Raw genomic sequence first — 72,089 nt, forward strand, 5'->3', positions numbered from 1 at the left:
ATATAAAACTAGCTGTGCTTCCTGGTATTGCCAGAGTATTAAAATCAGCTTATTAACAATGAGAAGTAATGAGAGTTCCCTGCCACTTGCTAATAGCCTGGCGCATTGCCAATGGAAAAATTCAGTAAGCTTACAAATAATAGCTAGGGCTTTTAATGACAGTAGGTCATGACTTTGCGTCATGGTATTTGCTCCTATATAGCGACATACATGACCGAGTGAGTCTATCAATCTCTGTGGCAAAATTGATATGGTGTTGGTCTGATGAGCGGGAGGGTTGGAGATCAAATCTTCTTTGGTACTTATTCTTTGTTTCAAGATTTTAATAGCTATAGTTAAAGGGACATACATATACACAAACTTTGAGAAATATATATATATATATATATATATATATATATATATAACTATTAGATTTGTAAAACACTATGTCTGGCAGGCCTGAGGCATTATACAAATAGAGATCTTTTGGGTTCAGCTGACTTGAGAAAACATTCAGGCTCACATCTCATGCATTTGCACATGATATATGAAGGTCATACTAAATTCAACTTTTCATTATGTAATAACTGGGAACAGGCTAGCATCAAATTAAAAAACTGCTAAATAAAACCAGAAACTGTCCAAGAAAGTTCTTCGTAATAACAAGTGTTTAAGATTTTCACTGTAGGTGAATTGTGTATTCACAGTTATGATTATTTTTTCATTAAATAAATTTAATTTTGTTATTTCAAATTCTAACATATTAGTTTATTCAGCTAATTAGCTTTGTGGACTATTGGCTTTTCTTTTCAAACTTATGGCCATCTTTTAATTTTACATTCATCAGTTCATTGTCTAATAGTAGTTGAAACACTTACTACGAGTCTAAATAATATAATCTAATTTTTACTCAGTACTTTCTAGTTGAATGTAGAGATGCTTGAACTTGCATCGTTCGTAATATAATTTAATTCTACTTCTCCAAACTGTTTATTGAACCTTAAGTATGCTCAGGCTGATTTTGAGTGTGTTGGACACTTCAAATCAGAGAGCAGGTTTTCAGATGTGAGCCTCTTTTGTCAAATTAGCAGTGTTTGATAACTTTGAAAGTTTCTTAATAATTTGTACTCTAACGTTTATGGCGTTTAAACCCAAAAACTAACTTGGCAAATAATAAACAAGCAGCGTCTCATTCTTTACAACTCACTGTTCAAAGATTATAACAGGATGTTAATTTATGAAATTTTGCAAAGTTACTAATTATCGATGCAGGTTGGGGTTGAACTTCAGGGGCAGCTAGTGGGTTGATCAAGTCAGATCCAGTTTCTAAAGGTCACCCATTTACTTTCAAAAAGCTTTCACGTTTAAAAACAATATATAATGTAATAGTTATATGTGATCTGCTTCAGTATAATGACATATTCTTATCTTGTAACCTCTTTAGACAATTACTTATCTCTTTGAAAAAAAAAGTTTTTAGGTTACCAGCTACACTCAGACTCTGAGAGTAATTAGAGTTTTAGAGATTTTTCAAGAATCTCGTCTCGTTTCACAATAGTTTTTGAATTTATGTAGTGCCTTGAACAAGTCGTATAACCCGACTGCTGAGTCATTCAAACGATGTTTAGCCTTACAAGCTTTTAACATGATGTTCTTATCTAATTCACCATTTCATCAAGATTGTGTGTCATTCATAGCAAAAACATGGAAAATAGTAATATGCTCATTTATTTGTATCTTAGAATCCACAAAATACATGAATGGAAATTCAGAACAAAGCAGCTTATATAGTATTACCATTGGTGGCATATACTAGTATACAGTATAGCTCATAGTGTTTCTACCTTTTACATATACTCGTATATAGTATAGCTCATATTATTGCTACATGTATCTGTGACATATACTAGTATATAGAATAGTTCATGGTTTTGCTACCTGTGAAAAAACCTATTTAATAGGATTTGAATTTTTTTAGGGTTTTTATTCATGGTATACATCAGTTTTCAAAAGCTTACTATAACAAAAGCAAAAAAGTTTAATTTTTTTATGATATGTACTTTTCAATTATTACTCATTTGTTTTTTTGGTCATGGAAACTTCTAGAAAAAACAAATTTGTTAGAGTTCTTATTATCAGTCTTTTAAAACAAAATGTAACACATCTATTCTTATCAATCAAGCTTATAACGGCAGAGCCATCTTGAAACTAAGGATATTTAAAGTGCACTACATATTCAGGTAAGGCAGCTGCACTACTATAGATCACATACATCGAAGGATATGAAAGATCATCGACAGTTGAGTGAAATTTTGCTGTAAGGTCATTAGCAGTGAAGCGACTATGTCCTTGAGTAGTTCTACCCACAATCACTTTGCAGATTAAAATGGCAGCATAGAGGTTGTCATCAGCATATCTCTTTGCTACACTAGCATTTTGCGTAAAGTAAACTCCTTGACCACATCCACAACCTGCGAATACACCAATTGGCGACATTATTTTTTGACTAAGTCAATAGAGGTAATTTTTGAAGCTAATAACAACAAAACAAATATTTAAAAAAGGGTGTTATAGCGAACTATCCAGATTTTGTCATTATTTCTGTCAATTGTATAAATGTGTAAAGTGACCTAAGCCAGTACTTTATATAATAAATAATAAAATATCAAACAAGTAACACATCTACCACAACAAACAAAATGCAATTCATACTCAAGGGATCTATATTTGTTAGCTATACAGAATAGCTATACGACGGTGAACATATTTTTGAGAATGCAAATAAAGTGGTATATTTATTTAATAAATATTGTGTATAGGCATTGCTTTTATATTTTGTAAGAAGTAACTTTTAGGCAAAGGGTATGAATACCTATTAATACAAGTGTACACACCTCATAATTTTAACGTTTCAAATTTAACTCTGTGTCAACAAAAAGCTTTGTATATACACATTTATATTACATATGTTCTGTATTTAGATAAGCATAACAAATCTGTTGATTGCTTGTACAGGTTTTTAGACGCTCTTGTGCGTACAATCTTTGTATATGCATGCTACATAAGCAAATCTTATTCTAAATCATAAATTCGTAAATCTTCTAAATTAATCTTATTTCAATATATCTGCATATTTTTTTTGTTAATGTTTTGTTCTCTAGATCAAACCAATATACCATAACATGGGGGCTCAGTTTAGACTTACCATTTACTGAACCAGCAAGAGAAACGTCAAAACCTTCCATGCATATTTTGTTAGCCGATTCTAGGCTGGTACCATGATAGAGCATCATTTCTTCAGCAGCAAGATTGACCCGCACTTGCTTCTTAACATCCTGTTGGTAAACTCCAAACTGATTGTCTAGCCTTCTATTTTGTATTTTGGTGATCTGAAAAGAATCAAAAATTGTTTTTTTACTGTACTATTAAGGATTCTTTTAGTAAAACTATCAACCAATAAAAACAAAATAATCAGGTTTCAAGATACTTCTGTTAAAAATACTATAATTCTTTTAACAATGCACTTTTTTATTTATATTCAAAAAGTAGCACAAGCGAGCAATTGATCAATTAAATCAGTATAAAAAAGCTATAAAACTTTTTTATAATGAATTATATGATACTATTCAGTCTCTAATTAAATAATTGAACTAACAAATAGTTAAAAATACTACAAAGGTTATGAATATTTGTTTAATTTTGTAAAATATTTTGTTTCTGAGACATAATGTGGCATACAAAAAACTAATGCAAAAGATTGCTGATGGAAACGTAGCTACTGCCAAGATTATTTAAGGAGAAAAACACAAAACATGTATCGGGTGTTTTTAGATAAACTTTTTTTTCAGGGAAGATTTAAAGTTTGTACAATTTTTGAATAAAGTATTTTTTTATTTTTAGCTTCATTCTGCAAGTGTATAATATTTTTTTAGGACAGTTTTCATATATACTAAACTCTACAACTTTCAACTAAAATAGCAAATTTTTTCGCTAACAATTCATCAAACTTGTAAATCTCTAAGAACTGGCTGCGTAGCTCTTGTCACAACGCTACTAGCACAGCCAATAAACTTTGTTTACAAGTTGTGCAAGTCCTTTGTCACCATTTTCACAATGTTTTATGATGAGCCCCAAACTTTGAACTATTGCACTGAGTGAGCTTAAGTTTATCAAAAGTATTGGTTTATAGGTCACTTTAAAAAGGCTCATTTTAACTCCAAAATTTTGAAACTGTTGTGGCTGTGATCAATAATATAGCGCGCTAAACAATTGAAGGCTAATATTTGTTATATATACATGTATTTCAAAATTGATAAATGGATTGCTTCACATAAAACTTGTGTCAGGTAACTTTATGTATTTTCAAATTAAAGGTTTGTAGGTTGATTAGCTCTAACTGGTCACACAACAGAGGTCAACAACCATACCAGAAATTTAAAGATCTTGGTAAAACAACAAGTTGAATTACTTCCATATTAAAAAACTGACTGGTATTCTCGTAAAACTTTCAAATTCCATTATAAAATTCTGGAGCTAGTGATTCTAGTCAATAGTATAGTATTACTACTGCAACAGTTTATGTAGAATACTCTTAGAATAAACAAGGTAGTCTTACCACAAGCTGGTATTTCTCTAACCAACGTTTATTCAACAAGCCAATTATCCTTTGGTAGTCTTCAGAGTCTCTTATGTGATTAACAGGAACCTTGATTGCTGGTCCCAGCATCTGTGACTTTATCCAGTGTGTTGAAAGTGTTGTCTTGCAAACTTGAAAAAAAAAATGTTTTACTTGTGATAAAAGCGAATTGAATAAAACTCCTCTTGAACTAAAACAGCAAGTAAAATCTGGCAAAACTTTTTACAACAAATTTGAGGTGCATCGGATTTTGTTTTATACAATAAGATATGTATGCTGCGCTACAGAAAGTGTATTAAAACAGTGCCTATTTAAAAATTTTCAAATAAAGTTAATTTGTTATGTTAACACAATAATCAATAATGTTTTTAAAAATTAAAAGTGCAATTCAATGTTTACCTACAAATAATTTGTTTCACAACCTATCAACTAATATGGAGGCAAAACTAGAAGGCTAAAAAACAAAGCAAAGCTGAAAATTCACTTCAACCTGTTGTAGGTACGAGTCAAAACATAACACAGACAGATTTTCTAAATAATAATAAAACAGCTGAGAAAAGAATGTGGCATGATGTATCAAAGTAAATTAGTAGTTTTACCCTAACTGATGAGGCACCTCTCATTATTGGCTGTTTTTAGAAGAGCAGCACAAAGCCGTAAGTTATGTGCGAGCTCTAAGATTCTTTCTTAAATTTCAACCCATCAAAAACGTTTCTAAATAAAAATTGCTACCAACCTTTTTTATATCAGCTAGCTTCATGCTAAACTCTTTCAAATCGGTATCTAAAAATTTAAGGGTTTCTTTGTTGGTCTAGCATAATTTTGATTGAAAGTGATTGATAAATATACGCACACTGGCAGGTCTAGAACTACTAGAAGCAAACTACTGGAAGCGTGCTTGAACTGCTAAAATAAAAATACCTATCCAGGCTTCCCCAAACTAAACACTTGCAGTCCTGTGCGACGTGAGAGATCATGATGTAATGTTTATGGGCGCAATTATTCCAAGGTTGAGTGGTAGTGCAAAGGTTCAACATCTGTGCATCAGAATGTATGGGTTCGATCCCCGTGAGAAGCAATCTTTTTCTCAATGACCAGACGGAAAGACACATTTAAACTAGCTTAGGTTACTCAAATTCATTTGGTTGAGAAACTCAGTCAATGGCAACTACACTACCTGCCACTGTTTATAAGCTGTTTTAAACTTTGAACAAATATGAAGCATAAGAAGTAAGAAATGATTTTTAGCCATGTGTTTTAGCTACAATTCAAGCTGTCAAATATTTGAATAATGCATTGGCCGGGCACACATAAAAATAAACAAGCACCTTCATTTATAAGTTGAAATGATTAATGTTCTGTAAGTGTACTAAAACAACTTTTTTAGGCCAAAACATGTTTTATCATCCAGCAATGCCGGACGTTTAGCTAGATTTTGATACATTCGAAATTTTTAACATATTTAAAAACGTTATACTATGAGTTCACTTTAGTAGACTCTTACCTATATTTTCAGTTGTTGCAAGAACTGCCTTCTTTACCCTCTTTACATTGCTCATTATTCCTTCTAATTGTATAGAACTTCTGTCCATTTTCATGTTCACGGTATATTTGTGTGCAACTTGTGCTATGTCGTTCCTCTGTACATACATGTTGTATTATACATACATACATACACATACACTTTACATACAGACGGTTAGTAAATTTAGAACACATCGTGATAAATCTAAATAATATTTATTAAACTAATGGAAAAGGTTTAAGCTGTTGAAAGAACATGAAACTGGTTGTTGCGTCGGAATTTATTACCTTATATAAATTACAGATGAACAGCTTAAACATCGTTTTACTTCAGCTTGATGTATGATAAAAAATTAATGCTGATCTGATTTGATTTCATTTGCTATATTTACAGTGAATTGAACTACCAGTACTAGGTGTTTTCAACAATACCATAGAAAGAATGCAAATATTGTTTCTGCTTGCTAAAGCTAGTTTTTGCAAAGAAAACTTGACAGTTTAAATTTTGACAGCTGCAGTGTATAACAAAATATCCAATCTGCTTACCAGTTGAATGGTTACCTAATCTATATATATATATATATATATATATATATTTATATATATATATATATTTATATATATATATCTCAAAGTATGTCCGTATGTCATATATATGTCTGTCATTTCAGCCAAAGCTATTATTAGAATAGCGTAGCTGGGCAACAATGCTGGTGCAATGTAATTGCCTACCATCATTAGAAGCTTACTAACTAGCTTAGTGGAATTTTCCATTGGCAATATGCCGGGCTAACAGCTTGAAAGTTACAGTTGGTTGACAAAGTTTTAATACAGTTGTTTTTATTTTTCTCTTAATTTATTTCACCTACACAAAACACCTTTCTCATGATATGTAGTTTAAAAGTTAGAATGGGAAGTGCTGTTATATGTTAAATACAAATCAATTTTCTGTCCAAATTTTTTTTTATTATTCGGGCAACGCCGAGTGGCACAGCTAGTGATATCATATATACAGTTTCTTCAACATGCGATAAATTCAAGATTACTCATGATGTGAGAGCCATTGTAGCAAATTTTCAGCTTAGCATTGCTAGGTAGATGTGATTGATTGGTTAACTTTATGAGTAACCAATTTATAAAGCTCTCTATAAATAATGTGATGTCATTAATAAGTCATCCTTGCCACCACATTGTTAGCAAATAAATGGTGAAACTTTGAAAAAATCTAGTATGCTGGCATTTCCATGCGCCGTACAAGGTCGCTATTAGATAACTGTTAGTTTAATTACTTTCAACTATGGCAAGGTGATTAGCAGGTTATTTGATAGCATGCCAGGCTGCTACAAACATGGGAGTGGCTTTGAACAGACTGGTGGACAGACCGACGGACACACAGACAGGCGAACAGACAGACAAACAGACAGACAAACACAGCTCCTATGGTAAATATAAATTGAAACTATTGGGGCACATTTAGCGCTACGCATGGAGATTTTATGCTATTAGACCACCAGACTTATAAAGACAGCAAGTTCTTGTGAGATATAACTAGTGCACCAACCTCTTTCCTGTTCATTATGTCAGTCTCTGGATTGCATACCACGTATTCCTCTTTGGTCAACAGCATATCAAGGTATTCTTTAAGTTGACTGATGGAGGTTGTAACAGACTCTTCACTAAGACCACTATAGGTTACTTCTAACTGGGTCACTGCTTGCCAAACTAGGCTCAGCTCTAGCTTCTACAAGAAAGAGAAACTCTTTTCATCTGGTTGTGCGTGTGAACATAGTTAAATTTTATAGGTAAGTCAAGGAAACAAATTAACAGTTTTATATTGTAGTGAATACTCAATAATACACCTAACAAATTACATATGTTCTAGCAAATCATCAGAGTCTGACCCTTCTTTTAGCATGACATTATTTGCAACAGATCCTCTGTTACAGATAGTCTGCAGTTTGTGTTGATGAGTAAAGACAAATTTTCTTCATTGAAATAGTTAAGATCTTACTATCATTTGTAAGCTAAAGAGGACAGAATAGAATTAGTAAACAGGTATTTGGTGAGTCAATAGGTATGCTTGCTGATTTCTTTGTTTACTTTGCATTACATGAACATTAATAATATATATTTCTAATATATTAATTAGTAGAAAATTAGTAACAATGTAATTATAATCTAAGAATAATATTAAGGTTAATGATATTTATTACTAATGTAAATTTTAATGGTAGTATCTAATCTCAGAATTAGACTTTTGCTGTGCAATTGTTGAACTTTCTTGGTAAGTTCAGCCGCAACTGTTGAAGTTTATGGTTGCTTCTGCAAAGATCCCTCCATAGAATCAATAATATTTCAGTAAAGAATAGAGCTAACCCTTACAACCCAGTTCCCAGTTTCCTACAGTTTGCTTATTGAGTAACTTTGTAACTCATTTACATTGGGAGTATCTTTTGATTTGACTTAAACACTAGAGGAGTGCCCTTTGATTTGACTTAAACACTAGAGGAGTGCCCTTTGATTTGACTTACACACTAGAGGAGTGCCCTTTGATTTGGCTTAAACACTAGAGGAGTGCCCTTTGATTTGGCTTAAACACTAGAGGAGTGCCCTTTGATTTGACTTACACACTAGAGGAGTGCCCTTTGATTTGACTTAAACACTAGAGGAGTGCCCTTTGATTTGGCTTAAACACTAGAGGAGTGCCCTTTGATTTGGCTTAAACACTAGAGGAGTGCCCTTTGATTTGACTTACACACTAGAGGAGTGCCCTTTGATTTGACTTAAACACTAGAGGAGTGCCCTTTGATTTGACTTACACACTAAGAGTGCCCTTTGATTTGACTTACACACTAAGAGTGCCATTTAATTGACTTACTCACCAGGATTGCCATTTGAATTGATGTACACGCTAGGACTGCTTATCGATTTGGCTTTTACGCTTAGGCTGCCATTTGACTTGATTTACACTAGGAGTGTCATATGAGTTACTTACACTTTAGGAGTACCATTTAATTATACTTACAAACTAAGAGTGCAATTCGAGTTGACTTTCATTCTAGGAGTACCATTTAATTATACTTACAAACTACTCGTGCCATTTGATCTGACTTAAAAACTTACAGTGCCGTTTGATTTGACTTACACACTCAGAGTGTCAGTTGATTTGGCTTACACACTTGGAGTGCCATTTGATTTGATTTAAAACCAAGTTTGGTTGCCAGTGAGGCCGGGTGATTGTAGACTACTTCTGAAAATAACTTACTGATTTAAAAATTCTTCACAAATCAAATTGTTATTGATCAGTGTTTGAAATTTTTGAAACACAGTTTAGCTGTAAATGTTTAAATATCCGCTATAATTAGTTTAAGAATAATAAAAAGATTTTATTTAATATTAAACTCTGATCTATGAGAAAAATTTTATCAAAGCAGGTCAATGCATGAGAAAATTAATGAGCATATAACCAAACACTGAAATTGCGATCTCAAATATTGAGAAAAATTAGATGACATTTGGAGATTGATACAGTTTAACAACTCATCAAACAGTATAAACTGATAATTCAGAAAAAACAGCTCGTCAAAAAGTTGTTTATAAGAAAAAGTTGCTCTAAAGATTATACTGTATAGTTTCAAAAGGTTGCTGTAACTGCTAACTAACAGACACACTTTTCTCCTTTCTACTGCTCTTGAATCACTGTTTGTACAGCTGTTACAGCCTTGACAGTAGATCAACTGATGGTAAAATATAGGTTCTTACAAACCTATGGCAGTAACAAAGCTCTGAGGTTTAGCTGATAAGTACTTTTCTAAAAGCTTGAAATTCCACAGTATTTACATACTGCATTGGATATCCAAAGTGAACGATCTCAGTATACAGAAAAGAGTGCTAACAACCACCATAATTCAGTTCTCAACTTCATTAGAAATATATGGGTAACTTACATGTAAGTACATGTATATTCTGGTACTGTACATGTAAGTATATCCTGGTACTGTGCATGTAAGTATATCCTGGTACTTTACATGTAAGTATATCCTTACTACTTACATGTAAGTACATCCTCAAACTACTTACACGTAAGTTTGTCTCGAAACTATTCACTAGTTTCAAGCATGTTTCAGTGTAATTAGCAGCCTATGAGCACAAAATAACCAGTTATAATGATGGCATTTTTCATAAACGCGAATACACAAATTGGCGACCACAAGGTTCATCTAAATGCTGAGAGACAATACTATTTAAACTAACCTGACGTAGAGCTGGTATTGGGGAGGTTATAATGCAAATGAGGTTCTTGTTAAAACTCTCCTTGATTTTAGATAATGAATCGAAAAGTTCTCTTGCAAGTATACTTATGACCTTCTCTTCAGTAACATCCATTGATTCCAATCTTTCAGGGAAGGGTAGGACAACTGCTGATAGGCCATGATTTTTTGCCAGATGTTCTAGCTGATATTTCAGGTAGGCTGTTAAGTGCTAAAATAGAAATAGGCTTGACAGATTTTAAAGAACATGTTGTTTTTTTAACTTGTGTTTGAACTTTTGATGAAGCTGAAGCATTCTAACATTATGCATGTATGGAAAAAGTATATATTTTATTTTTTTCCAGTAAATTATTTCTTGCTGAATTTTCAGGTAATTTTTCGTGTTCTAGAAGTACAAGTATTTAATTTTTTCTGTCATTGAATGACATGTTTTGTAGCAAATATTAATTTTTTGTTTGGCAGCTGAAAAACTATCACTTTTTCATTACAACAGCAGGTGCAGGAAACAAAATGAGCCAAAACCAGGTGGCACAAATAACCTGGTTTTTACCACTGATCTTTCATAAATCATATACAAAGATTTCCATCACATTTTGTTAAACCCAAGTTGTCAAAATTTTAATTTGATAACATACTAATAATAACTTGAAGTTGAAAGCCCAGTTAGTGTTGAAATGGTAAACTGTATTTAGAACCGTAGGAAGTGATTTATCCTCCACCGTTTCCAGTAAGTGGCTCAATCCTAAGCTCTAAAATATATAAAAAGTTTAACAACCATCTGTACAGTAAACAAACACGTCTTAATTTGCTTTGTGATTTGGAGATAAAAGATATCCGTTAGACATTTTGGTAAACTTTCAGAAAACATTGAAAGTTGCTAGAATATTTTAAACTATTACCTAAAACTGATTAATTCAAGTATATATTGAACCATATTGTTATACTATATATAAAGTTCATAATTTTCTTTAAAATTTATGCTACAAAAACTTAAATAATTTAACCTAGGATACAATATATATATATATATTGTATTTATCAAGTCACGGAATTAAATGTAAAATAAATTAATCATGTTATTAAACTGTACACATTAAACCAGTAGATATATTATAAATCAAACCATTTCATTAAGCTTTACGTAGTATAATTTATTAGTATATTAGTTTACTTCTTTACTACTAGTTTAGTCATTGCTTTTGAATATGCATGTAATAGTTGGTGAGCTAAACACCGTGTCAAAAGAAATGCCACAATTTAGTTACTCGGCAAGCACCTTAGAAAGTTCAATCTTGATTGTTTAAGAACAGAGAGTAGGCTACTAGGCTTTACAATTTAATACTTGCTTAATGTTTCAAAATGATTTTTTTCTAACTTTTAAAAGATTTTTTAGAAGGTGTGAGTATTTTGTATCATTTGTGACTGTTTTTGATGTTTGATGTGAATTGATTGCCAGGATGTTTCAAGGTTAAAGTTTAAATTTTGATGGTATTTAAAGCTCTAAGATTCAGGTGAAGGTGTGATTGACACTTATAGTTGCACTTCAGCAAAAGAACCGACAGAAAGTGAACACAATGGTCCAACCTAAACATAGCCAATATCAATAATAACAGGCAAACAGCCACACAACTAGCGACGCCGTTTCGGCCCATTTTTTTAGTGTTTTACCTGCAATGACGATTTGCTAACCCCGATTGTTGTAAACATCCTTGCAGTTGGAAAGCCTCAAACATTAAAAACAAAGGCAATTGATAGAAACATACCAATACTTACTAATAAAGTATATTGAAATCATGAGCAAGTCGATCGTTAAAGACAAACTTAAAAAAAACCTTTTCAACAATCTTCTAGTGCTGCACAACAAACAATACTTACAGTAAATTTTGCAGCATTCAAATTGTCATCAGAAACTTTTACTTGGTCCAGGGAAGCTCCATAAAGTTTTTGGAATTGCTGGATGCATTGGTTTGCCGTGGCTATTTCTACAGGAATTTGACTGTCGACACTGTTTTGGCTAAAATCTTGAAGCAAAAGTCTGTTGGTTATTATGTAACTTTTAGCTTTTATGTGTCTTTGGAAGTCGCACAACTTCTCAATAATCTTTGTAAGATCATTTTCATTTTCAGCTGTAACAACTAGTGAGTCGTTTTGCATTTCCAACTTGCAACTAACCTCCAGCCAATCTCGCTTGAGTTCTACCAAATTCAGTTGAAACAATTTGGCAATTTGTGGTGATGCATTAACCTTTGCAGTTTTAACCGAAGACAGTTTGTGTTGAATTTTTTTGGCTACTGACAGCTCATTTGTAAGCGCGAGAAAGTTTATTTCAGCCACATCGTTGCGCACTGTGATAGATAAATCACCAACAAACCTTTGATATTTTTGAGCAGACAGATCCTCATGTAAATCTGGAACAATCAATTCTGCGAGAAAGGAAATAATAGCACATTTGGCGTTGTAAACTTTAGAGCTACTCTCGTTGCAGATTCGGAAACAATTATTTCTCAAATCCCACCCGGCTTGCACTAGCTTCTGTAAAAATTGCTTTATGATCTGTACGCCCTCCAGACAAGTTTGTGCCTGAATCATAAGATTAGAATAGTTGAGCGATATTGGGACAAACTGTTTCATGCAGTCTTCAAAGACTTTGAGAGCATCTCTCAGTTTTGTAGTTTTTACAGTGACAGCGGAAGTACCTGATGGAAGATCGATCTGAAGTTCAGGCTCGTGGTAGGTTTCTATGTCAGCAATTGAAATTTCAAGATAACGCATTTGATCTATTGTTTTTGTACCATTTGCGCGATCGTGCCGTGGCTTAAAGTAGTGATCGAAATCAAAATTGAAACTTTTGTACAAAATTTCCGTCGCTTTTTGCAATGAGCTCTCATCTTTACTGCAGATCCTCAGTTGAGTGCCCTGAACATGCCAGCTGGCTGTGATCTGCTCGGTTTCCATTTGCTGGGCAACTTCTTCTGTAAGTTTTGACAAGCAACTCGTTCCATATTTTTGTTCGAGAAGAAATACTTTGTGCTGAAGTGAGCTGATATCTCTCTGAACTTCTTCTGCAGATTCTCGGACCTCATCTAGCAAACCACTTAAAAAGACTTTGCCAGTCTCCAAACATATTTGTATACGGTCATCAGCAACATGTCGCACTGAATTAATCTCGTGTCTGTTAACATTGAGATAGATAAGTACTTCCATCGGTAGATAAATCTCTCCCTTACACCGAATTTCAAAAATTGTGTAAGACTTTTTTTCAATATTAAGCTCTGTTTTTAGCAGACAGTTCAAGGCTTTCACTCCCTTTTCCAATTGCTCATTTGAGCTTGTGCACAAAAAAAGTGTCAACGAATGAAGACAAAGACTCCATCCAATTAAACAATTTTGCTCTGCAAATATACTACTTAAAGCATTTGAGTTTTTGATTTTGTTCAAAGCATCGGCGAAATCAGAAGAAAATGATACAGATACTTGACAGAGTCTTTTAATTTTCTCCGGAATCATCCTTAAAACAATGTTTAGGTTGTTTCTATTTAAAATAGTTAAAATGACAATACCTGTGTCGTCAGGGTTGTCACTCGGACATACAATATCTATTCGTGCCCCATAATGCTGTTCAAACTCATCAGCTATGTCAGTTAACTTTAAATACCGTCCAACCTCAGGAGCAGTTGAAATCCATGTGCTTGGTTTATCATTGTTTAGAGTTTCGGTTTGGAAATATGTCCTCCAACTACAAAGTATGAATTTAAATTATCTACATCATTACATTTCCATTATCTACAAAGTTATCAGACAATAATCGACTTCAAATTTACAAACTTTGATCTTTACTTTGATGTTTGGATAGTTAAATTAGTGAGGGCCATTGAATGCACTCATACAAATCAGATCTAAAATTTATACAATTAATAAAATATCAGTAAGCCACCGAAATATCTTAAACTATTTTTAAGAGTTGTAAGATCTGTAAATGTCACCATAATTATTTTCACACATATAAACACATGACTGCTTTGATTTTACCCCGATAGAGTAAACATTTATAGGTAACTTGATGAATTATTTTATACTAAGTGCGGAGTTATCATGAAACAATTTCTGTATCCTGTTTTTTTGCAGTACGCTATCAGATATGTACGTTCCTTCTGTTTGTGTCATGCTTGTTGCATGCATGTTATATTGTTTTATCAGTTTTATTCGAGTTTAGTGGCTAAATAAAAATAAAAACATTTTTATTTGGAATGAAATGATTACCAATTGAATATTATAAACAAAATGTTGATTTTCTCCCAATGTATGGAAGTTGTAGCTAACACTGCTTGTTAAAACAAGTCACCATTTTTTTCTCTGGCCAAACCAGTATTATTAAAACCTTAAATTTATTTTAGAAATCTAAAAACTTGTAACAAGACTAACTTTTTGATTTTGTGGTTCGTTTTTACATATTAGCCTTTTTTGGACTAGTTATTACACTTTTCTCTGAGTTTCATTGAATGGAAAATTATGCACAAAATGAAGCAGCCATTTTGTATCAAGTACTAAAATAAATATTACTTTTTATTTCTCATGAATGCCAAAGATTTTAAATGAGGAGAATATTTTTAGTTTAAGGTAAACATAGTGTGTGTTCCTTATTATAAAACATGAGCGTGAACCAGACATGGAAAGTGCTCTAACTAGTGAGTTACTTTCATAAAAGAGAAGACGGTCTTGAACTGAAGTATAATACATGCATCTATTATACTTTGTTTTATGAAACGTAGGTAGCAGGTTAATAGACTATTTTCTTGATAAACAACGAGTAAATTTCTTTTTCAAATTAATTTAACACATGTTGTAGCAGTAAACAGGAAAGTAAAAAAGTGATAAAGATAAAAAATGTGATAAAATGTGATTTGACACATCAATTTTGCTAGCAAACTTAGCTAATAGCAACTAAAGCTCTAAAATGTTTTCATTATATATAATCTACTTGTATGCTAATACTATCTTTATTACATTACGTACGTACATGTATATGAACTTACTACGATAAGCTTGTAAAATAATGTTATTTATAGCTGGAAAAATTTTCAGAGCTTAAAAAAATAGAACTGTTTCTCAGCTCTGCAAAATTTAAGAAATTTTGTTTTTGACATTAACTAGTTTGGGTGCAATTTTATATTTGCGTTTACTAAGAAGATAAACTGAAAAATTTTGAAGTATCATAGCTCCTAAACAGAGAGATAATGCTAACAATTGAAAGCAAACAGAAACTGAAGTCTCTACTAAAATATTATGTTATGACAATGAAACGAGATAGTAATAATTAGGTCATTATATTAACAACCTGGTTATAGCTTGTTAACTGAACTACTAATTGCTCATACTGAAAACTTACCTGGACTGCATTTCAAAGTCTAGGCCATATGATGACACTGTCCAGAGTAAGTAACAGGCACTACAGTTTTAACTGGTATACACAGTTTAATATAAAGCTTAGCTTACCTTTTGTCCATCTGTCCAATAATGAACCCTTGTTTTTACTTATCTAAGGTACATAAACTATTTCTCATATGCGAGTTATGAAGACTTATAAACAAAGAGAGTGGTATAGCTATTAATTAGCTTGTTTAACCAGAGTAGAGAAACTTTAGCTTTCATTTTTGGCTTCACAGTTTACTGCTTAAAGCCAAAAAGCCAGTTTTTTTTAATCTAAGATAATAGCGACAAAAAAAGATGATACAAGCCATTTAACTTGTAGTAGCCTTATCGATCAGCAAAGGCTTTAACTATTGCAACTAGTTAAACATTTGCAATAGTTTTAAAAGAATTCCAAAATAATTGAAAGATAACATTGGTAATATTGTCAATTCTCTTAAACCGAGTAATGCCTATTTTTACACCTGAACCTTGTGTCAGGTATTAGATATCCTCAGACGAAATGTTCCAAAGTTGAACAATTTAAGTTAACATTTAAAGTTGGTGAATAGCTAAAACAAATGTGACAAATCTGCAGAATAAATACAAATGGCAGCCATCTTCTATAATATTTTGTAGCAAACAAGACATTGCTTTACTCTAGTTAGCCTTTATTGTATTTAATCAATAGTTTCTGTCGCAACTGCAATGATAAAAACATTATTCTCCGCATTTTTAGTAAAAAGTCAGCAAAATATAGTTGATGTTATTTTTAGGCTTTTATTATTTCATTTAGTCTTATTTTGACGAGAAGCTGCGCTAACAAAAATCAGGCTATTAGGAGGTATTGTAGAGAGATGATAGAAAACAATAATTCTTTGGTAAAGGCAACAGCTAGAAAAAATGTGTCCTTTTTTTTAAATTCTGCACATGAATATATCAAAACATATAATAATGCGCAGATAAGGCGTATATAATAATAATAACAGCTATAATAATAACAGTTACGATAATAACAGTTATAATATTAACAGTTACCGAAGCGAGTGTTTGGAAGCTTTATGATAAATGCATATGTGCGCACAAGTCACGAAAATTATTCATCATGGCTGTACCCAAACCCTTGTACCGAAATCCAGTCCAAAATTTTAGCCATTTTTGTGTGGAGTCGTTTAAGTATAATAATGATACAAAACACATATAAACCTATTTAAATATGTTACCATGTCTTTGAAAAGTGTAGACAATATTCTAAAACTTACCCATCTGATCGGATAATACATAAATAGAAAGGTTGATTTGGCCTAAAATTGCCATTAAAACCTGACAAGCATTTATTAATCAAAATTAAGATCGGCCAACAAAACACCCATAAAGCGTGCGACAGATGGTAGAACCATAAAACCATGCGCATTTCATGTAAAAAATGCTCACATTTCACCAGTCTATGGTATTTTCCAATTGCCGAAGGTTTCCGTAATAAACGTAGAAATACTGAAAGGTAATCGTTTTTTTTTGCCGATTTTAAAGATAACTCTGACATTTTAGACACTTATGAGTACTTTTGTATTCCAACTGATGCCCAAGAGGAGAAAGTAAAGGAAACGGCGAGGATAATTTTTTAATGATTCTTATAAGATTATTACAATACTTAATTATAAGAATAGTTATTCGATTTTATAAGATTATTATAAGATTTATTTATAGGAATAATCATTTGAAATTACAAGATCAAAGTATATAGTGACCGATGGTGTGCAATATGTTACTGTAATTATTTTTCTAAAGATTTTGTTGACGATACTACGGCTGTGCCCAATATCGCGGTACTGCCAAACCGTTTTTAATATCTGCAAAATTAAGTAATAGGCCTACATTTTCTTATAGATATACAACTATTTCTATGGCAACCAGGTAAAATCTGTTTAGATTTTTAAATTCAGCATAATTTTTTGAAATAAATACAGAAATTTAGACAAATATCACAACTTCTTCATATTGGTTGCTATGACGCTTTGAAATGTAAAAAAAATTGTGAATTGGTTTTCGTTTCTCAAACTTTAACACAAGTTTTTTCAGAACTATGTTTTCGCACAAATGGTAAACATGCATTCAGTTTATTGACCATAAAATCTACTGTAATTAGGCTGGAATCAAATCTTTTTGGCAAAATAACTGAGAGTTTCCTCCTTCTGCTAGTGTAGATAACTCTGAATCTCACACATTCGACTCAACTATGGTTTTTGTGATATGACCCATTTTTTTTATTTGGCTCCAGTTTGCAAAAAACTTCCAGACACAGGTGAATGCTATTGCTTGTTTTCTGTTACAGATACTGTCAAACCATTCTACATTCAACACAACTAACTTTCAAACTGTGTATATTACACAACAGCTTGCCATTTTACATGTACTTCTAATATTGCATCTCTCTTATTGCACTCCAGTGCAATTTCACTGCTAATATTGCATTTCTCAACCAGCAGTACCCTTTTTTTTCTATTATCCTTTTGGTCGTGGGCTGTATGGCAAGAATATTTCTAGTATTAATAATAACAGTTATAATAACTAGAAATTCCACTGTCATACAGCCCACGATCAAAGAGATATTGGAAAAAAAGAAAGGGCACTGATGGTTGAGAAAAGCAATATTAGCAGTCAAATGGCACAGCAGTGCAATAGGATAACTGCAATAGTAGCTGTAATTTACTGGGTGTGGGTGTTATTATATACAACAAATAGCAATAATGAAAGGAAAAGATTATATGTTTATATCTCTCCTCCTGCAATAGGAGAAATGCAATATTGGCCAATATTAGAAGTAAAATGCACTGATATTATCAGAATAACCAATGTTATTAAAATAGTTATAATATAAAACCAATACACAATTTTGTTTACATTTAAAATCGTCATAGTTTTTATAATCTCATAAGTATAATCTCATAATCTTAAAATCTCATAAGAATCGTTAGAAAAAAATATCATCGTCATTTCCTTTACTTAGACTGCGTTGTACATCAGTTAGAATACCGAAGTACTCAAAAGTCTAAAATTTCAGTTACTTTGAAATCGGCAAAAATAAAGCGATTTCAGTACTCTTATGTTAATTACAGAAACCTTCGACAATGCAATAGACTGGTAAAATATGCACGTTATTTTTTCGTGAAATGCACAGGACTTTATCGTTCTATTCTCTGTCGCCCGGCGTTTCAATTTACGGTCTTAACTTTCATTAAACCAAGCTTTCAAGCGTTTTGTGGTAATTTTCGTCCAAATTAATCTGTCTATTTGTGTATAATCCGATCAGATGGGTTAGTTTTAGAAATTTGTGAAATTCATAACAAAAGTTATAACAATAACAGTTATAATAATGACAGGTTAGTAATAACAGTTATAATAATAATAACAATGATAATAATAATAAGTGTTATAATAAATCTGTAGACTGTAATCATGATGATGAATTGCTCCACTCAGACATGTTTGTTGACAGAGAAAAATTGTTGGTTCTTATTTTGCAACGCATATGTGGTATTTCTTATTGTATCAGCTAATGTGAAGATTTTAGATGATCAATTTGGCATCCAAGTTTTTTTTGTAGACTTTGGTTTAAAGGTTATAACAATTTATACGCGATTAGGTTAAATATAAGGTTTTACCAAATAAGTACAATGTAATTATGTCCCAGTGATAAAACTATCTTTGTAGCGAAAGAGTTCATTATGTAGCTACTGATTACTCATGACGATCTCCCACAATGCACAAAACTGCCAAGCTCACTCATATTCTATAAAGCTAGTAGTTGAATCACTCTGCTTTAATATAGTCAACCGTAACATGACAACTCAATCCGGCAGTAATAGGTCTCAATGAAAACAATCCAACTGATTTAATACCTCTAAACTCTTTACTAGTCTCAAACTTGCTCTAGCCTAACACATTCATAACAGTCAATTATTTTAGCTGCCTCAACTCAGTTATGCTCAAAGGGATATGCTCAACCATTTTTCTATAGTGGCATTCAACGAGAGGTGGTCATAAATTAAAGTGCAGTTCTTATAAAGGTGTTACGGTTATGTTCAAAAGGTTTGTTCTAAATTCTTTCACCACATAATTCTCATCAGCTTCCATAGCTCTGTGATTACTTTTCCATTTACTACCGCCATTCTAGCTATGTTTACCTCACTATTTTCAACGCTTTTTTAAAGCTGTCAATAGCTTCTTTAACTGCAATGCCAACCTATTGGATGTTTTTCAAGCTATTTCAACACCTCAACGCTAGTATCAAATGTAAACTCAATTTTTTCTCCACAAACTTTTAATTAATGCACAGTTCTTTAGCCTCTCGTTGATCTTCAATATATTTGTCTGTAGAGCCAGAAACCTTTACACTTTTATCTTCTCTACAATTGCTACGATTCTCATTATTGTTATGTCTACTAGAAAATGAATTTATACCACTTCAACTGCCCTGGTACCTTTTGTCATGTCTATCAGTCTCTCAATTCTCATACCAACTTCTTATCTCATAACTAAAATTGCTGCTCATGTACCTGTCCACACTGTCCTTTTTTGATTTACCCCACAGATCTCTTGCCTCACGAGGGCTGTTTCTGCTCTCATACCTTTCCCTAATGTGATCTCGACTGCTGCCATACTTTTCATAGCTGCTGTCAGGGCTACCTCCTAGCCCACTGCTATCATACCTTACTTCTTCACCCTTATCATTGCAGTCCCAGAATATATGGCATCGTTCCTCACCAGAAAAAAACATTCAATCGTAGGACAACTGCGCATCTTTTTGCCACTATGCTTGTAATCATAGCAAAATTTTGGTCTAATAACTTTTCTACAACCTGTTTCATATCTAGACACACACCTCTTTTTGCTATTGTCTTTTATACCCTTTTCTAAGGTCTCTGCATTCTATATAATCTCAACTCCTTGCCACATATCTATAACATCAGGCTTATTACGGCTATCTCTGTAATACTTCGTGCTATTTCTAAGATTAGGTTTAAGAGAAACTCCATATCCGATTCATTTCCTCTATCACCCTTCTCCCTTGGCTATTGTACTCTGCCACCTTTGTTTCCTTCTTTTTGAGCTCACTCCTTAAATCATTCTCTACTCTTTACTCTAAAAAACTTGTTTAAATTATTTGCCATCTCAAAAGCCTTCAATGCGTCATTTAGCATATTCCATGTCAAATCAGCATTATTTATTGAGTCTCTACTCACTTCTTTATCTCTCAAACCATTAACTGCCACAATTAGAGCAAACTTTCTTTACCAGCATTATTAGCTACCTCAGCATACCTGTTGAAACTCTCAACTCATTTCGAAACTCCCTAACGCTTTTACCAGCTGTTTGTATGTCTGTTTGTTTGCTAGGAACTTTGGTCCTTTTACAAACGTTTCTATTGTTTCCAATAATATGTCTTTAAAATTGCCCCAGCCCCTTCATAAGTGAAGCCTACACTATCTGCATCAAATCCTGCATCTTTCAACTCTTTTCTACCACTGTGTCCAATAGCTCTCAGTAACGCCACTAACTTAGCTCTACCCTCCAAAATAAGATCTATATTACCACATTTTCTTTCATAAGCTCTCCTCTCAGTTGCTCTCTCTATACACAAATTAATCTCCTTTACCAAAAATTTTCCCAAGTCATTTGGTCACCGAGCCTCAGTTTTAGACAGTTGAATTTTATCATGTCACTGCACAACCTATTCTACAAACATCAATGCAATTCTTCCCACACCTCTCTTCTTATCTTTAATTTTCACCTTCTCCTCATTCATGACAAATAAATTTAAGCAACTCACCTGTATCTCTCAAACACCTTACAGCTTTGGCAACTCACCTCCCATACCCATCATCTACACCTATACTACACATCTCCTCACCTTCACGTTTATTAAAAGGTACCGTCAATGTTAAACTTACTATTCTACCAGTAAACTTACTCTTTCATGAATGATCCCAAAAAATTGAATCTTTGTCAGTTGCGCCGTGTTGCATAACATGAATATTTGCAAAGAAAGACTTCATCTTGATTTCTACTTACTTATATGCTGCCTAATAACACATAGTCTTCTGTCTTCAAACGTCCTGTCTTTTAAGTGATTAGACCCCACATGTCAACATAGCCTGAAACCAGCTAATACTGTCATACAACAGCCTAAGCATCTCTAATAAATGACTTCTATGCTCTCAATGAGTTTTTGAACCAGTCATTTAAAGCCATCTACCATGTGACATTCAAAAGGCCAAACATTCTGCTAGTTTTCTACCATCAAATAAAAGGTGAATACATACATGTATATCAGTTTAACATAATAATATATAACTTCTGTAGTTAGATTAGGTTGACAAAGTGGATTATACTCAAAGAAATCAGTTAATCGCTTTAATACAGCCATTACTAGATCACAATCTTTACTGGTGACCGGTTCATGATTCATTACTTGTGAGAACTACTACGTTGTTCATAAATCTGTTCTGCAATGCATTTTCCTAATCACAAGTAATTCGGTAAAGTTTTAAAAACCGGTATTAATTTATTGAAGGCTAATCGTAGAAAACACTTGTTTATACTGTGCTATATTGATATTATGGCTTATAAAAATAGACATTTTATTTAACTATATAGCCAATGGCTGACTATACACAAAGGCAAGAAACAGTCAACCTATACAAAAGAAGCTAAGTCACAACAGATGAAGACACTCCAAGAAGTACATTGTAAGCCAACTCGATCCAGGCAGAGACGGAAGTACAAAACAACACCAGCATCAACAAAAGAGGCAAATCTACCAACTATACACCACTAGTTTTAAACCTAAAAAGTTCAGAAGCACGAAACAGACCTGAAAAAACTTTAGCAAAAGATATTAATTCAAAAAAGATAATGCAACTTTAACATATTCCATCACTCTAGTTATTTACAACATTCTGCACTTTTCCGAATGTTGAGTGAGATTAACAGTAGGCCTGACTACCTATCTATTATATATAAAGTTTTTTATATGTATTTTTGCATATAGGCCTATATATACTTCTTGCGATGATTGTCTTAAATTCAGAAAATTAGCTGATGTAGAAAAGGTTAATCTATTGCCGGTATGAAAATACAAAGTAATTTTATAACAATAGAAAGAAAAAGAAGTTGATCTCTATCACACATCTTGAACAAAAGGATGAGCATGTTTATTTGATTCGAACACCATGTAGTTTCTATTTCTAGAAGAATCACTTTCTCATAGTCTACTATGAAATATAATAATTGTTACTTAGACCTGAGTATAAAGCAGGAAACTCGTATTTTACTGGTAAGACAATGCTGAATAGCCACAACATGATGAATTGCATAAAAGCTTGGTAGCATAGCGATTTGTCAAAAAGTGTATTTCTAAAGATAAAATCCTCCAGCCATCGATATAGAATCATCTGGTTCTATGATCAAACTGCTTTCTCCTGTATAATAGCCTTTACCAAATATCTCTACTTTTACAGCTTGTCTAGAGTTATCTTCTCCAGGTAGCTTTAAAGTGGTCTCTGCAACTACACGACCTCTACAAAAACAAATGACTCAATTGCTTTATATGTGCATTTTCATGCAAATAAAAAGTATCCAACAATTGAGCTTTCTGGAAGTCGTTTTACGGCTCAAAAGTTGTCACTTAACTATCAAAAGATATTTTTAATAATTCACGATTACTGATTAATTTAATACCTTATTTGGTCTATTTTAATAATGCATTATATTATATTTGAAGAATTATTTTATTGATAATAAAGGACAAACAGCAAGAAATAAATGAACTATGTCCTAAGATGACCACTTTTTCGTTATCTAAAAAAAATTACAACCTAAATTATTTCACTAAGATAACTGAATTTGAACAGGTTGGCATACTTTAAGACTGATTGAGACACCACTGCACTGTGGAATCTCCTTTCCTCCATCAGCTCTACATTGTTCTGGAAAAACTGCTTTGCTAATCGTGCTGCAACACAAGTACCACCAGCAGATCTCTCCACCTAGATACACATAAACAGTAATTCTTACTACTTAGAAGTACATGTATGTATACATTGGAATTGGCATTAGTAGTTGTCTAAGAAATTATGTTTTTGGTCAATCGCCAAAAGAAATTAAGAAACAGAAACTGGTATTTATTGAACTAGCATTAATAATGCAACTCGAAGATATGAATATTTTGATAATGAATGCTGAATTGGTATTACGTGTTATGAGTCTATTGTATATACTCTCAAATATTTCAACAGAAACTTTCAACACAGTGTTATATTAGTTAGCTGATAAAATATGTGAGACAAGACATGGACTAGTATTGTAAAAGTCATATTGTGAAACTGTATGCAACCTAATTTGGTCAGTACTTGTTCATTAATACAGAAAGCAAAGACATCCCGTAAAACTGCTATTTTCAACACAATACGCAGTTGCAAAAAGCAAGCTCCATCAAGAATGAAGTTACATAAAATTTTTAAGTTGAATTCGTTAAAAAATCAAAAAGTTTTACAACAAAAATAGGCTACTTGTAAAAACGGTCAGAGTAACAATTTCTGAATGTAAAACTAAAATTAAAAATTTAAGCAACGAGTTTGCCACAGTTGTTCAGTAATACTAAAATATGCCCGTAATAGAGACAGGTGGGTCATTTTTCCTAAACACTAATAAAAATTTTGGCAACAATTTAATAAAAATTCAAAATTGTATAAACCCCAGAAAAATGTTTGAGCCAATATATTATTAAGGTAACCTTGAGTTTTTAAAGCAAGAACTACACTAAACTTTTCTATTTATGTCTCAGAAAACTAAAAGACACAATTCTATTTATAGAAGACAAAACTTTGTAAGCTAAAATACTAATTATTAAAGCTTTTTATTTTTTTCATAAACCTAAATGCTTAAAAAAGAAAACTTATAAACTTAGTAATATTAATATAAAAATAAAGTTGCTCGCATGCACAACCACAAAGTTAATAGTGAAATTCAACTTGGAACAAAGTTACTGTTGTTAAAAACCAATCCTGTTTTTAGGCTGTTATGAGTGAAGATACCAAAATGACAGACTTAAACTGAAACATCGTGTGAGCAGGCAATCAATAATCAATAATCAATATAAGCATAACAACACAGTTTTACTAAGTCTTTTAAGCTCACCTGCTTGTCTGCAAACACTAACAGATTCTTTGAGTCATCTCCTTCATCATCACCATCATGAATCAGTGTTCCACTTATGAAACACTTTACCTCTGGATCAGGATGAGATAACTTGATGCTAGTGTTTGCCAGCACCTACAATTGCATGATATGCTATGATTCAACATCGAAAAACTGTCAGGAGTGATTAACGTGTTAACTCAGACATTCAAAAGCTAATAAATTCATTTCTATTAAAGCAAACTTGAGTGAAACAATTCTTCAAATGTTGACTCTTCCTGTTTGGTTTACAAGAAAGGTTCCAAGTACCATGTTAATTATTCTGTGTATATTTTGCATGGTTTTTTACTAGACAAATATGTATTCAGATAGAATTCTGGTGCACTTATACAAACTTAGAAAGCAATGTAATGCACGGTAAATCTATATATTTATAAAACCTGTATTTTTGATCAACTCAACAGAGAAAGTATTCAAACAATTTGATACAATGTGAGCAATTATTTAATTCTAGAAACAAATTACTTTCTATCATAAGACTTACCAAATACAAAATAAAATATATGAAAATAATAAAATGTGTAAGTTAAGTTAGGTTAACTTGTTTCGTAGTGTACGCTAAAGTAAGAATAAGTCATCTCTATGACTACCTCTAATTTTGAATCTATGTATTGATGAGTCTATGCTTCTGCATTGGTTTCTTTTCTGTAAAGTAGCAACAAGTCTTTTTTTATTGCTTATTGTAGTGCAGTACCTAAATCGAGACTTTGCTAAATGCCCAGTACACCACTTTTTGGAAGTTTCACGAAAAACAAACCTTGTTCTTAAATTTTATTAAATAAACTTCTAGTCGGCAGCGCAATGTGTCTAAACTCAAACAATTAGTACCACTTAAGAAAAAGAACACTATAAAAAAAGTACTGATCTAGAAGCTGCATAACCTTGGCTCATGCAGCAGGATCTAGTTGTGCAAGTTCTTGCATTAATTATGCTCCTAGCATAGCTTACAATTCACATGAGCTTTTGAGATGTACACATCTCATTTTACTGTTTATCGCTAGTTTATCTATCTAGTTTTTATGTTTCATTGTAACCAAATCGTTTTAATGTTATACGAAAATATCCAAAGCATTTACTTATAAGGTTTGGGTGCAGATCAATTCAAGTAAGCTTGAATTTTTTTGTATAAATATTAGAAATACAGTGTCCGATATTACATGATGCAGTTCAGATATACAACTTACCTATGTATGTGAAAGCCAGTCAATAGAGTATTATAGGTGAGCTAGATATAAATCTATTGTCTAAAAGACAAGCCTGTATGAGAATTTTGTTTTAGAAGGTTTTTGATAGACAGTTTAACAATTGTAACAAACTAATAACATGCAACTTAGAGACTTTATTGTGACTGGATGGCGTTAAAAAATTAAACAGAAACAAGATTATTTGTCTGTTCACCACTTACCATGATTTCATTGCCAAGCTCAACCAAATCAGACAGTTCTTTTTTGTCTATGTCATCTTTTAGCTGGTTCCAGGCAAGCAGAACATAAAATACTCCGCAGTACACCACATCTACCTGTTGGGATGTATGCAATGTCTTAGTTAGTGCAACTGATCATGTTTATTGATGACTGATTAGCTTATTAGAGTAGCCCAAATAACCAACAAAAGTTTAATCATGTTTTGGGATGAGAGTAACATTTGACTATAACATCAAGATATCTTTGATCAGAACGAGATAAGCTCTTTACCTATATAACTTAAAAACCACAAACCTGATAGATATCATTTCATAAAATATAATAATTGTCAAAGAAGTTTTTTGAATGAATTGCTTGCATTGTAGATACTTGCACTCTGACTCAGGCATTTGAAAAGAACACACAAAATAATACTTTTTACCATTAAGTCTTGATTTTTTAGCCAAGTAGTTATGTTTGCTAATATTACATCATTGTGATAGCTATAAATATAATACGCTTAAAAAGTATTCGAAATTAGCTACCTAGCCAGAAGTATGACCTAGACTGATAGCTGCCAAAATTCAAAGTGTCAAATTATAAAATAAAAAGTTTATCTACTCTCTGTTTATACAATTTAAAGATTTGATTATGAAATACTGTTGTTTATGAATTTACAAAAATAGGCTTTTAAAGTAGCTTTTTTATGCATGTAGTAAGATTGTCATTAAAAATTAAAAAGCAGTTTTTTATCAAAATTTACAGTTTTTTCAATACTTTTGATTTATTCATGCTAATGTTCAAGAAATGATTGTTTTTTAATCAATATATTTTTGAGGAATAATTTATACTGTGTGGTATATTATATAGTGAATGCATATTATAGTTTTGTGTTAGGTGAAAAAATGTTAGTAACAAAGATACCTGCCTGCACATGTCTCCCTGCACTTAACTCAAGGTCAACATCACAAGCTACTATAAATGTTGATGGGAATGTTAGAGAAGCAGTGTAATCAGAGTACACAACAGCTTCTATCAAACCAGCTGGGCAATGAATTCTGACCTTGGTCTTGTCATTGGTTTTTGTTACAAAACCTTTGTCAACAGCATATCTGTAACATGAAATAATAAGTTCATAGAGAGTTGCACCCACCTGCGCAATGTACAGACCAATCTAAAAAGTTAATTATTGCTGCTACACCGACTTTGGACATCAAACAATTTTAATCCTGAGTTTTACTGCAGCAGCTCTATGGTTGTGTAACTACAGTTGTAAGAAATATTTTAGCAATGTAGCTGCAGCTGCCATTAAAGCTTAATTTGATTTTCAGACAGGATTTTATAATGCTGTTAATGGATTATTCTCTAAAATCATATTTGAGCTAGCTGCAGAATGTGAAAAGTTAAAAATGTTTTGCGCGATGCAAAAGTAATCAATCTTTTGGCTAAGCAGCATATATACTTGTATTAGAAACAGGGCAATACCTTAGTTGTTAGCTAGTAGTTACAAAAAATAATACACCATTTGGTTTGCCCTGTCTAAGCCCTGAGTGTTGACCAATCACAGTTGGCAATTTACAAAATTATTGTAGGTGTCAATAGAGCCTCCCAAAATTGGGTTAATGCCAAAATATTTTGTTATTTTTTTAACTACATGTTGAGTTGATCATTGCCAGCTTTATTACTGCATACATATTGTTCTGGTAAACTGATGGTATAATCAACCTGTTTTAAATTTTAAGAAATTTAATTATAATTTTTAGTAAAAGTTACCAACTGAAACAGCTACAAGTGCTTAGTTGAAAATGTTCCTTGGTTGACACCAATTTCACTGACCTTAGCTGATTAAATGACACTAACTAAAGACTGCAATAATTAATAAATTGCTAATAGAATTTTTGGTGCAGCACTTACAACAATATCTTACTAATTGTCAAATACACATTTTCGAGGTGTAACGCCAAGCAAAACATATCCTTGGTATTAGTTTTCAGTATATGGCTTTAACCTGCTGCACAATGTTTCTAGACTCAAACAATAAGCATATCTCAAAAGAAAAAAACTTTACAGAGGTTTACTGGCTTAGGAAATTCATAACCTTTACTCATGCAGCTGGACCTGGTTGTGCTAGCGCTAGCTTCAAATATGCTCATATTATAGCCTGTTATTTAATATGGCAGGCAACTTTCTTGGCTTGTAGAGCTTAGTCTAAAGATGCGTTTATTAAGACCACCTGATTATTGACAAATTATATTTATCTGTATGTTCTCTGATCAGTTGCACTAATAGCTAAGCACAAATAAAATGCTCGATTTTTTGTACATCCAAGTTTATCAAAAGTTTCATTTTATTACTTCTCGAGACATAAATTGAACCTACCTTTTGTAGTAAGCTTTGTTATACTTACTTTTGACACATGCCTATTGTGTCTAAAGTAAGTATAAAAAAGCTCTATACTCTCTCCCCTCTTTGGTTCTACATGCTAATCAAACCACAAAGTGTGTAACACTTAAACTGCACTAAAACCTGTCAGAAACTGTTCTTTAAATTTAGTAAAGCAGGTGGCATCAATCATGTTAGTGAAGCAATGCAAAGTAGATATTTATGCTATACTTGGTTTTTTTAATAAACTATGACTGACTCTTAAAGACCAACTAGTCTCACAAGAACTAAAAAATTCTATAAGTTGTTTTCAATTTGGAGTGATATTTAGCTAAACTAGATCATAAAAATGTAAGACTGTACACATGGATAGACCAAGAAGAGGAGGTGACCCTATCAGATTATTAGCTGTATTAGTTGCTTGGTACTGAGTTTATTTGGAAACTGGTAGTTAAGCTGTTGGACAGTAGCTTTTTGTAAATGGGAAGCTTGTCTTTGGTCATGGTCAAATGTAGGCATAGCCTGAGTTTTTCTTGTTATGTTAGTACTTTGCGAAACGGCAACTGTGACTAACAAATTAAAATTACTAGAACTTGCACAAGTTTGACCAATAAAATAATAGTATTAATGAACTCAAATGTTTGGGCATGTAGGAGTTGTCTGCTTTCATCGCAATGCTCAGCATTGTGTAGGCAGCTCCTGCTATTCACATCGTCAATGTTGACAGCTGTCAGTGAGATAGAAGCTATGCTTAATTTTATCTGACCTTAGAAATAAAGACTGCGCCGAGCCAAGAAGTTCTTTTCCCTAGTTAAACACCAAGAGGGAACGAATCCTAAATGCAATAATGTCCAGCACAATAAATTTAGCAAGAGTGACTAAAATTTTGAAAACCAATGAAATGACTTTGAGAATGTATACATATGGATTCCTTTTTGAGTACATCTATGAATGAAAAGGTCAATTTTTTTGTACACAATTTTGATGGAAGAATAGTAAAACATACTTTTACAATGCTGAAATCTTTTATTTTATGCTGGTAGACTTTGTGTCTTGCTAAAGTAGATGAGTTTTATTTTCCCAGTAATCTCAAATTTAACTTGACCAACATTTAGCCATACAATTGCGACAACTGCATATTTTTGCTGTTGGCAGTGAATGCTAGAATAAAAATATTCATGATTTTTTTCACTTATGTTCAAGTTTGGAGAAACTTTTACCCAAAACGCTTTTAGAGTTCTGTTGATATTTATATTATTTTTAAATTATTATCAACGGTTAGATTTGTACTGGTTTGGCCTAAAACCACATAATTGGACAGCATCAGCAAAGTATAAACGGTGTAGCTCATGCTGCCCCGACTCAAGGGAGCCCAAGCGGGTGTTTGTAAAAACTGAATTTTATGCTTAACAGCTTGAAACAGTGCATATGCCTATAATTAACAAATAATACTTGTGTCAATATATTATGATAATATAATAATATAGTATAATAATATAATATAATAATATAATATAACATAATAGTATGTATAATAAAAATGCCGGTGTGTACCATATCAGTAAAGTGATTTCAAGCATATCTAACTGAGCGTGTAGTTTAGAGTGTAGTAAAGACCAACCTAGCCAAAGCTATGATAGCATGACCACACATCATTCCTACTCCCTTGTTGTGAATAAATATCACTCCCATGTCCGCGTCTTCCAATTCACTCTCAACCAAAATGGCGCCTGAGGTACATAAAGAAATGGTGAATTGTTGGGGTGTAGATGGGCAGCCTTAAATATTTCATCAGTCTTTAAAGATATAATTACGCTAAATATAATTAGACTTTATCAGAAAATATAAAAAAAGTTTATCATTCGATAATTTATTTTTGGTTTTAGACAACCTGACTGTCAGAATGTTTGACTATTGAAACCGACAAAACTTGATCGGAGTTAAAAAGCTCAGTAAACCAAGATGTGCCAAACTTGTTCAAAAATAAATGTACATAGTTGCAAGAATTTTCAAATTGGATTTTGCGATCAATTTTGAGAGTTTTGCATTTTGATTTGCATATACTTATTTTGTATCTGCTCATAATTGTTGAAACAAAATTTAAAATCTAGCTCCTTTAACATGCAAATTTACCAAATTGATGTCAAACAAGTCAAAAGTCTCATTCTGGATAGCTAAGATACACAAAAACCATAAAGTAAACATCTATGATTATAAAATTTGTGAGCAAAAGAGAGAAATGCCATTGCAGTGACTTTTAGAAATATTAAACCGTGAACTGAAAGGCAGCAGAGAGGCTTACAATTTTTTGCAGGATCAAGTCTAGCAGATTCTAATTCAAACTATGATGCTAAATCAGTACTCACATGTACTTGTTGGCATTCATAATGTAATATACATCTCAACTATTTATTTGTTTGTAAAAATTATACATTTTATTTTATTCAAAACAAATTATACAGCAAAACAACTTGTTTTGTTGTTTTTCATTTTAAAACACAAATTCACAAACTCTTCTTGTAACTAGATAACTTCAATCTCTAAATTTATTATTCTTGTTTGTTTTGATTTCATAGCAGAGATTGTTGCTGGTTTTGGCAAGTACTGACATTTTATTAGATAAATGCACAACACAAGTTCAAAGCTTACAAATTCTATATAGGCATTAAAGCCAATACCAACAGTCTAGCCATTTTTGATGATTATAGCTGCAATCAAATAATTATTTGAATTATAACACAAGTTTAAAATTACAAAAAGTAGAAGTTGTTTTCCAGTAAAGGCTGAATCCAACTGTTGATTGCATGATAAGTTTTGGAATATACGGAAAGGTTTTTGTGCACAGTGCAAGGCCTTTTAAGTTTGAAATTGAAACAAGTCACTAGCAAAAGAATTAAAAGATGGGTTAGTTTTATTCAACGCTATGTTAAAAGCATAACGTTTGATAAAGTCATTTAAACAAATATTAAATGCAAGAAAAACAGCAATTTATAAATTTAATGGCTTCCAATTTCCTAACAAAAATACTGCTCATCCTAGATATGCTACTAATGTTTCATTTTTTGTTGCAAAACAGATTCCAACAAATTGCAGATCTATATTATATACCAGCATATCTGACGAATTATCTTTCTAAATCTTTGCATCTTCTTACTATGCATATGCTAAATGTTTATTTTGTGTTAATTAAAGATTTCAAGACCTTTCATCGTTTGTGTCCTCAATTTTCACATGACAGTTACAAGTTTGCAGCTCATTTCAGAATGATATGAAAAAATGGCATACAATATCTAAAAATGATTTTAAAAACATTCAAAATATCATTGCTAGCTGGTGTAACAATATTTTATCAAATGTCCATTTTTTGCAGAGAAAAGTAAAAGCTATTTTGAATGCTATTTGTCAAACCATTTATTTGAGTTTAATGTCTAATCGCTGCTGTTTTTTCTTGTTTTTACTTTGATTGTTTTATTTAAATTGCAATTTAAAAAATTAAGTTTGAAATAAAACTATTGCCAGTAAAGTGATATAAATATTCAAAAATTAAGTTAGTAGAAACTAGATGTAAAATCTTTGTTTAGTTTTCAAAATAAAAATATTTAAATTTTGTTGTTTTGAATGTTTTAACTCTTATTTTTACTAGTTTTAAACACAGTAATAGTTTTTAGAGCAAAATTAATAAAATGATTTCCATAACAATGCCAGATTTTTAGATAAAGCTCTCTAGGCATATTTATATCCATATTTATACACAAACTGATAATTCATTTTAAACTTGCTCAACAAATAAAATATTGATTTAAAACAAATGTAATTGATGGCTCATTAATATCTTGACAGTAACTTTAATAAAACAACTTGAAATCAGAAGACTAATATTCATTTTGAATAAACAAAACAATGAATTTTCTATGTTCAACAAAACTAAACTGTTTTCATTAATAAAGCAGAAATGCATTGTACATTTTCGAAGATGACTTTTATATAAAATAAAGAAAAATCAGGGTAAAACCTTTCGATCTAGTGTAAGCTATAATAGCATAGTATAGTTTACCATAGAGATCAGTGTGTCCTCTCGGCTCCGCTAAAATGCATTTTCGCATTGCATCATGCTTCTCCAAAACTTCTCTGAAAGAATTGACCAACAGGCCAGTTAGTTAGCAAACAATTAATGGTATGAATACTCAAGCGTTGACTCTAAAAGTACGTTTAGTATTTCTAGGTTGAAAAAACTTTTTACAAAATTTATAGAAGACATTTCACAAATGTATTTAAAAAAAACTGCAGTAGTTTCAGGTTTGCAATAGAATATTCGCATTAATCCTGGCAATGCCTAAAATTCTTGTAGTTTTCAATCAGATGTTCAACAGGCAAGAGCTTGAGATGCTGGCTTTCAGGAACTAGAGAGAGTTTCGCAACTAAATAGTTTAGGCAACCTGGCAAGCGGCAAGGAGCAAAGGATTGTAAAATTTGAATGAAATTGGCAAAATTAGGTGGAAACACAGAGCATTTACCCAGATTTACAGAAACACAGGCTCACTATAACAAAAAATAATTTATTTATATAGATTTACTAGCTAAATGCCCGGCGTTGCACGGGTAAGAAAAAAGTTTTTTTGAGGAAATTGCTTTAAGTGACATATACAACATTTACCATTCTAACTGTTAATTGAAGGTGTTTATTTATTTCTGCCAATGCTTTAAGTTTACTTAAGTTTATGCTGTCTATACATATATTTTTAGCTTTTTTGGGAAGTGTGAAAACATAACTTTTTAGTGTTCAAGCGGCGAGCTAAAGTGTTAAGTGTGTGTATTTTAACCAACCGTCGTTAAAGATTGACAGGTGTAATAAGTGTAAATCACAACACTTTCACAGTATACACAACTAATCCATAGCATAGCAACGTTGTTTTGTGATGTAGCAGGTAGTGCGACTGCTTGCAAAACTGGTGTTTCTGAGCTCAATTTTAGTTCCAAAAAAAAAATTTTTGTGCGCATTTTATTGCTGTAACTGGACATATGGCAGTCTAACAAACCACCAAACAGATGTATATATATATATATTTATGCTGCAGTAAAGCGCCATGGGCAGAGCCATAAAGACAGAATTTCCGGTCACTGTGGTCACCGGACTACCCTTTCTGCTAAAGATGAATAAACTCGGATGACTGAGTATACAAGTAGAAGTCCTACTGGTAGATAAATAGAAAAGTGGGCAAAGCTTTCTAAAAGACAGTTGTATAAAAAAATGAAAACGCCATCGTTCTAGCGGAGCAGCGCAGGCTCTCTGCATCATTGTCAATTGCTGCCCAAACTTGGTCCCACTCAGCATAATCCCCGGCTAGTCCGGAGCCCTCGACCACTAGACCAGTATGGAGTGTGGAAGTTGCTAACAATGGCAACAGACCATCAGTATGGCCACAAGCGTAGTGATGCAGGAGCCAGAGGAGCTGGATAAATTAATGAAACAATGTATTTTGTTTCTGCACCTTCCAGCAAACTAGTTCTCTCACAAAGGCACAGCAATATAACTACAGATATGACTCTCCAGCTTGTTAAAGTGGAGAGTTCGTAAGTGGTCCTTAGCTTGGCCACTTTAACACTCTTGTGGTAAAGTGGCCAAGCTACGGACCACTGAGTCCAAAAAGGAAGAAGTCTATACAAAGCGTTACATCAGCGACAACACGTGAGACCAGGTAGAAGATGGATTAAAAATTCAGGCAACTGCAACCTATGTGGAGTCACTACTAGTGCGTGCCAGAACTGCCAACTTGTAGTGCAGCACTTCACTGTATACCTTTGCCTATGCTGTTTCTAGCACATCTCGAGAGATCAGCTCATGGCCCCTCCGAAAGGCTCGCCTGGCTGCCAAGCGCAGTATTATGGTATACTTCGTCAGCTGGGCCCACTAGAAAACCTTTCTGAGTGCCAGAAGTAGACCAGCTGACATAAAGAATCTGCACTGCCAACAACTGCCGACTGTGGCTGACCGCCCCTAGAAAGTCAACGGCTCATTCTGTCACCTCCAAAAAGCAAAAAAAGAACACAGACTGAAAGCTTCATGCTGGCCTCAAGCTGCTACAGCTCAACTAAGCTCATTGCAACCTGAAGCACTCGACTCACCCTCAGAGGTGAGTCGAGTGCTCCAGTCGCTGGAGGATCCGCTTTCAATCCACCCTCTCCACCTTCTCAAAGTGCCATCAGCCAATCAAATCCTGTACAGTCATCAAAAAAGAGGGGCCAGACAATTCTTGAAAGACAGCCACCACTGGCAGCAAATAGTTATTGTATCAGCCAGCTCATATAGACCCGATGTCTCTGAAGAGGCGAAAGAGCGTTTGCTGAAACCGAGGTTTGCGAGGTTAGAGTTCGGTGCCTAATATCAGTGGGAGTGAACACCCCTCAAGGACTCTGCTGGGGAAGGAGGAAAGTAATGCAATAGATCGCTGGGATTAGAGATGGCCGAGCTGACTGACATCTTTGATCTGACTCTTTGGTCACCGAGATCACCAGACTGAGTCGTCCTGCCATCGGAGAGGGCTCGGCCACCAATGAGTAAACTTGGACGACTGAGTAAACAAGCAGAAATTTGAGCGATAAATGAATAAAAAAGTGGGTGAAGCCAAGCAGAAGCTTAGCAATAAATAAATACATAAACAGCAAAGTTAGAATAGAAAACAAAGAATATATATATTTATTTGTATATATATATATTTATTTGTATATATTTATTTATTTGTATATATATTTATTTATTTGTATATATATATTTATTTGTATGTATATATATATATATATATATATATTTGAAAAATTATTGCGAAAAAAGTAAACTTTTAGTATTTGCGTTACAAATTTGTTTCGTGCGAAGCACTCCTCAGACGCAATTGTACTAAAATGAAAAGCTTTACCGAATGCTTTTCATTTTAGTACAATTGCGTCTGAGGAGTGCTTCGCACGAAACAAATTTGTAAGGCAAATACTAAAAGTTTACTTTTTTCGCAATAATTTTTCAAATATTTCATACTCCACTAATAATCTTTTAGGTTTTAAGTGTAGAGTTCTCTTTTATATGCTTTTGCACTTGCTTTTAGTTAATATATATATATATATATATATATATATATATATATATATATAGATTTGACAAGATCATTCACCTTCTTTTTCCCATCAAGGAAGATGAAGTCAGCTTTGGAAACCCACTTTCTACGATGCGCACTGCGCCACCTCCAGTGTGCATCTCTGTTGTAGCAATCTTTAGTCTATCAGACATATTTGCAGCTACAACCATGTTATCAGACATGTATATGTGAGCATGTGTGGTTAGTAAGTTATGATGATTATAGGTAGTCAGGGCTACATTATGACAATAACCTTTTTCAAAATGAGTTTACACATATTTTTAGAAAATTTTTTCGGAAGGTGTTGGTAATTTTTCTATCAATTGCAATTGTTTTTGGTGTTTGAGATGATCAGACGGCAAGGATGTTTTAAGATTAAATTGACAAACTTGATCGGGATTAAACTATTAAGATCAAATGAAAGTGCAATTATGACATCTATAGTTGCAAAGAGGCTAACAGGATCTAAACGTGTAATGTTGCAACTTGAACACAATAGCCGATATCAACTATTCCATTTATGAGAACTATATAGATTGTCATTATAATGACATCAGTTTACATGTATTTTTTCTGAGCACTTTAATTTCGATGAAGTTTTGCTGATTTTAATCTTAGAGCATCCTGGAAGTTAAATCATCTCTAACATCAAACACAGTCGCAAATGATAAAAAGTTTCAATACTTTCTGATGAAATCTACAAAAATTTGGCACAAGTTCATCTTTTATGAGAGCTGATGCCCAAAAATTGAAAGTTACAGCTCGTGAGAGCCGCTGACGCTGTTGGTAAACACCAATACAGAGTTTAGTTAATCAATAATATGTAATCAATGATCAATCAATGAAAGTTACAGCTGGCTAAGTTCATCTTTAAAAGTGAACTTACATCATTGAAGAGATGCAAATGTAAATGCTCCCAGTGTAAAGCTAAAATATCGAGCTTAATTTTGATGTAATTTTTGTCCTTTTAAAGCTACCTAGTTCAAAGGTTTATATCTGAGATCTGTTTACAAATGAGATATCTTGGAATGCTGATATTCAAACAAAAATGTGATTATGACATCTATAGTTGCACTTCTGTAAAGAGACTTGGAGAATAGAAGTACAAGCTGAATTTATTAGCTAATATCAATATCAAGAGAGACAGGCAGCTGTGCAACTAATTGCCCCTTTTGGCACATTTTTTTCTTAGCATTTTAAACATAAATAAGTTTTTTCAATTTTAATGTTGAAAGATTTTGGTACTCAGATTACCTGAAACGTCAAAAACAATTTCAAATGATAGAAAAATATTGAAACATGCTTAGGCTTTCTAATAGACTCTTTTAAATTTCTGTGAGATTATCTTTTCATGCTATTGCTGTAGGAACTACGATGTATTCAGCTAAATGCCTACAGTTGGGGTGAGGGCTGCGTTTCCCCAATAATTTAAGCTGCGAAAATTCTGACTAAACACAAAAAAGTGAAGTCAGGTTGTCATGTCACATCAAACAGTTATATAAAATCACCAATAAAAACTAAATATGTACTGCGATGAACTAATTCTACTAACAAGCATAAGCTCTAGAACTGGCGCAGAATGCTTTAGGTATTACATGTGTGTTATTAGTTTGCATTCGTAACTATGTGAAGGTAAATAGTACATAAAGGTATGTATATAAATATATATATATATAAATATATATAGATTATATGCATATGTACAATATACAAAAAGATATATATAAATATATATATAAATGATAGAATACATGCACATATGTATGTATGCATTTACGCATATGTGCCTGTATGCATATATGTGTACATGTGTATTCGCATATAAGCACATATGAATACATGCATATACATGCATATACATGTATATGCATACATGCATATATGCATACATATATGCATATATGCATACATGCATATATGCATACATATATGCATATATGCATATACGCGTATATGCATATACGCATATACGCATATATGCATAGATGAATCTCAAAGTTTGTGTGGTTCTGTGTGTGTATGTTTGTTACTCTTGCTGGCAATGAGCTGCACTGATGACGCTTTAAGAGCCAAAACAGTAACGTATTTAGCATGAGTAAATATTGAGTACATGAGTTGAGCTCTACAGCCTGATCACTGGGCAAGCACGAAATTGGCAGTAGCTAACTAAAATAAGTATTCCATCTAATTCTTTCGTAATTTATGCCGCTCCATGTTATGTTGAGCACTGCTGTTTTAAATTTACTTATAATAAATTTCGATATATATACAGTTATACATATATAGGTTTCTGAAAATCTGTCTTACCTTGCACTGAGAAAGAGCCTCTTTAATGCTGCAATGTTGCTTTCATGACAAGCGTCACTGAAGCAGTGCCTTGATGCCAAACAGTCATATCTAACAAGACAGCTTTATCTATGTTTGTCGTCAACTTGAGGGGTTCGAATTTAAACACTCACAATAGCTCCACTAGGAGCACTGACCTATTTAATTTCTTCCAAAGATGAAGGACTCCCATAATGCCTTATCAGTTGATTATCTGCCACTGTGAATTTGTCCCAAAGCATAGTGGCATCAAAAAGGATATGTCTGTATTCACAGACAGCTAACGCATTCTTTGCTACAAAGTCTTTTGTTATATTTAGATTTTTGGCTATTTTTATTGTTTTTTAAAATAGCTTATAGCACTTCAATAGTACATTTACACAAATTACTTATCTTAGTGTATCGTGTGAAAATTTAGACAGTTCCACCAACCTTGAAAAAAATCTGGTTTTGCATGCATCCTATGTTTACTTGGTTCCTGCTTGTTTTGTTGGATAAAAATTTATCTGTGTTAAAGTTAACTTTAACTCTCAAAGCTTATGACGGCATTTGCAAACTTATCTCAGATTCTACTGCTCAAGACCAGTCAAAGATGAACTTGCACAAAACTGTTGGTAAATTTTATCAGAAATTATTAGTAATTTTCTATCATTTGTGATTGTTTTTGATGTTTGACATGATTTGATTGCCAGGATGTTTCAAGATTAAAATTGACAAAACTTGACAACAACTAAAACGTTCAGATTAAGCAAAAGTATGATTATTACATCTATAATTGCAAAATGGCCGCCAGAATTAAGACGAGTAACTCTGCAGCTAAAATGCAATAGCCAATATCAGCTACCACAGCGATAACTATTGGTATTAGTTTGCAAGTATTTCTTTTCTGAGCATTCGCACCTCAATCAAGTTTTTTCAATTTTAATCTTAAAACATTTTGGCAGTCAGATTGCAGCGAACATCAAAATCAAATGCAAAAGATAAAAAATAGCGATGCTTTTCAATAAAATCTACAAAAATGTGGTGTAAGTTTATTTTTAACAGAATTTCTTTAAAAGAGAGTTTGCTTCTGCTACCATACACAGTCTGAAAGAGGGTACTCAGTCTAAATTAAAGCCTAAGAGAATTTATAGCTAAAACCAATCAGTAGACAGGGCTTTTCAAAACATGAATTTGGATGTCTGGCATGCCAATCCTTACACCGGTTAAAAGTAAGATGAGAAGACACACTTGGTGGAACTTAATTGTTTTTCTGCGATCTAGTGTGATCTTTTCAGAGCTGTTGACCACAATTATATTGTAAAGGCAGCTGCTGCATTCATTTGCTATCTCACAAGAAACCTAACCACTTTGAGTATATGAGACAAATATATGTTTCTCAAATACACATAATATTTACAGTTAGGAGTGTGCATATAAATTAACTGCATCAGACGAGTCTTTGCTGTGCTCTCCTTTGCTTAGCTTATCTAGGCTCCTTTCTATACAATGCGTGTCAAAAAGATTTTGCCCTCTTCCAAGAAAACAGACTCATTATCAGGTCGATCTTTCATCTGCCCGCTCGGTCATAGATTAGTTTTCTTTTCTGACAGCTCACTGGCTGGTTTATCAATCCTATTGACGAACAGCTGGCTAGCTGTACTTTCTGCCAGCTCGAGGGCCCAGTAAGTCTCTCTTTGGCTCGCATAGCAGCTCGAAACAGCCTAGCCAGCCCACCCATTTCAGGTTGTGCTGGCTCCTTTTAGGCCGGGGTATTATCTGTCGTTACAATATGTGCTTGTCTAAACTATGAGAGTCTATGGTGATTATCTTGCCGAAGACTCTGTGATTAAAATAATACCTTCTATATTTCTCACATATTATTGTCAAGAATCATGTAATAGAAATAAGATTTATATAATTCTTATAATTAACTGAAAAAAATCTATCATATATTTTTTATATTTATACATTTTTTATATATTATATTATTTTATATATTTTTGTATATACAAACTACAAGAGAACTGTCAGAAGCCTGAAAGAATTATATGCCTTTTATATAGCACCTCACTGGTCAATTCGAACGAAAATGGAAAATTGGGTTTGAGCGCATTATTATTAGACGCAGTAAAGAAAATTAAAAGATGAGATATTTACATAAACCGTCCTATATTAAAAGTTTTTAATAGAATTTGGCTGCTACCGTTGTTGCTACTACATGTATATAGTTATAGTAATAACGTTTTAGGAATAAAAAATGGGTTTTACTGGATTTGAACCCAGAACCTACTAGTCTGCAGCCAGGTGAGATAAAATACTATACATTGCAGCTACTTGCAATAAAATGGAGTAATTTGGCACATCCTACTTATTCCATCTGTCAATCTTCAGTGCCGATTGGTTAAAATACTCATGTTTTGCATGTATTCTTATATGCTTATATGCATATATGCATATAAGCATATATGAATCTCAAAGTTTGTGTGTTTCTGTGTGCGCATGTTTGTTATTCTTGCTGGCTATGAGCTGCACTGATGAGGCTTTAATAGCCAAAACAGTATCATATTTAGCATGGGTATATATTGAGTACATGAGTTGAGATCTACAGCCTAATGATTGGGCAAGCACGAAACTGACAGTAGGTAACCAAAATAAGTATTCCATCTAATGCTTTACTAACTTATGCTGCTCTATTTTATGTTGAGCACTGCTGTTCTAAATTTACTTATAAAAAATTTCAATATATATAGTTATACAGATATAGGTCTCTCAAAATCTGTCTTACCTTGCACTGAGAAAGAGCTCCTTAATGCTGCAATGTTGCTTTTGTGGCAAATACCTTTGAAGCAGTGCCTTGATGTCAAACAGCAATATCTAACAAGACAGCTTTATCTATGTTTGTCGTCAACTTGAGAGGTTCGAATTTAAACACCCACAACAGTTCCACTAGGAGCTACTGACCTATTTAAGTGCTTCCAGTGATGAGTTAAACAAGCACTGATAAGGGGGTAATTTAAACTGTTGAGTCGCGTCTGTTTATTCCCATAGATTTAGTTTCTACCCAATATTTAAAGTACTCTCAGAATGCTTTATTAGTTGGTTATCTGCCACTTATGTGCATTTTTCCCAAAGCATTGTGGCGTCAAAAAGCAGCTTTGGGTATTTACAGACAGTTAAAGTATTTTTTGCCAGGAAGTTTCATTATATTAAGATTTTTTGGCTATTTTAATGTGTTTTAATCTAGCTTATAGCACTTCAATATTATATTTAAATTATTTAATTTAATTATTATTATTTATTTATATTTATTTTATTATTTCAGTATTATAGTTTTATAGTATATTTACACAAATTGCTGATGGAAAACTACGACAGTTCCACAAATCTTGAAAAAAATCTGGATCTTCATGCATCCTATATCTACCTAGTTTCTCTGAATTTTGCTGTATAAAAAGTTATCAGTGTTAATGTTAACTTTAACTCTAAAAGCTTATGGCAGTAATTGCAAACTTACCTCAGGTTCTACTGTTCAAGCCCAGTCGAAGATGAACTTGCCCAAAATTGTTGGTAATTTTTATCAAAAAGTATCAGTATTTTTTATCATTTGTGATTTTTGTTGATGTTTGAGGTGGTCTGATTGCCAAGATATTTTGATGATCAAAATTTAAGATTTGATAGCAACTAAAACCTTTAGATTGAGTAAAAGTATGACTATTACGTCTATAATTGCAAAATGGCCGCCAGAATTAAGACGAGTAACTCTGCAGCTTGAATGCAATAGCCAATATCAGCTATCACAGCGATAACTATTGACATTAGTTTGCCAATGCGTGTCAAAAAGATTTGGCGTTCTTCTAAGAAAACCGACTCATTATCAGGTCGATCCTTCATCTGCCTGCTCGATCATAGATTAGTTTTTTTCTTTGACAGCTTAATGGCTGGTTTAGCAGTCCTATCGGCCAACAGCTGGCTAGCTGTACTTTCTGCCAGCTCCAAAACCCTGTAAGTCTCTCGTGGGCTCACATAGCAGCTCGAAGCAGCCTAGCCAGCCCACCCATCTCAGGTTGTGCTGGCTCCTCTTGGGCCTAGCAATTATCTGTCGTTACAATATGTGCTTGTCTAAACTATGAGAGTCTATGGTGATTATCTTGCCGAAGACTCTGTGTTTAAAATAATACCTTCTATATTTCTCACATATTGCTGTCAAGAGTATGTAATAGAAACAAGATTTATATAATTCTTATAGTTAACTGAAAAAATTGATCATACATATTTTTGTATTTATATATTTTATATATATTATATATATTATTTTATATATTTTTAAATATACAAACTAAAACAGAACTGTTGCAAGCCTAAAATAGTTATATGCCTTTTATATAGCACCCACTGGTCAATTGAAACAAAAATAGAAAATTGGGTTTGAACGCATTATTATTAGACGCAGTAAAGAAAATTAAGAGATGTGATATTTACATAAACAGTTCTATATTAAAAGTTTTAATAGAAATTGGCTGCTACCGTTGTTGCTAATACATGTATATAGTTGTAGTAATAACGTTTAGGAATAAAAAATGGGCTTTGTCCGGGATTTGAACTCGGAACCTACTAGTCTGCAACCAGGTCAGATAAATTACTAGACATTGCAGCTACTTGCTATAAAGTGGAGTAATTTGGCACATTCTACTTATTACATCTGCCAATCTTCAGTGTCGATTGGTTAAAATACTCACGTGTCAGCTAGTACGCCTAAAGAGCATGACACAATCTTTTTTTAATGCTGGCTTAAGTTATAACGGTTTGTATTGTAGTAAGATTACCTAGCTTATATTACTCAAATTCACTGGGTAAAGAAACTTCGCCAATTAAAAATAAGCTTTCTATTCAAAGACTTGTTTATCATCCATGCAATGCCGAAAATTCACCTAAAGACCGCTAACAATCTACATGTAGTGTTTATAGTTAATCCTCTGATGCTTTACCATAGCGGGTGGAGTAAGTTGAACATTGGTACAAGTTGAATCACCCCAATTATCTTCCTAACTGTCATAGTTAGAATTATTTACTCTTATATTTAGCTCACAGCATGTATGACATAATTTCCTGAAGTGACATTTTGAAAGAAAAGACACATGATGAGTTGCTGAGTAAAAGTTTTTTTAAATGCTTCGTAAATTCGTGAGGAAGACACAGCGTTGCAAAAAACTAAGGACTCTTTAGATCATGCTTCAAATGTCAGAATAGGCAGTTCGATGAGACAAGCTTTCAAAACACAAGGTGTTGACTAAATAACATTAACAAGATATAAAGGTAGAAAATATGAAGGTTATAAAGGTGAAGATTCAGGAGCAATCTATTAGGGGACTAAGTTAGCTAAGTTGGTTTTTACAGTCGCCAGAGAGAAGGTGTTGGTTATTCATCTAACTGCACTAGCTGATTCATTTTATGGTCTTTCCAAGGATAAAACGCTTGGTTTGGCATGTGAGTATGCCAGCCGAAATGAGCTACAAGTCCCGCCGTCTTGGATCCGTAACATAAATGCTGGTAAGTTAATATCTCTATAATTCATTAACTATCTTTGTTTCATATCTAGTCGAGTTTTAAAGAAGAATGCAATTAAAAGTCACTTTAATTTACAGGTAAAAACTGGTTTAAAGGACTCCGCAACTGCCACCGATTGTCAATCAGATCACCCAAAGCTACATCCATAACTCAAGCAACTAGCTTTAACAAATTAGCGGCCGAATAGTTTTTTCACCAAATAAGCTGAGATTATGGACAGGTAACTACACAGCCAATAGAAAATAAAGTGCAATAGTTGCTCATTTTATTCTATTGTCTGATTACTAGAACTTGTTTTTAAGTATACTTTATCATATTTTTAGGTACAATTTTGGACCGCAGGACATCTATACTATGGATGAATCAGGATTAACAACTGAACAAGACCCTAAGGAGGTGATTGCAGATACGGGAAAAAAACAAGTGGGATCTACTACATCCTAAAAGCGTGGCAAACTTGTAACATTTATGGGAACCATCAGCGCTTCAGGTATGTCAGTTCTATGATTGCTCATATTCCTGAGAGCTAAATATCTCGATTATTTCATTGCGCAAGCACCTACAGGTTCAGCTTATTGTGCCGGAATTTCAAGCTCAGGAAAGATGACCAGTGCTCTATTTAGCGGGGTATATTTACCACACTTAGTAAAGCACGCTAAATGTCCCACTAGCCGACTAGTACTTCTCATCCTGAACAACCATGAATCCCACATAAACATTGAGTCAATAAATTTTGCTGGAGCAAATGAAATTCATATGCTAAAACTGTTCCCACATCGCTTTCACAGAATGCAGTTGCTAGACAGAAACATTTATGGTCCACTGAAAACGTACTACAATCATTCTATAGACTCATTCATGAGATCAACTGTTAGTAAAAGTGTCAGCATATGTAACATCTCGGCGATTGCTGAACCTTCATACAAAAAGCCATGGCTTATTGCAAATATTGTATTAGGATTTGACTCAACAGGAATATGATGTTTTCAGAAAGATGCTTAAGAAAGACCACTATTAGAAGAAAAATCAACTCCCTTTCTTATTCCCTGCAGCCCTAGTACGTCTGGATTCATACTCTGGCGTTACATTCTGCCGCTCTCAAAGTCTGTTAGAAAGCAAACCGATAAAGGGCGTAAAAAAATTGGCCATAGTGATTGACATTCCAGAAAAAGACAATACAGAACCAGCAAAACTGACCAGAAAACAGAAAAAAAATCAAAGTGTCGGAGTCGCGTAGAAGTTAGTGCTTCATCATAGCCCGACAGAGATTTGGGTTCCGATCCTATCCAAACATTTAAATGACGATACTAAAGAGAAAGAAGGGTTAGAAGATTAAGCATCATTAGTTACAAAACAAATGTTTGAGCTTGGAATGTTCATTTCTAGCGATGAGAGTCTAACGTTCAGCGTGGACTCAAGGATGGACATTCGTTAGAACTGCCATGGTCCAAGGCTTGTCCTTACTTCGTTTTCATTAAACTCAGCAATCAATATTATGATTAGCATTAGAAGTATCATATAATAATCAAAATATACTTTAAATATACTACAAAATACACAATATTCCAGTATATTACTGTATTTCAGTCAAGAGGGTAAGTTGAACACTCATGTTAAATTTATCCCGCATCGTGGTTCAACTTATACCACTCCCCGGGATAAATTGATTTACATACAGGCTTTCGCAATAGCTGGAATGGAATGGTCACAAAATATTACAGATTATGTACTAATATTTAGTAGTAACCTATAGAACATATTAGCCTACTCATTACATCAAAGTTTCTGGTTGTTTCTATATTTAAATTCCTGTTGACTGACTTGAACCAAAACTGGTGGGATTTTACCCATCCCTCCCCTACAATGAGAATTCTAATATAGATATAAATGTAGAACCCATTAAGTCAGCTGAAACCTTGTTTATAGCAAAAGAGCTAATTTGATTGGCTGACTATAAAAGCTATCAAATGGTAAAAACTCTTCTTCCTGTTGCTAATAAAGGTAACTTTTGCTAACAAAGTATTACTTTTTATCAAATATTATACCTGTTATTTTGTATTACATTTTCCATTGAACACCAAGCGAGGCGGTTCTTATGCCATAAACCGAAGACTTGAGTTATATTTTAAACTTGCCATCTTTTTCAAAATCTTGAGAGCCAATGGAAGGTCAAAAATGAACCATAGAAAACTTTGACATCTCTATATTGTACAAATTTCAGAGTTATATCACCTTTAAAAAGTACTCTACTATACTCCACAAAATGCTGCACCATGTAATATAGATAAGCTTACAAAGAACTGCCTCTTAGAAATTTTTGAATGTATATTACATAATAATGACCAAAATAATACTGTTAAATTGAAATAAAAAGCTATGCTACTGGCTCACGTATGCAATGTGTTCAACTAAAAGGTAGACAACTCCTACAAAATGGTATCATATTAAATGTTTTATAAAGAAATTTAGTGCCTAAAATTATGGGTTTTACTTGTAAAAACGTTTATTGCGTTTGCACTTTAGCCAATTATTTTAATTTTTTTACTAAACTGATTATCCCATTTTTTTCATCAAGTTGCTTCAATAGCAAGCAATAGGTACCTATCATAGCAATTATCTACCTTCAATAGCAAGCAATATGTACCTATCATAGCAATTATCTACCTTCAATAGCAAGCAATATGTACCTATCATAGCAATTATCTACCTTCAATAGCAAGCAATAGGTACCTGTCATAGCAATTACCTACCTCTCAAAATAAAATTCGAGAAAGAAAAAATCATGAGACCAGCTGCATAAGAGGCTAAAACACAATACAATAAAACAAAAAGAATATAAAGACAACTGATAAAAATTTGAAATGACTGAATGCTCTGAGTATAGCATGCAATTTAATTCAAATATGTACAAGTATATACAAATGTATACTAATACTAGAAATTCCACTGTCATACAGTCCACGACCAAAGTGATATTGGAAAAAAGAAAGGGTAATGATGGTTGAGAGATGCAATATTAGCAGTCAAATGGCACTGCAGTGCAATAGGATAACTGCAATAGTAGCTGTAATGTACTGGGTGTGGGTGTTATTATATACAACAAACAGCAATATTGAAAGGAAAAGATTATATGTTTATATCTCTCCCCCAGCAATAGGAGAAATGCAATATTGGCCAATATTAGAAGTAAAATGCACTGATATTATTAGAATAACCGATATTATGAATATAGTAATAGTATAAAACCAATGCACAATTTTGTTTACATTTCAAAACGTCATAGCTAACAATATCAAGAAGTAATATTTATATATATCTTTAAAAAATCTATTTAAAAAAGTGTTTGGTCATGACAAACAGCAATAATGAAAGGAAAAGATTATATGTTTATATCTCTCCCGCTGCAATAGGAGAAATGCAATATTAGAAGTAAAATGCACTGATATTATTAGAATAACCAATATTATTAATATAGTAATACAGTAATAATATAAAACCAATGAACAATTTTGTTTACATTTAAAAACGTCATAGCTAACAATATCAAGAAGTATCAAAAAGAATATCCAAACTTAGTAATAGTAATACAGTAATAATAGAAAACCAATGCACAATTTTGCAGCGATCTTTAACAGAAAGCAAGTATGAGCGTTCACGCGTCTGAAAGTTTTCTGCAAACTGGAGCAAAATAAAAAAAGGTTCTCGTCATAAAGGGGCATTGTAGTTCAGCCTTAGCTTGTACATAAGTTGTAAAGAATTTCGGCTAACGTTTTAAATAATGAAGCCTTCGGTGATTAGACAAAAAACATAAGCTGATAAACTGTGTACCACAATTTCGTACCTATAAATCGGTCAACGCCTCAAACGGTCTACGTTTATTACAGAAACCTTCGAATAAATTCGATTACAAGCAAACAATGCCATAGACTGGTGAAATGTGCATGTTATTTTTTTGCAAAATGCGCACGACCTTATCGTTCTATTCTCTGTCGACGGCCGTTTCAATTTCCGGTTTTAACTTTTATTAAACGAAGCTTTTCAAGCGCTTTGTGACGATTTTCGTCCTAATAAATCTGTTTATCTATGTATAATCCGATCAGATGGGTAAGTTTTTAGAGAATTTCGATAATTTACAAAGACTTGGTAAAATATTTATATAGGCCTATATGTGTTTTGTATCGTTATTATACTTTAACTAATCTACAAAACGATGGTTAAATTTGTTGATGAAATTTTCAAACAAGGGTTCGTCTCATTGTTGATGAATAATTTTCGTAAGTTGTGTGCACATGCATTTATCATGAAAACTCCCTAACTTCGCATCCGCTCGTTTGGTCGTGGGATAAACAAATATATACAAATATATACAAATTTATACAAATATATACAAATGCAATTTTTATCAATTAGACTAAATTCAGTTTGTATCAAATATGGCCTGTGTTTACCACTTGATACTTTTATTTAATCTTCTCTATAATTAGAGACATGCCCATCTGTCTGAAGCCATTCTAAGAGCGTTACAAAAATGATCAAAACGCACGGGAATCAAGCCTCGATATTCGAGTTTTCAGATATACAAACTTCTGCACCGTTCACCTACATTTTCCTATATAAGAATAAATTTGTAAATATTTAGTACACCTGATGATCTGTCATGGTGCACTTCTCTGCCACTGTAATATTACTAGTGGTATCAATTATATTTATTCTATTTATATTATTTACCGTATCATAAAACTTTGATCTAAAAATCTTGAAGCAGTTACACTGAAGAGCAAATATAAAGATTTGTGTTGTGCGAGTTTCATAACCATGACCTTTAGCATTGTGAACCCACACTCTACCACTTTCCCACTCGACCACTCGACCACATTCCAAGAAAGAAAGGTAGGAAAGGTATTTAATGACGTTAACAAATTATTGAATGCAGGAAGGGTTATAAGAACAGACAAACTATAAATTATTGAATGCTGGAAGGGCTATAAGAACAGACAAACTATAAATTATTGAATGCAGGAAGGGTTATAAGAACAGACAAACTATAAATTATTGAATGCAGGAAGGGTTATAAGAACAGACAAACTATAAATTATTTAATATGAAAAACTAGGCTCATTTTGAGCAATGCCAGGTTTGATTGCTAATCTTAGAATTTCCACCTGATAGAAGCGTCAAAAACAATGGAAGCCAAATTACATTATATTACTGCGATGATGCTATTAAATAATATGCTACAAACCTGCAAGCTTATAAGTTATATATTAATAATTTATCAAGTGCTGCAAATATACATTCAAGAACAAGTAATATAAACAAACCATATTAATAATGCGTTGAAAAATAAAAATTAACATTTTTAAAACAGAAATATTAGCGTTGTTTGCTCGACCAGTTGCATTTTGATTACTATTTTTGTTTGAAACCATTTCATATATTTCTGGCTGTCCAATCCCTTTCGCCGTGTCTTCTGACCTCAACTCCTTTTCTGCGCAGCTGAGCTAGATATTAGCCCTCAAAAAGTTACTTTCAAATGATGCCCAAATGAACAAAAACAGTGTGCAATCATAATAGCTTTGAAGCACCCGTCTGTGCATGCATTAAGGACCATTGCATTTTAAAGCAGTTGGCGTTGTAATTGAAAGAGTTCTCAAACATCTTATGACCTCATGATCATCCCACGAGCAAACGAGCGGAGCGATGTGTGGGAGTTTTTATGATAAATGCATGTGCACACAACTTACGAAAATTATTCATCAACAATGAGACGAACCCTTGGCTAGAAATTTCATCAAGAAATTTAAGCATCGGAATGTAAAGTCGTTAAAGTATCATAACGATACAGAACACATTTAAACCTATTTAAATATGTTACCAAGTCTTTGTAAATTATCGGTATTATCTTTAAACTTACCCATCTGATTGGATTATACACAAATAGACAGATTTATTTGAACGAAAATTGCCACAAAAAGCTTGAAAAGCTCGGCTTAATAAAAGTTAAGACCGAAAATTGAAACGCCAATAAAGCCGTGCAACCGATTGTAGAACTATTTAGTAGTGCGTATTTCACGAGAAAACCGTGTTCATTTTACCAGTCTATGGTGCTGTTTACTTGTAATCGAATTTATTCGAAGGTTTTTGTAATAAACGTAGACCGTTTGAGGCGTAGACCGATTTACAGGTACAAAATTGTGGTACACCGTTTATCAGCCTATGTTTTTTGTCCAATCACCGAAGGTTTCATTATTTAAAACGTTAGCCAAAATTCTTTACAACTTACGTACAAGCTAAGGCCAAACTACAACGCCCCTTCATGACGAGAACATTTTTTATTTTGCTACATTTTTATGCGAGTGAATGCTCCTACCCGCTTTCTGTTAAAGATCGCTTATCAAAACCATTCTACATTCAACGCAACCAACTTTCAAACTGTGTATAGTACACAGTAGCTTGCCATTTTACTTCTAATTTTGCATTTCAGAGTTATAATAAACATATTTCTTTATTGTTGTTGAATTACATACATTACAGTAAATTGGTCCTACAGCTTTATAACACTTTTATAACAGCTTTTATTTTGCTGCAGTTTGCAGAAATCTTCGAGACGCAATAATGCTCATAGGTTTTCTATTATTGCTGTATTACTATATTAACAATATTGGTTATTTTAATAATATCAGTGCATTTTACTTATAATATTGGCCAACATTGCATTTCTCCTATTGCAAGGGAGAGATATAAACGTGTAATATTTTCCTTTCATTGTTGTTGTTTGTCATGACCAAACACTTTTAAAATAAATTTTCTAAAAACCTATATAAATACCACAACTTCTTGATATTGCTACCTATGACGTTTTGAAATGTAAACAAAATTGTGTATTGGTTTTCTATTATTACTATATTAATAAAATTGATTATTCTAAGAATATCAGTGCATTTTACTTCTAATATTGGCCAATATTGCATTTCTCCTGTTGCAGGGGGAAAATATAAACATATTTTCCATTCATTATTGCTTATTGTTGTACATAATAACACCCACACCCAGTACATTACAGCTACCATTGCAGTTATCCTATTGCACTGCAGAGCCATTTGATTGCTAATATTGCATTTCTCAACCATTAGTACCCTTTATTTTTTTGCCAATATCTCTAGCCATTTCTTTGGTCGTGGGCTGTATGACAGTGGAATTTCTAGTTATAGATATTGTTATTTATATTATTATATCCAATTCTTCAGATTCTTGTAGTTGTCAGTGAATTCTATAACTTTGACATTGCTTCCACACACTGTAGGGTACAAAGCTTACAATTTCTATGAAGCCATGCCACAGCAAATACCCAGGTGGCCTAAGCGTGCAACAAACAAGCGCATCTAAGGAATGATGGCTTAACGACCTTTGCTGAAGAACATCTTTTATTAGTGTATCGTAAAACCTTTACTTGAATGCCATGGCACTCTAGATGGTTTTCAACCCATATCCTAATGTGGCACATTTATTAGAAGTGAGCTTCAAATAAAGATAAGCATTTTTCTATTCAATACATTCGTCCAAGTTTGCAAAAAATGAATGTAACTCTTTTACGATCAAAATGAACGTTGCTAATATTTTGTACTTTCTTTCGCACAGAACGACATTGATCTTATTGAATGCAAGAAATTTGCAAGCTTACCTCCAACTTGTCTTAGATCGACATACATATGCATGCGAAAGATGTCTGTTATCATTTGGTCATCATATATGCTAATTGCTTGCAATAACTAACTTACGATAATCTTCTACCATCCGTTGTAATTTGCCGGAGCTTTAAAGTTTTTTATTTTATTTTAAATTGGAGAGTATATTTTCATTTTAAGATTATATTTAATAAGCCGGCATAAATGCTCACTACAGTCATTAATATATTTGCTACAGTTTGCGGCTAAAAATGGCTTTTTATGTACAATAGAAGATGAGTTATGAGCATCAATCCAATTGTAGCCAAGTTTATATAGCTGCAATGATGCTATCAAATAATCTGCTATAAACCTGCAAGTTCATAAGTTATGTAATATAACCTATGAAGTGACACAAAATATATTCGAAAAAAGTGATCTAAGAAAACTATGTATATAATACATTCAGAAACAAAAATTAACACTTTTAAAACAAAAACATTAGCGTCGTTTGCTCGGCCAGTTGCATTCTGATTGTTGCCTTCGGTTGAAACCATTTCATATTCTTCTGGCTGTTCAATACTTTCCACGATTTCATTTGACCTCAACTCTTTTTCTGCACAGCTGAGCTAGATATTCGCATTCAGACATTTTTTAGCAGAGCCAAACTTTTATGCAACACACTTTACACTTACCAAACAAAGAGAAACTGGGTGTAATCAAAGCAGCCTGAAAGTCTTTAGCCTCCAAATATGTAGTAGCAGATTCCATCGTAAATGGGCAAAACTTTTCTTACGTACGTCAAAGTACCAACACTGAGCTTAAAAAAAGAGGTACTATTTGCCTGATACAGTTATTAATTGTTCCTTGTTTAATTGTTGCATTCAAAGTTTCAACAAAAAAACCGTTAAGGTTTGCAGTTGTGAAGCAGCCTTCAGTTTGAGCAAAAAAAATGAATTAATTGATTGTTATTGATGTAATCAAATCATTATTAGTGCGATTTTGTGACCACTTTGCTACTGATCACTTTCTATTATGGGTTCATAAAGATCAAGCATGTCAAATAGAAAATAGAAAATGTTAAATAGTAAACTTCAAATAGAAGGGGTGTTTAAATAAAAGTGTCAATCGATTAAATGGTGCCGCTTTATTTTGCAACTCTTTTCCTATAGTGATGTATATATAAAGGTGATGTTCAAATAGAGGTGATGTTCAAATAAAGGTGGCATTCAGATACAGGTTTTACTCTATGCCAAAATCCCATACAGCAACAGTGTATAGGCAATATAGCTGTGTGCCAATAGTGTCCATTAACTATTGGCACACAGCGACACGTGAGTGTTACCAGTGCTGCCAGTACTGAAGCGCTACACTGGACCAACAAGCAGATCATATTTCTATAATGCGCTATTATAGTAGAGCAAGCGTAGTGCAATGCTTTATATCAAGACATATTTCTGGATATAAAGCAACAGGAAAGCAAGGCCTATGCGCACGCACAAGTGTGAAACCGTTGGTTACTAAGGCTATTTCTATGACACAAAGATGGAACATCGCACAGGTGTTTCACTTCCAAACCTGAATCCTAACAGAATGCTAGTGACAGGCTAGTTTCAAGAAGGCATTGCAGCACTATGTGGGGGTGTGTAATGGTATTAATTAAGAGCACGTGACATTTTAAAGCTCGTAGTTGCGATCTCGTCAGACCCCCAAAGACAGCCGCAGTGGAAGCGCGCAATAAACAAGTAGACTACAAACACAAACTAGATCTAGATTCTTATCACGCTTTAGCAGTTAGTACCCCTTCCCCTGGCCGGCCAGTCCCTGTCCTTCTGATAAGCTCTGACCTTTACTACGATACCGGTACAAATGTAATTGGCCTACGCTGCATATTATTACATGGTGGCAGCCAGAGTTTTTGGACCCTGCTCTGTTAATTGGTTTTTTCTGCTAGCGCTTTTTGTTTCTGAAGTTTGCTTCTGTGACTGATTGGAAATTTCATGATGAACAGTGGCTTGAAAGCTCCTGGAAAGCTCTCTTTTGAGGGAAATGTTTCTGACAACTGGAGAAAGTGGCGGATTTCTCTCGAAAATTATTTGCTAGCAATTGCTTTAGCGTTGAAGCCAGACGTGAAGGACGTTACCCCGGTTGAGAATGTTCTGATTAACAGACGTCAAGTAGCTATACTGCTTAATCAGGCCGGTGAGGAGGCTACAGAGATATTTAGTCAGTTTGAGTATAAAGTTGGCAAGAGCAGAAACGTATTAACTGATGTATTAGAAAAATTTGAAGTATATTGTAACCCTAGACGAAACATGCTGTATGAATGGTATGTATTTTGGTCAATGAATCAAACTGATGACGAGTCTATTGACATGTTTGTTAAACGATTGAAAACACAAGCTGCCAAGTGTGAATTTGGTACGTTGCATGATCGAATGCTGCTATGTCGTATTGTATTTGGGTTATCTGATGCTAAACTGAAAGAACGGCTTCTTAGAGACCGGGCCATCAACCTACAAAATGCTTTAAATGACATACGCGCTGTAGAAATCACAAAACAGCAAATGTCCGGATTATTTACCAGTGACACAGCTGTAAATACTCTACAGAATGAGCCCTTTGAATCTTGTGTTAATTATGTTCAACGGGACTTGGGTGCTATACCTAAAAAGCCCAAACCTCGCAAAGAATGCAAGTATTGTGGATATAACCATGCAAAAGGCCGATGCCCTGCCTATGGAGAGACCTGTAACAACTGTGGGCTAAATAATCATTTTGAAAAGGTATGCCACAAACCCAAGAGCAACACTGAGAGACAGATGAATAGTCTGTTTGTTGGCTCGGTAAACGCTATCCCAAGCAAATTGAATCTCAAGTCTGTTAAATCTTGGATTTTGTCTATGAATGTAAGCCACAAGCAGAAAGTCTTGGAGATTCCATTCAAGATTGATACGGGGGCTGAAACAAGCTGTATCACCTTAAACACCATCTGCTCTTTGGAAGCTGAACTTTTGCCCACTGCTGTAAAACTTTATGGATACAACCGTTTGAAATTCAAAAACGTTGGTGGGGTACAGCTTACTGTGAACTATAACGGTATCAGCCATGGAATCCACCTCAAAGTAGTTGATGAGATTCTGCCCCCCATTTTAGGTTTGAAAGCAGCTGAACTCTTTGGATTGATCTGTCGTATAAATAAGGTGACTTGTGATAGCTCAATCTTGGATGAGTTCCCTGATGTGTTCAATGGTATAAGATGTCTAGAAGGAGAGCATGAGATATGCATCAATGAGACAGTAGAGCCTGTTGTGCACCATCCTCGTCGTGTACCTCTGAGCATGATGGATAGAGTGAAAAAGGAACTAGATAGTATGAAAGCTTCTGGGGTTATCTTAAAAGTTGACAAACCAACAAACTGGGTCAGTAGCATGGTATGTGTAGAGAAGAAAGATGGTTCTGTGAGAATATGCTTAGATCCAAAAGATCTTAACAAAGCTGTAAAGCGTGAACACCCCAGAATACCAACACTGGAGGACATTACTTTCCGGTTTAATGGAATGCGGCATTACACTATTATGGACATGAAACATGGATACTGGCATGTGGCACTCACAAAAGCGAGTATTCTGCTGACTACTTTCAACATCTCATTTGGCCAATACTGCTTTAACAGGCTTCCATTTGGGCTCCATTTAAGTGCTGAGGTCTTTGAAAAGAAGGTTGAACAGATATTTGGAGACTTGCCCAGTGTATCAGTATATTTTGATGACATTATTGCAGCTGGAAAGAATAAACAAGAGCATGATAATAATATTCGTAGGTTACTTGGAAAAGCTAAAGCAGCCAATGTAAAGTTCAATCGTCAGAAAATCCAATTCAATCAGAGGTGCGATATCTTGGCTATGTAGTATCGAAAGATGGTTTACAACCTGATCCCGAGAAAGTGACTGCAATCAATGCCATGCCAGATCCTACTGATCAAGAAGAAGTACAGAGGTTGATTGATACCCTAAATTTTCTCAAAGCTTATATACCTAACATGTCAGCCTGCATAGAATCGCTGAGGGTACTATTGAGAACTGATAGTCAATAGACATGGTCAAGTAAGCAACAAAAAAGCTTTCGAATTATCAAACGTTTACTCACGTCTGAATCAGTCTTGCAGTATTTCGATGTAACTAAGGATGCTCATCTGCAGGTTGATGCCTCAAAGAGTGGTCTTGGAGCTGTGTTGCTACAGGAGGGTAAACCTGTTGCCTATGCATCGAGAAGCCTAACCGAGACTGAGTGCAATTACTCCCAGATCGACAAAGAACTGCTTGCTGTTGTGTTTGGCTGTGAATGCTTTCACAGCTATCTATATGGATGCAAGGTACATGCGCAAACTGATCACAAACTTCTGGTTCATATAGTGAATAAACCTCTTCGCAAAGCGTCCCCTAGACTACAGAGATTATTACTGAGACTTCAGCGATACAATATATCTGAGCTGACCTATGTTCCAGGGAAATACCTTTATATTGCTGACACGCTGCCATGTGCTTATCTCCAAAGAATTACTAGCGATTAAGCTGACCTTGAGAAGGAGATTGTAATGGTTCACAGCTTGGAAGCCGATTCTGGCACAGTTGACACTATGAGGCATGCTTATGCCGAAGATGATGCAATGCCACTTTTAAGAACTGCCCTAAAGGGTGGCTGGAACTGGGCAGTGCAAAGTCAGGCTTCGACACTTCTACAGCCGTATTGGAACATAAGAGCTGATATATATGAACTAGATGGTTTTCTCTACACTGAAGAATGCTTGATTGTTCTCAGTTCACTGAGAAAATCAATGTTAAAATCTCTTTATGCTGGACACCTGGGCATTGAAAAGTGTCAGGAGCGTGCTAAAAAGTCACTCTTCTGGCCTGGAATATCTGCTGATATAAAGAATGAGATTAGGGGCTGTCACATTTGTGCAAGATTTGCTAGACATCAACAGAAAGAGCCACTCATGTCGCATGAGGTACCTAGCATTCCTTGGAACAAGGTTGCTATGGACATCATGAAGTATAAAAGCAAAGACTATCTGGTACTTGTTGACTGCTACTCTCACTTCCCTGAGTTGAGACTACTCAAGAGAAAGACTGCCGAGAATGTGGTAAAGTCTGTGTTTGTCGTACATTGTGTACCTGTATCAATCTTGGCTGACAATATGCCTTTCAGCATTTGAATCATGCAAAGGTTTGCATCCGAATGTTCCTTCACCATTGTCACCTCAAGTCCTCACTATCCGAAGTCTAATGGGATGGCTGAGTGTTATGTGCAGACAATGAAAAACTTTTTAAAGAAATGTGAAGAAGAGGGGGAGGATGTATACCGGTCACTACTGAGATATCGAGAATCGCCAGTGACAGGATGTTCACTCAATCTGGCAGAAATGTTGTTCAACAGATCAATAAGAAGTGACCTATCAATCACAACTGAGCTACTCAAACCCGTACTTGTTGAACCAGCTAAGGCTTTGGCTGCTAACCAAGAAACGAGAAAGGCGTATTATGATCGCCAGGCACGGACTCTAACTGAAATGCAACCTGGTGCCTCTGCTCTCATAAGGACTGATGCAGAAAAAAAATGGTCTCCGGGTGTAATCATAGGTCATCATGACTCTCCCAGGTCTTATCTTGTGGATAATGGCTACTCCATAGTCTGGATAAACCGTGTTCACTTGAAACCTGATCATGCTCGCATGACTACTGTAACAGTTCCTGCTAAGAATGCTGATGCACAGTATTCTCCCAAAGATAACAGTGATGTTGCAGGCTCCTGCCAAACCAGACCTAAAATACTGCCTCAACCCCCGACATCTCCCAGAAGTCCTGCATCTGTTTCTGAGCGTCAGCCTAGAGCTAATCGCGGAGTCCTTCCATCTAGGTACAAGGACTTCCACACGGAGTAAGCGATTGGCCCACTTTAAGGGAGTCAGCTTTGGCCACTCTTTACCCCTGTAAATAGTTGTTAGCTACTAATCATTTGTTATCTTTTTAACCTATACCTATCAATATGTCACAATGCTACAGTTGAACTATTAATACTCATTTAAGAAAAATACTCATTCTGTCAATCATGCTTAGGAAGGAAGATGTAATGGTATTAATTAAGAGCATGTGACATTTTAAAGCTCGTAATTGTGATCTCGTCAGACCCCCAAAGGCAGCCGCAGTGGAAGCTCGCGCAATAAACAAGTAGATTACAAACACAAACTAGATCGAGATTCTGATCACGCTTTAGCAGTTAGTACCCCTTCCCCTAGCCGACCAGTCCCTGTCCTTCTGATAAGCTCTGACCTTTATTACAATACCTGTACACAGGTAATTGGCCTACGATAAATATTATTACAGGGTGTGTCACTTTACTACCGCTTATGGAAACTGCAAGCTAGGTAGGCCTGCATTAACAATGATATAAATTTGTGCCAATTCGTAACCAATTGAAAGAGTGTGTAGAAACCTTTTACACTATTTCTTAACATGTTTTTCTTTTAATTTAACATCGTCTATAACCTACAATTGCTTATAATATCTATAATTATCTACAATCTACAATAATCTCTAATATATATAATGATCTACAATAGCCTATAATGATCTATAATCTATAATATCTATAATCTACCTAATCTACAACCGATGGCTGTAGTTTAGCTGTATATAACATTTGTGTGCAAAAATTGATTGCGCTTGGTGTCTTACCTCTGTGCGATAAAATTTTTGGCACTTTATCACCTAATAGTGTGTTGATCAACACGTACTTGTGAAAAGATTTTCGACATCTTATCCTTTGTTGAAAACTTCCGAAATGCACAGAATTGAAACCCCAGAAAAAAACACCATCGAAAGAGTTCCTTTAATATAGCATTTAGGACTTTGTTAGATCTAGCAAAATTTTATTTCAACTTAATTATTTTGACAGATTTTTCAACAAAAGCTTGCAAAATGTATTTATTTTTAGGCTGGCTTGAAAGCTAACTTAACGGTATATTCTGGGTAGGCAGCACAATCATGGTAAACGGCAAATATTGAAGGGTTATTAACGTCATCTACAGTTGATTCAACTCTCTCTTGTAGCAAAGCTTGTGTTATGTTTCTAGCTCCTTTCTCAAATCTTCCTGTTAGGACTCGGGATAAAATCACCATTGGATGAGGTAACATATCACTCAAACTCGCCGCGACAGTTGAGTTTACATGGAAATATGAGCCTTCTCCAAAGTCGTGTCCTGTCACAATACAGAATATTTCTAAGTATATGTCACACTTAACTTACTAAAACACCTGTTTATGGCTGTTTTCAAGGTTTTGAAACAGTGTTTACAGCGCTCAATTTAAACCAGGATGATTCCTAAACAGAAATTAGGACAAAATGAAACACTTTGTTCGGGCAAACAGACCTCTGAAAAAAAGTGTTTCAATTTGCGTGCATACAGTTGAGCAATATCAAAAACCCAGATTCTTGCAAAAAAATAAAAAAGATAGAACTAACCAATAATATTGATCTTTTTAACTATAATAACTGATACATTGTAACTTATGTACATTGTACATAACATGTACTTCTGCTAACAATTGATTCAAATATAATTAATTTATATGTAGCTGTATTATTTGTTTTTGAATATGCATGTTTCTGCTAGATTAATTCTAAGATTAATCGAAGATTAACTGGTTCAGACCAGTTATTAATCGCGATTAATTTTTATAATCGTTGTGCAGCTCTAATAATAACTGATAAAAACTTTAAAAGCTAGAATCGCTCGACTGATTTATTGTTGAAAACCAAAAAAAACTATTACAATATCCTGATGCGTGCTAGGTACAGTTGAAGATTTGTTCTCATATAAACCAGTCATATGTTTTATTAATGTAGAAGGATCCCAATACATGCCCACCTCTTGTATTTTACGCTACAAAACTATTATAATTACTGTTATTGTCACTATTGCTATTATTGTACTCCAGCAGGCAAAATCAACTTCTGACCATTAATTTAACCATTACGATATACTAGTGTCTTCGTAAAATTGTAGAATTTTACAAATATTTTGATAATTTTAATAAAATATTTCAAATTTAGTAGTTTTAATAATTTATCTTCTATAATTTTAAAAATTACATATACCGAATATATATGTAAGCTTTTAAGTCTATACAATATTTAAATTAATATAGCATAAATTATAGTAAACAAATATATTTATAATTACATACATTTATGTAGATAAATAAATAAATGTATTTATGTATAAAGATAGTAAAGCATGCAATTTGTATTAACTCTTTGGCTGGGTTAAAGCCCCGCAAAAACACCAAAAATTCGTGTAATTTATTTTTGAAAATTCAATAAAATCGGTATTTTATGAAAATGCACAGCTTAAACTTAAATTTATTTCTATGAACAAAATATTTTGTACATAAACATTCCTTTACATATCTACTACAAAAAACTACAACCATGTACAATTGTGCCTGTTTAAAATGCTTGGAAACATTCCTTTCGAGCTGTGCGAGCCATGCGAGCGATCAGAACTATCATTTTTTTATGTATATTCCAAGTATATTAAAAGTCCAAAAGTTTACATCCCTTCTATCATCTAAATTATTTTTATTTTGATCAGAAAGAAATCACAGGATCAATCGCAGGATCAAATAAGTTTTGATTTTACCGTTTTGAATGTCGAGCCTATGTTGACTAGTTTTTCAAACTTTTATTCTTTTCCAAAGAGGCACGATTTTTTTTCCTTTTAGCGCAAAGCATCGCCTGTCAAATAATCGTTTCATAGTGTAATTCACTGACTAATATCTTGTTGATGATCTTTAAAACTTACTGGCGATTATATCCTTTGTTTAAAGTTACTAGAGAACATCTTTATAAACGCGCACCGAAAGCGACATAAATGTCATTTCCCCACACAACCGATAAACGACATTTTTGTCGTTTCCTCAGCCAAAGAGTTAAACATTATTTATATTTAATAAAAATTGAATGTTTATGAAAAGCACTAGTGTATGTTAACATCTACCAGCGCTCTTGATGTCCAGATGCTGTGAGAGAACTATATTTGTAATAATATCAATTTAATTATATTTATATTATAATATTATTCATATTATTAGTATTACTATATTTTATACTATCAGTATTACTGTATCATATTCTTCAGATATACTTTGTTATCATTCTAAAACGACTTCAACAACAGCTCTTTGATACAAAACAAGTAGATGAGAAAGCAAAAGACAAAAAGAAACATTTTTTTTGAAGAAACTTGTATTTAACGGCCTTTTATAAGTTAAAATACAATGTGACAACTTCCTTCATAATAAATGCCTTCATTCAAAATTAAAACTATCTAGATAGCAAATAACATTAAAAAGTGAAGTAGCTATTAAGTTTCTAGTATAGCTGTAATATTTTTAAAACTAACCTAATAGTACGTAACATTATAAAGTGAGTACCATGTCTTGTGTTCGTAAAGCTCCGGTTAAACTCTTGTCGCATAATATCTAAAGCACATTCTTCTGACGTCCCGTGCCAAAGCCTGCGTTCTACAGGAAGTCTTACGTTGTTTGCTTGAAATATTCCCAATAGCTTCTGTTTCTGAGCTTCGAATTGGATAAGTTGCTCTATGTTCTGTACCCGAGTGATCTGAAACATTGATAGGTTTCTTTAATGCAGTCAAAAATTAACTTGCACAAAATTGTTGATAAATTTTATCAGAAAATATCCGTAGTTTTTAGAATTTGCAACTGTCTTTGATGTTTGAGGAGATCTGATGTTTTAAGATTAAAATCAATAAAACTCGCTTGCTGATAAAACGCTCAGAAAAAAATACTTACAGAATGACCTCATTATTTATTGGTTCTGTAGTTGCGATTGGCTGCATTTTAATTGCAACTATAGACGTTGTAATTGCACTTTCACTTGATCTGAGTGTTTTAATTGGGATCTTAATCGGTAATTTGTTAATTTTAAATTCAAAATATTCTCGCAGTCAGATGAGGTCAAACATCAAAAAACAATAGCAACTGATGAAAGTTACGGATTCTCTCCGTTAGAATTTACAAAACAATTTTGCAAGATTATCTTTAGCCCCAGTTTGGCCTTGGCCTTAGTATCCAAAACTATCACAGTAGTACACAGAAGCTTCTCAACATCATGAACAAAAAAAACTCATGCTAACAAATTAGAATTCTACTTAGATAAAATCGGCTGTTATCGCCTAACTATTATATTAGTGTTATGTAGATGATTACCTCAGCAATTGTATATTTAACATACAGGTTATAATTATTCGCGGAGTTTAATTTTGTGAGAATTGTCTTTTCATGCATGTTTTCAGACTAAATTATTCGCGGATTAACGCATTCGCCAATAAATTAATCCGTGAAAGTAGCAAGCAATAGAGTAAAACCTTCACTCGCGTATACCACGTGTTTAGGTTTCTATTTAGCTAAGAAATTCATGTCGGTCATGCTAAGCTATAAATTTTTGATTGCAACCAGAGGTCTTCATGAATAAATCAATAATATAATCAATAAATAATCAATAAATCAATTTGGAGGCCTTTGGAAAACGAACAACTCGTAGTAAGTTACAAGCTTTTTCAATGTAAAGAACTGCAGGAGAGATTTTTGCGGTGATGATGCCGCGACCAAATTCCAGATAACTTGTGACAATCTTGAATATTTTTGTAAAAAAGTGTGATGCATTTGCATTGAGCTTAACTCAAAGCCACGGCAATGATTTTAAAAGAGTTTAAAACTCAGTTATGTTTACTAACTCTGCCTAGCGGCTAGTTTTTAATTTGAGGTAGTAGTTATTCTTTCTTGTGTTACAAATAAAACTACCTTTTCGGTAATTATTTGTGGTTTTTAATAGTTTGCGTAATTGATTGTTAGCAAACTCGTGAATTATTAAATCCATTAAATAATTTCATTTTGTAGGCATGAGCTATAATAGTCATATGTAGGAAAATACCTTAGCAAGTGTATATGTAGTAATTATAATAGGGCTATGCTTAGGGTTATGTAGGCAATTACCTCCACAATTGTATATTTAGCATTGGGGTCAGCCGCGTTCGCAAAAGCATTGGCGATCCTTTGGTATTCATCTCGGTCATTTTCTGGGTGTAATTTGTATTGGTATTCTCCATATGGCAACGCAGCCCAGTGTGCTGGTGGTGCGAACAATGCGGCTAAAATGGCAAATGAAATATTAGCTCACACAAGCTCTTTATTTGATTATTCGAATTCTAAAAGTATCTCCCTCTCATTCCTTCTCTCATTCTTTCTCTCATTCTCCCTCTCTCCCTCTCTTGCTTTCTCTCCCTCTCTCTCCCTTGCTTTCCCTCTCTCTCTCCCTCTCTCTCTCCCTCTCCCTCTCTCCCGCTCTCTCCCTCTCTCTTTCCCTCTCTCTCTCCCTCTCTCTCTCCCTCTCTCTCTCTCCCGCTCTCTCCCTCTCTATTTCCCTCTCCCCCTCTTTCATGGCACATAATAGATATGAATATACCACATTCTATAAAAATTTATCCTAACACACCACAATATAATTAGAAAGGGTAGTACATATTATAATGTAAAATTGCAATGTAATTTATAATAATAAGCTATAATATAATATAACACAAAGCATTATAGTATAATATATCTATATTATATATACTTATACATAATATATATATATATATATATATATATATATATATATACAGTGCACATGTAAGTATATACAATATAGTTCAAATATATACATTATAATATAGTATATATAGGATATCTAGTTCTATATATATAATATAATAACGTTATACTAATATAAAGTATTTAGAGAACTAGTATATAATTCCACATTTTACAACTATATATAATATATAGATGCAATATAAAATATAATACACTGAAAAATTTTAATACATATAACAAATCATTATATACATGTTCTACAACTTAATATTATATAATACGACACCATAAAATATAATTGAGTGTAATATGATACATTATGATGCTAATAACAATAAATGGTTGTATCTTTTTATTTATGGATTGTTTGTGACATCATGCGTAAAGTTTTTTTTTATAAAAATAGTTATTGGCTGCCAAATAAAAGTATGTATGACAGAAAAACTGTGGATACTAGCAATTGGCTCATGGAACTTAAGAGAGAAAATTATGGTATCAGTTAGTGATAGTCTCTATACTGGTAGGTCTCATTGAGATATCATGACTGAAGAAACAGATAGCTACCGGTAAGTCATAAAGTATAACAGATACGAAAGACTTCTAGACATACAAGATGCTACTGGATGTGCTAGCATTGACTAGAATCAAGGAAGTGCTGTTAAACATTGTTCTAGGTGATAAGGAAGAAGAATACTAAATAATATGTATAATATGAATAGAAAAATTAAATTAATTAAATACGAATAATTTGCTAGAATACTTTTATTGTAGGCGGAGCTTGAAACACCCAGTTTTGTATATAGGTTGTACAAACATTATGATAATAACACTAATAATGATAACAGTAGCAGAGATATAATGATAAGAGTAAAAATTACAATAATAATCTGCAGTTTAAAGCTTGAGTTGGAATTCCGCAGTCTTTCGGGCCAGTATAATTATTAAGTATGCCTTCAAATTCAAATATTTTTGATTTTTAGTTGAACTAAGCTAACTGGACTAATTTTTTTAACTTTTAAAATAATAAGAAACCTAAAGGTTTTTTCAGACAAGCAAAAATTTAAATTATTCGACTAAATTAAATATAAATTAGCTTGCTATTTGGCAAATGGCAAATGGCTTTTAAAATCAGTTTATTTCATCAACCATTTTAAATTAGCTAACATCTTTATTTCTCGTTCTGTAAGTGCAGTGCTTTTTTGTGTTTGTTTCAGCACCCTATGTTCAATCGGTATAGAAAGTTTCGGTACAGATCAACTTTTCCAGACCTTTTAGATTTCTAAGCACTACTATTTTTATACCAAAGAAATTATTTATGTTTTAAGCAGTAAAACAATAACACGATTATAATAACAAAAAATGCAAAAAAAGTTATTTTATTCATGAAACTTATGCATATGTTAGGCATATACATTAAAGAAGAACATAGGAAAAAATAAACTGCATTTTTATTTTGGTTTGGCGCATTTCACTCGTACAGTTCAGTATTTTGCTTTGCACTTCATAGCATATTTCACATGAGTAGCTTCAGTTGATGGCCATGTTAGTTTATTTCATAATTCAATTTTTACACTTTTAATCACTATTTTTTTAATTACATGACTGTCTACATTCACGCCGCCAAATTGCTTAAAAGATCTCATGAAATACATCTTTCAAACACAAGCCGTCATGTACAATTTTTCTTTTTTACCCTGCTTAAATTTTGTTGAACCATTTTAGCTTACAGAAATTGATAAATTCTGCAATCGTAGCCCGCACTCGAACGTTTGAACAAAGACGTCCTGTACCAAAAATCGTCTTGCCAAAGATTCCAGCGCCAAAGCGTCCGAGTCAAAAAATCCCGATATTGAGGTTCGATATACTACTTTTCTTATCACGACCAGTTGGACTATATTCAAGTAACTAAATTATTACCATTTTATAGAGCAAATGAAAAAATTTAAATGTCTATAACTGATCTATAATTAATCAATAACTGATCTACAACAATCAAAAATACATTTTACCTTCAACTTCTGGAGTTATGTCCGCAAACGACATCCTTTTTGCTGCAGATACGTTCACTCTTTCAGTGGTGATGTCATTAATTTTGTAAGAATTTAATCAATTTCAGCTATTTCTTTTGCATAGCATGAAGTTGAACTATAATAAATTATGCTTATATTATGCTTTATTTATATCATATTGTATTATATTACACGGAATTATATTATATGCTGTCCCAGTAAATAATATTAGGTTGTAGTATATAGTGGTTTGTTTTATGTATATTATTTTCTTGCTCAAGCAATCAACCGCCTGATGATTGGGTGAGCAAGAAACAACAAATAGAAGACACACTCTTTATCATCCGTGCTTTTATAACTCTATAATGTGAAAACTGTACTCATAGCAGTAATTCCAAGCAGGAAAATGGGGATTTCCCGAAATTTTAGAAATTGTCCTCTCAAAATAAAATCATCTTAGATCTTCTAAATGTGACCAGTTATAGGTGTAGAAACTATATCATTAAACTCAGCATAAAATTCTGGCCAAGAATTTGGTCTTACTTTATTCTCCATATTTATATAAATAAGAGTGAAAGATAGCTCTGGGCTGCTTCTACTATAAGGTTAATCCTACAATGTCAATATTTCGTCTTCCACGTGGTGGTCAATTCGGGTTCAGAGGTCATGTCATCAATTTCCTTCAGAACGTAAATGACTTTGTCAAAAATTTACCTCGCCAACTACAACAAATTGACATCATTGTACTTCGTCGACGAGTTGACCAACCGGCCTCCGCTAGCCAATCTCCTTACAGTTCGTCTTTAGCAGTATCCTTTTTCCATTATCACTTTGGTCGCGGGCTGTATGACAGGGGAATATCTAGTTGATGGAATTTAAACAGTAAACAAAAAACAGGCCGCTACTTTATATAAAAATTTGGTGTAATCAATTGTCACAAGCCCTCAGCAGTTATCTCCACCTGGCTCACCTACCTACAACCAATAAATTAACATAAATCAATATCGAGTAGCCGCAGTATTTGAGAGCTCAATGTAAGCAAATCACGTTGTGTCTTTCCGAAACTGAAGTAATTGTTAAACATACTAGAACAACAAAGCCCTCTGTCTAAAAAGTCTATGATAACCATAAATTTCTGCTTGCAATGCTTGACCAAATACTGCAGAGCAATAAGCAACTACAAATTTGAACTATCATAGCACAATATATCATAACAATTACATGTACTACCAACCAATGTGCTGATAGAAAGGAAACAGCTGAAGAGAAACTACCATATCAATGTGTTGATATAACAACCAATGTGCTGATAGAAAGGAAACAGGTAAAGAGAAACTACCATGAAATAGAAAGTAGGTCATTCCTATAAGTAGCTAGTTTAATGGGATACTGAATCAAGTTTTATGCAGCTTTAGTAACTTGTGAAATAAAAAACTTTAGCACATGCCTATTAAATATTTTTGCCAAACGTCTTTCTGATCATTAAATTTATTCAGAGAAACTGCAAATGCGATGCTGTCGTTTTTAAACAGCTGATAAAATGTTCGTAATAAACTTTAGTTTCATTTTCAGTAATTATTAATGGAAACAGTATGTTTGTATTAAAACTATTTTATAAAACCTAATCAAGAAAAACATATATTCAAGAAAATATATATAATTTTTTAAGGCTGTTTGATTTCTGTTTTATTTTACATTTTTATATTAAAACACCCAAAAATAACTGTCTCATTTCACCAACTTTAAAGTTGACTGCTAGTTTCTATAATAAAAACAAATTATACTTCAAGCTGGTAGGGGTTTTCTGCATTCAGATTGATTTCGTTAGTACATCACAACCAGTTGAGAAAACCTGATTGAAGAATAAACAGGTCAGCCAGAGCTAAACAAATCCACATGAATGGTGACTTCTCACCATTTGACTTCTAAAACCGATGACGACAAGCCCAACGCCCCAACTAGCTATGCTATTGCGTATTATGGGCTTATGATAACTCCTCCAGATTTTCTCTTTTGCTCAACTATTTTTGTTGATGAAAATAAATCACAAATCACAAAAAATCATGTGGTTTAATATCTATGAAGTGATCAGCGGACTTCATTATGATTTAGTGATTTTACAATTATATCACATATGAAATAAGCTTTTTATTTATCAGAAACCAGAAATTGATAAAAGTTCTCAAAAACAAAGAGAATGCAGATTTTTTGACTGCGTTGCATGCTTAGAAATAGTTTAACTTTGGCTGAAAGTATCATCAACTCAATTGCATCTTCAGATATTTACTATAGCTATCCTGTTTAAAAGAAAGTGTTGCTTATGAATAGAGACTAACTGATGAGAGTAATAACATTAAACACGTTTCACCACTGCCCATGACTAAAATTTGACCAATCATCTATTAGATTGATCTTGGTAAAATGTAAGTCTACTGCACTGTGCAATGTCAGTGTCTTTTTCTAGTCTAATCCGATATCTCTAGATCGTTTATTGAACAACATCTGAATAATAACTGTAGCAATAATGCAAATGGCGTGTCAGGTGTCAGAGTCATGTCGCTAGTTAGCCAACTTATTCATCTGCTAGTCTTTACTATAATAAAGGACATGTTCATGCATTCCTCTATACGAAGCCATTAAAAAAGGGTTGAGAAAGAGCTTGCATCTCTCGGGATTCTAACTCATAACTTCTAGCGTATCAGTACCACAAACTCTCATCTGGACAAATCAACCAGCTATTGCTTTTGCAGAGTGTCCGTACATATAGCTGTTACATCTAACAATCAAACTGCCTTGTACTAGTTATATTATATATATAACATACTATATAATGGTAACATATTACATATACATGTTATATATATACAGGTGATATATAATATACATGTACATGTATATGTACATGTATATCTTTTTACCTGTAATCTTACTAATACTACAACATAAACATTACCAATCTTTTTAGTTTGATTTTTTTTTAATAGAAAGTTGAAAAAAAAGTAACGTCGAAACTTCCAAATAATTTAGGTATACATTTTTTATAGTAGTGCAATGTTGCAGGAAGTCTTAAAACTTCACCAAACTATGGCCAATAATAGTTTTTGAGTTTTGTTTATGCATGACTTTGTTTGTTTTGTTTTGGAATTGACCCACCTTATCTTGTCATCGATACCTTCCCATAATTCTTCATGATGTTTGCTTCCCTTAACCGTGCTAACGGCTTTTGTGTAATAAAGGTATTGTCGCTTTCAATTGAGTGTTGCAATGGGTTATGAGCCTAAGACACTCTGCTTAAGTTAATATCAGCAAACCTACCGTCATGAAAGAAAGATGGACTGTATCTAAGCTGAACACAACAAATATACAACAGGGAAATTAAAGATGAAGCAATTTTTCATAGCTAAGGACTTTTATGGTTACACAGATGGAAGTGTTGCTGTTCCAGCAAACACAGTTGAAGCCCCTGTCAAAGCAGAGTATAAATCTAATTCAGCTAAAGCTCTCAGTAACATTATTCTATTGGTAAGTGATAAAGTGTTATATCTAGTTTTCGAATGCAAAACACCCACAGCCTGGGAAAAATTACAATCACATGTTGAGCTTGACTTGCTGGCTAGTCGTCTATTTCTCAAAAAACGTTATTTTCGTTCAGGGACGTCAGAGGATACATCGATAGAAACCCATCTAAAACACATGGAAAACTTAACTGACAAATTAGCTGCTATCAAAGCTTCAGTCTCCAAGGAGAATCAGGTCTTAACTCTTCTTGCCAGCTTGCTTGACAGTTACAGCACTGTGGTAACAGCGCTAGATGCTCGAGGTGAAGGCCTCACTCTATAATTTGTCCAAAACGCGTTATTAAACGAAGAACAAAAGCGTGGTGAACAGAGAGCCTGACAAGACAGCTGTCTCAGGTAATGTCAAACACTCAGTGAGTTCTGACACTGCCCTCTCTGCTGACAGAGAATACGCCAAATGTGAATGTTACAACTGTAACTCTACTCAGCATGAGAGAGTAGATGTAACTCTACTCATCAGAGACTGTCCGAAACCTAGACCGAGTTATGGTCGACGGGAATGAGTCGTGGACGCATGCCACAATACTAACACAGAGCAAAGTATGTAGCAGAAGTTGACAACAACCATCACATTGATGAATCTGCTTTCCCAGCTGGCTACAGTAGTGATCTTGTACAATAATGGCCAGTGGACTCGGGAGCAACGCGTCATATGACACCACAAGTCGTCCTTCAAGTCCTATGAACTAGTAGACAAACCGAAAAAGGTGATGATTGCTGATGGACGCGTCCTTGATACTATAGCTATTGGTAATGTACACATCACACTACGAATAAATAAGCATGTGACCAGAAAAGCCGTCCTCTATGACGTACTTCACGTACCTGATCTGAAGCAAATTTTATTTTCTATCAAATCTACAACAGATAAAGGTATAATCATTCAATTTGGCTATAGCAGAGCCTGGTGAAGAATAAGATTGGTCAAATACACGCTATGAGCACACGTGTTGGTAAACTATACTATATAGATCTTGAATCATCCAATAATTGCGCGAGTCTGGCATCATATAACACTCTATGGCATCAACGCTTAGCTCATTTAAATCAGTCAACTACCCATCAGATAAACCGAGAATCATTAGTAACTGGTGCCAATCAATCCAATGTATCAGTAGGTCAGTGCGAGGCATGTATCAAGGGTAAAATGGCACTTAAACCTTTCAAGTCTACGGTTGATATCAAATCTAAAAGGGTATTAGAGCTTGTACATAGTGATGTTTGTGGCCCCATGCAAAATCAGTTTATTGATAACAGTAAATATTTTGTCACCTTTATTGATGACTAGCTGCATTACCCGTGTTCGGAAACAGATTTACGTAAAGCAATAGTTTTATTGAGAGTTGTCTTTCATAGTGTAAACAACTCCAAATATGCAACCTACTGAAATTTTTGTGCTGATCTGACTGCATACACATATGCAGTTGTACATGTCAATAATGTTGGAGAGACCAATGGAAATATGCCATGTGTTTTACAGCTAGTCTACAATGCATCAGTCTCGAACCACTCAAATCGGAATTGTCCTAATTTTGTACACAGAACTGATAATGAAATTGACATTGCTAGGCAAACTGACGTTTTTCAAACTGGCAGTATTGAAAAGTTTTACATATTTCAAGAAGTTTTAGAAAATATTTTGCTATTGCACTGCTAAGCTATCACCAGCATTTATTGAATTGAGACTTCTACAAGCTTGAAACACTAATCATGACTCACCAGTTCTTCGTCTATAGCCTGTGTTTTGACATGGTATATACAAACTGTGCAGCAGTAATGCGGTTGTTGATAAAAGTGATTATCAATAAAATCTACTATATAAACTACATATATGGCCTCTCACCTCTCCAACGTAAGGCATTACATCTGGAGCATGTTTGGACATTCGTTCCATAAAAAAATCAACCATATACTGTGTTGCAGGACTGTAGTCAAGTGCGAAGTTTTCTGCCCATAGATGGCACCTGGTAGCAGCTGCTGTAGTTAGTGCATCTTGCTGTTGTCGCCGTTTCATTTGCTCAGAAAATTCAGCTCACCGAGCAGCTGTTGTAGCTAGTGTATCATGTTCTTGTATCATCTTCCGCTGCATCTGCTCGGAGGTTTCTGCATGTCTGGCCAATGTAGCGGCTGCTCTGAGCTGTTTGAGTCGCTGCTGGGGTCGGTTCAGTAGTCTCTGCACTTCTAGTGGCTGCAGCATCTATTCTGGCCTGCTTTCGATGTACCTGTGTTTGCTCTGCAGTTTCTGCTCGTCTCGCTGCTGCTTTGCGAATTCAGTTTCTTTCTCTACGGGAATCAATCTGTTCTTGCGTTTGTGCAGTAGACTTTTTGGGAGGCATTGTACTGCTTCAAGCATTTCCAAAATTGAATGAGATAGTGTGCTTTTTTGTAATATACGCTGCTCGCTTTCTTCTCACCGTCGCCTATCGCAACGCTCGAAGTGCCCGTGCAAGTTCTGCAGTTCTGTAGTACTCATAGCTAGAAAATAAGTAAAAGTAACTCAGCTGCAGAAGGAAATGAACATGTTTACTATCACAAACAGTGGCAATTCCAACTTTTTCAACCCTTTCACTGAAGTAGACTTATTCATGCATTTTTTATGGTCGACCGCCGTAGACACATTTTTGCGACTTTCACAGCAATTGCTAGTAACTGAATTTTATTATTTGTTGATAACATAGCTAACGATCTTTAAGACTTTTATGGTAGTGACAGTGTTGTCCAAAGATTTCTCTATAAAATTAGCCTAAAATTTAATTTTAAATTTTTGTATGAGAATTTCCAACTTAACCACTTCGGTGCATGCTCGCTATAGCGGCTTCGAGTATATTCCTTTCAAGTTCATCAGCCGGTTTTTAGGCTTTGCCTAGTCGCATTACTCACCCATCTATTTTTAGAGCCTGCTCACAGTTACACTCTATCTACAAAGCTAAGCATGACCTTCAGACATGTTTGCAGACATTGGACTGGTCAAACAGCTATGGTCAAAGGAAAGATTTTTGAGTAATTGGCGTTCAAAGTTCAACATCGCTATTAGTTAGTAACAACGCGGAGTAGCTAGTAGTGGATGCGTATTATAGGCTTCAATGCAGCGATAGATATGGCAGACTTTCAGCGGAGTGGTGAAGAAGATAAGTTAACAGCTATGGAAGAGACTGTAGATTGCATATTATACACAGTACAATGTTTTAATTGCTGTTTATTATATATACTCCTTATCAGTCAAATATGTTCGTAGAACACAAATTTTAATAAAACCG

General features: G+C 33.7%; 2 protein-coding genes across 2 annotated transcripts; both read right to left on the minus strand.

The window, feature by feature from the left end:
- Nucleotides 1-23,235: 23,235 nt before the first annotated feature.
- LOC137397399 (trans-L-3-hydroxyproline dehydratase-like) lies at nucleotides 23,236-36,138 on the minus strand. Its single transcript, XM_068083689.1, has 8 exons — nucleotides 36,023-36,138; nucleotides 32,917-32,990; nucleotides 30,484-30,592; nucleotides 27,409-27,592; nucleotides 26,483-26,596; nucleotides 25,018-25,152; nucleotides 23,743-23,867; nucleotides 23,236-23,398 (listed from the first exon to the last, which is right to left on the minus strand). The coding sequence occupies exons 1-8, from the start codon at nucleotides 36,136-36,138 to the stop codon at nucleotides 23,236-23,238; spliced, it is 1,020 nt and encodes a 339-aa protein (XP_067939790.1).
- A 22,376-nt stretch (nucleotides 36,139-58,514) lies between these two features.
- LOC137397400 (protein mono-ADP-ribosyltransferase PARP10-like) lies at nucleotides 58,515-65,288 on the minus strand. Its single transcript, XM_068083690.1, has 4 exons — nucleotides 65,255-65,288; nucleotides 62,604-62,758; nucleotides 61,020-61,209; nucleotides 58,515-58,783 (listed from the first exon to the last, which is right to left on the minus strand). Exons 1-4 carry the CDS (start codon nucleotides 65,286-65,288, stop codon nucleotides 58,515-58,517), a joined length of 648 nt encoding a protein of 215 aa, XP_067939791.1.
- Between the last annotated feature and the right edge of the window lie 6,801 nt (nucleotides 65,289-72,089).

The sequence above is a fragment of the Watersipora subatra genome, chromosome 5 (genome assembly GCF_963576615.1).
Source record: "Watersipora subatra chromosome 5, tzWatSuba1.1, whole genome shotgun sequence".
Classification (NCBI taxonomy): Eukaryota; Metazoa; Bryozoa; class Gymnolaemata; order Cheilostomatida; family Watersiporidae; genus Watersipora; species Watersipora subatra.

What these genes read in the sequence shown, in the direction of transcription:
- LOC137397399 (XM_068083689.1), bottom strand. Translation starts at nt 36,138, where the DNA reads ATGTCTGATAGACTAAAGATTGCTACAACAGAGATGCACACTGGAGGT. An exon ending in GCTATCATAGCTTTGGCTAG is followed by an intron (nt 27,593 to 30,483) that starts GTTGGTCTTTAC and finishes TTCATGTTACAG; the next exon opens with ATATGCTGTTGACAAAGGTT. An exon ending in AGCTTGGCAATGAAATCATG is followed by an intron (nt 25,153 to 26,482) that starts GTAAGTGGTGAA and finishes ATGCAATTGTAG; the next exon opens with GTGCTGGCAAACACTAGCAT.
- LOC137397400 (XM_068083690.1), bottom strand. Translation starts at nt 65,288, where the DNA reads ATGTCGTTTGCGGACATAACTCCAGAAGTTGAAG. An exon ending in CATAACTCCAGAAGTTGAAG is followed by an intron (nt 62,759 to 65,254) that starts GTAAAATGTATT and finishes TTGCCATTTTAG; the next exon opens with CCGCATTGTTCGCACCACCA. An exon ending in CTAAATATACAATTGTGGAG is followed by an intron (nt 61,210 to 62,603) that starts GTAATTGCCTAC and finishes TCAATGTTTCAG; the next exon opens with ATCACTCGGGTACAGAACAT.